This window comes from Phocoena phocoena, chromosome 11, assembly GCF_963924675.1.
Source record: "Phocoena phocoena chromosome 11, mPhoPho1.1, whole genome shotgun sequence".
Classification (NCBI taxonomy): Eukaryota; Metazoa; Chordata; class Mammalia; order Artiodactyla; family Phocoenidae; genus Phocoena; species Phocoena phocoena.
The window spans coordinates 10,437,563-10,504,580 of record NC_089229.1 but is presented as its reverse complement, the minus strand read 5'-3'; the positions used below and the strand labels follow the sequence as shown (position 1 = coordinate 10,504,580).

Genomic DNA, 67,018 nt, shown 5'->3' with positions numbered 1-67,018 from the left:
GACTGAAGCTCAGAAGATGACCACGGTCACATGGCAAGTGAGGCATGGACCTGGCCCAGGTCTGCCTGATTCCAGAGCCTGGATCTGTCCCTCACATCCTGAGCAGTTTATTTAACTTCTTGGAGTTTCCTTCATCTGTGAAAACATTTAACAACTTCCACCACAGAAATGTTGGTTTGAGGATTAAAAGAGACACACTTGTAAAGACCAAGGTACCGCCCTTGCACACAGAAGTGCCCTATAAGTGATGACTGCTTGCTGTTTCCCCCAACCTGTGGTGTTCTCTGTTCCCGGAGAAGGCAAGGAAGGCTCCCCTGTGGAGCAGGGATGGATCTGTCCTCAAATATTCCCTGAGGCTGCTCTGTGCCAGACTCTGGGCTAGGTCCCAACTCAGTCCTACGCCCTAGGAGCTCCTGGGAACGGATGGGCAGGAGAACTGACAATTAGAATCAAGTGTCATGGGGGTTCCCTGATGGTCCAGTGGTTAGGACTCCACGCTTTCACTGCCGAGCGCGCAGGTTCAATCCCTGGTTGGAGAACTGAGATCCCGTAAGCCGCGTGGCAAGGCCAAAAAAAAGAAAAAGAATCAAGTGTCATGGCACTGGGAACCCATGTTAGCACACTTAGGGGCAAGCCAATTAACCCAGACTGGTTGTGTGTGTGTGTGTGTGTGTGTGTGTGTGTGTGTGTGTGTAGGGTGAAGGCCAAGAAGGCTTCCTGGAGGAGATGATATTGAGGGGGAGTCTTTCAGGAGCTAGCCAGCTAAAAAAGGGAAGAAGGAAGAACATTCCAAGCAAAGGAGACCACCTATGCAAAGGCCAGGAGCAAATGCCCAGGGCACTGAGGCACAGAAAATATCAGCCTCAGAGCCTGAGTGACAGGGTGTGGCTTTTCCCAGGTCTTTGAAGCTCCAGTTGCTCCTGGGGGTCAGACACGTCTTCAGAACCTTCTCAGAGGTTGGCAGACCACCTCAGAATTGTGACACATTCCTCCCCAAGTGGGGACCTAGGCAGCTGGGTCCCATCACTACCCTGGGCAACTGGCTACTGCTGCTCTGTCTCCTTCCCGCTCCAGGGTCCTCGGGTGACAGACTGCCTCTAGCCCAGTGCCTCTCCACTCTGGCCTCACAGTGGAATCCCTGGGTAATTAAAAAAGCAAAGAAATTTTGAAATGCCGGGTCTCACCCAAAACAATTAAACTAGAATTTCTGGGATCCTGCAACACAGTGGTATTTTTAAAAAACGTTTCTCAAAAGTCATGGAACTGGACTTCCCTGGTGGCGCAGTGGTTAAGAATCCGCCTATCAACACGGGGGACACGGGTTTGAGCCCTGGTCCGGGAAGATCCCACATGCTGCGGAGCAACTGAGCCTGTGCGCCACAACTACTGAGCCTACACTCTAGATCCCGCAATCCACAACTACTGAGCCCGTGTGCCACAGCTACTGAAGCCTGCGCGCCTAGAACCCGTGCTCCCCAACAAAGAGAAGCCACCTCGATGAGAAGCCCGTGCACCGCAAGGAAGAGTAGCCCCCACTTGCCGCAACTAGAGAAAGCCCACGCACAGCAACGAAGACCCAAAGCAGTCAAAAATAAATAAATGAATATATATTTTTTAAAGTCATGGAACTGTACATTTAAGATCTACACATCTTACTGTATGTAAATTATATCTCAAAAAAAAAAATTTCGTTCCCCTGGGGACTCCACCGCACAGCCAGAGTGGAGAACCACTGGTCTAGACCAAGGGCTCCAGCGTCCGAGAGGACACCGTGTGCCTCTCTCCTCAACACACCCACACTCTTCTCAAGACTTCGCTCGTAACTGGTGTGATCACGGTTCAGAGAGCAATGAGATTTGACCCAAAGATAACATCTCCTTTAGCATCTGTTTTCCTCCTAGCAACCAGCCGTCTTAAGCTTCTGATTGGCTGGGGAACGCGGAGCGGGCCCTATTTTCTACTTGTAACTCCTTATTGGTCAAGAGGAGCGTCAGTCTCTCAGCCTCCCATCCCTGCAAGAAGCTAGTTGGGGCTGAAGCTCAGCGACTACAGGCCCAGAGGAACTAAGGGGAGTGACGAAGGACCAGGCTAGGCCGTCGTTGGTCCCTTTCCCTCGTTGGCGGCCGCGATTCCGCCCTTTTCTCCAGGTTCCCTTAGCTCGCAGCCCAGCTCCTCCCCGAGACTCTAGCCCCCATTGGCCGCGGGCCAGGCCATGACCCCGCCCCCTGGCCCTTGCGGCGCGCCGATTGGCAGGTGCCGGAAACCAGCCAGCTGCGGACGAGCGCGCCGTGCTCGCGGAAAGAGAGCGGCGCGGCGCGAGCGTGCGGGCAGCCAGCCGGCTGCATGGCGAGCTGCGAACGGCTGCACGGCGCGGCCCTGCGCGACGTGCTGGGCCGGGCGCAGGGGGTCCTTTTCGATTGCGACGGGGTGCTGTGGAACGGCGAGTGCGCCGTGCCGGGCGCCCCGGAGCTGCTGGAGCGGCTGGCGCGGGCTGGCAAGGCGGCGCTGTTCGTGAGCAACAACAGCCGGCGCGCGCGGCCCGAGCTGGCCCTCCGCTTCGCGCGCCTCGGCTTCGGGGGCCTGCGCGCCGAGCAGCTCTTCAGCTCCGCGCTGTGCGCTGCGCGCTTGCTGCGCCAGCGCCTGCTCGGGCCGCCGGACGCGCAGGGCGCGGTGTTCGTGTTGGGCGGCGAGGGGCTGCGGGCCGAGCTGCGCGCCGCGGGGCTGCGCCTGGCGGGGGACCCCGACGAGGACCCGGGCTCGGCCCCGCGCGTGCGCGCCGTGCTGGTGGGCTACGACGAGCACTTCTCCTTCGCTAAGCTGAGCGAGGCCTGCGCGCACTTGCGCGACCCCGACTGCCTGCTGGTGGCCACCGACCGCGACCCGTGGCACCCGCTCAGCGACGGCAGCCGGACTCCCGGTGAGTGCGGGGCTGGCGGGGAAACTGAGCTAGGGCGCTTATGCCTCCACTCCTGCGAGTGGGGTGGGGAAGGGGCGTATCCAGGTGACAGGTGGGGAACAGGAGGGATGTGAGGGCGGTCCCCACCCAGCAAGAGCCCAGGATGCTTTCATGTCCGCATGTGGTAATTCTTGCAACCGTCACCCTGTGAGGGGCAGCAGTGGGGTCCCGGTTTGACAGATGAGGAAACTGAGGCCCATTGTGGCTCAAGGAGTTGCAGGCGGAATCCAGGGCCCCGACTCCCAATCCTAGCCTTTCTGAACCAGCCTCAAGGGCTCCTGTCATTTTCCCCACCCGCCATCGGGGTGAGGTCGGAGAGTTGGGGACAAAGCCTGGAAGGATTCCCCCCGCCACCGTTGGAGGTTTGGAACAGGAGTTTCTAGCGGCAGGTTGAAGGCAGGTGTGCGGGGAGCACAGAAGGTGGATGGAGTTTGACCTGAGTTCCAGTTCCAGCTCCAGGGCTCTGTAATCTTGTTAAGTTACGTAACCTTTGAGCATCTCTGCCCTGGGTGTAAAATGGGAATAGTAACCATGACAGTTTCGCTGAGGAGAGAGTGATCAGGATGAGTGCCTGCTACACAGTAGGTGCTCAGATGATGTAAATTGTATCCAAGACCTCTCCTATTACAGAGCTTTATGAAGCACCTTGGTGTCTGTTATTTAGTTTCAGAATTACTCTGGAGATGGAAATTATTGTCCCATTTCCCAGTTAAACTGAGGCTAAGAGAAGGGAAGTGAGCCACCCAAGAAAGAGCAAGAGGATCTGAGCTTGGCTCTTGGGGCCACCTTACCCCCAACCTCTAAACCCCACCCCCTCCATCCAAGGCACTCTTCACTGCTGTCATTTGGGAATTCAGATCTGCAGAGAAAGCAGGAGCAAGTGAGCCTCCTACATCTTGGAGGGTTCAAGTTAGACAAGAGCAGGTGGTAGCAGAGGCTAACTGACGGTAGCGTGTGTGTGGACAACCAGTCAGTAAGCTGAGGGCAGGGACAGATCTCCATGACTCACTCCCTGCTGGCCGCTGACTCGATTGATACCGAATCCTAGGAGGGCAGGGTGGGATCGATTGAGGAGTAGACACAGTATTAAGATGGGTGGCAGGGAGGTCCTAGAGCTGAGGAGATCTGGGAAAGCTTCCTGGAGGAGGCATCTTGCAGGACAGGGCACTAGGGAATGGAACAGGGCTTGAGCCATGGCAGAACCAGTTCCAGGCTGAGAATCTTATAGTTCTAGGCCCGTCTTAGCTTTGCTGCATGACCGCTTCAGTCTCAGTTTCCCCATAAATCCAAGGTGAGGGCGCCGGTCAGGGCTCCCAGCTGCACTAGCTCCTGCCTGCCCTGGGCCATGCTATGAAAAGTGAGTTTCTTTGGAGGCCTCAAAGCTCAGGTTAAGGTTTTGGGTTCAGAAACTCCCCCAGGGGCTCAGGAAGGATGGTGTGGAGGAGCTGGGGAGAGACCAGGCCCTGCCCACGCGTGCCCCTTGGGTCTCACCACCCATCTGGCTTTGCCCGCCGGCTCTGCTGGTCTATTCCCACAGCCAAGAGGGGGAGACAGAGCTTAACAAATACAGCGCTGGTGTCCTGTTTGGGCACAACTGAATCATGCAGCTTTCAAAGTGGAATAAAAACACTAATAAAGGCCCCAATATGCATAAAATCTGAAATAATGCTAATCTCACCCCAGTTCCCCCTCCCCAGTCCCTATGGGTCTCCTAAATTGTGTGTTTACCTATCTACCATGTGGCAGCCACTTGAGATGGCAAATAGAAATGCCTGTCGTCTTAGGAATACATCACCAGCAAAACATACGCCAGCCTTGGATGACAGGTTGTTGAGAAGAGTGGGATGTAGTGGTCTGAGGACACAGTTATGTTCATAGACTCCCCTGCGTAGTTGCTCGCTCACCCAGGGTACGGATCTTAGTTTCATTCACTGCTCTATTCCCAGTGCCTCACACAGTGCCTGGCATATAGTTGGGCCTCAGTAATATTGGCTGAGTGAGTGAGGTGGGACATGGGGGGCCAAGAGGGATCGGCTCCGACCTGGTAGGAAAGGAAGATGCTGGGACTTCCCTGGTGGCTCAGTGGTTAAGAATCTGCCTGCCAATGCAGGGGACACGGGTTCGAGCCCTGGTGCGGGAAGATCCCACATGCTGCGGAGCAACTAAGCCCGTGCGCCACAACTGCTGAGCCTGCGCTGTGGAGCCCGGGTGCCACAACTGCTGAGGCCCACGCGCCTGGAGCCCATGCTCTGCAACGGGAGAGGCCACCGCAACAAGAGGCCTGCACACAGCGACGAAGAGTAGCCCCTGCTCGCTGCAACTAGAGAAAGGCCCCGTGCAGCAACGAAGACCCAACACAGCCAAAAATAAATAAGTAAATTTATTTTAAAAAGGAAAGGAATATGCTGACAGAGCTACCATTCTTTTTTTTTTTTAATATTTATTATTCATTTATTTATTTATTTTGGCTGTGCCAGGTCTTAGTTGTGGCATGCAAGATCTTTAGTTGCGGCATGCATGCAGGATCTAGTTCCCCGACTAGGGATCGAACCCAGGCCCCCTGTATTGGGAGCACGGAGTCTTACCCACTGGACCACCAGGGAAGTCCCCAGAGCTACCATTCTTGAGCTGAGAAAATCACTTTGGGGTGACGCAGTTGAGCCCTTCCCATCCTGGAAGGAATTTCTAACTAACAGGGCAAATGGCTTTTCTTCCCTACCCAGTTCTCAGGAAAACAAGCAGGCGAGTTCTAGGTCAGAAGTCAGGGAGACCTTCCCAACAGGGTTGCTCTGGGCCAGCTCTGCCTTGATCCTAAGGAAGTTCCTCCTCATCTGGGGGCCGCAGGGCTGAGGATTCTTCCTGTGTGTGCACCTTCTGTGTCTTGGGCTTCATCAAGTTGAGTGTCATCCCCTATGAGAAGGGAGACAGGAGGCCCAGAGCATTTGGGGTCAGACCAGTGGAGTACTGATGTCTAGTAACTGGAAGAGTCTTGATTTACGCCTTTTGCCAGTTTCTGTGGTATAAGTACTCCCCCCACTGTGGCTGATTTCAGCCTACCAACGTGAAGTCACTTATCATGGGGTTGGGAAGATATGTACACGCCGTTCTGTAATATTTCCATCATTAGAATGCAAGTAACCTCAAGAGCATAGATAATGGTAAAATAATCAGGAAGCGATGAGTTTTGAGAATTTATTACCTTTGTTTTAAACATATTTCACTTGATTGTCAAGTTTATATAAGTTGACTTTTAACAGTGGCTTTGTTTAACCACCAACTCATTTCAGAATTCCTGAAAATGAAACATTCAGCACTCCCAAGCCCGTACAGGCTGGCCCTGCATGTGTCTGGGTCAGACCTACCTGAGTGCATATCCTTTATCTGCCACTTATTAAGCTGTGCAACCCTGGACAAGTTACTTAACGACACTGAACATCGGCTTTCTCATCTGTAAAATGGGCGTTCGTGAGCTCCCACACAGCCCCTGGCACTTTAGAATGTGCTCATCATTAGTGTGAAGGTAGAACATTCTGGCACAAAGATGTACCCCTGAGACGGGCACAGTGGACTCATTGTGTGGGACAGGATGGTACTGGGCTGGGAATTAGCCTTTTCTAGACAGTCCTCCTATTGTTAAACACTTGGGTGTGTTCCACAATTTTGCTTATTATAGTTACTGAGGCCACGGACATCTTCAACCATGTAGCTGTTTGTCTCCAGTTTGAATTCTCGCCTTGTGATCACTTTCCCAGTGGAGGCTGACTGGGTCAGAGGTGCGAACATTTCTGTGCCCTGCTGTGTTCCAAAAGGGCTGTGCCAGTTTCTGATGCCAGGAGCACACATTCTTGTAGCAATGACCACAACTGCTGTTTGTTAAGGGCTTTTCTGTTTCCAAAGCATTTGCCCCTGTGGTGCTCACAGCACCTCTTTGAAGGTAGGCATTACTTGGATCCCCCTTTCCAGTGAGTCTAGGGAAACTCAGAGAGGTTGGCTTGCCCAAAGGCGTGTGGCTGCTTGGGTAAAATTGTGAACGGCACGCAGGGCTGACTGAGCCAGGCCCGGTTACACGCAGTGGCTCATTCAGGCCTTACAATACCCACGTGAGATACTGCCATTGATATCCCCATACAAGAGATGGGAAAACTGAGGCACAGGGAGGTTAAGTAGCCTGCCCAAGAAAGGTGGAGATGGGGTGTGAATGCAGGCATCTGGTTGCAGAGTCTGTGCCCTTAACCCCTACACTAAGACTTGGAAGCAGGTGGCCTTTTAACTCATTTCAGTGCCTAATTTGACCCCCATGCCAAGCTGCCTCGATGGGAATTCCAGTTTCCGGGCCTGGGTGCTTTCCCCGCTGCCACCTGCATTAACCGAGTCTCCATGTCCCTGCAGGCACCGGGAGCCTGGCTGCTGCCGTAGAGACAGCCTCAGGCCGCCAGGCCCTGGTGGTGGGCAAGCCCAGCCCCTACATGTTTGAGTGCATCACAGAGCACTTCAGCGTGGACCCCAGCCGCATACTTATGGTGGGCGACCGCCTGGAGACCGACATCCTCTTCGGCCACCGCTGTGGCATGACCACCGTGCTCACGCTCACAGGCGTCTCCCGTCTGGAGGAGGCCCAGACCTACCTGGCAGCCGGCCAGCACGACCTCGTGCCCCATTACTATGTGGAGAGCATCGCGGACATGATGGAGGGGTTGGAGGACTGAGCCCACCTGACCAGCAACTGCGGCTGCAACCCTTGCTCACCCGGTTCCTGTAGATGGAGGTGATGGGCCAAGAGCTGCATTAAGGGCTACCAGCTCCCTGGCCCCAGTTTCTACCCTGGTGGGGCTGGAACCCAGGGAAGATGTCAGGGCCCTCGGACCCCCTTCCAGCAGTGGCTGGGCACTCTTCTGTCCCAGAAGCTGCCCCCTCCCTGCCACTGGTTTACCCTGGCCTGACCCAGCCAGGTGGCCTTATATCCTGCCCTGTGACCTCCGCTTGTTTAAATCTGGGCTCTGCTGCCTTGTGAGGACTTCCCCCAACCCTGAGCACTTAATCCCCTACCTCCTCCCTGGGGCCTCTAGGGCTCTGCCTGCTCCTGGGTCCTGGCCCTGGGTTCCTATTGACCGATCAGAGGTCTAGGTAGCCATGAATCATTATTGTCCTGAGCCCTGAATGGACCGATCAGAAGGCTAAGTGATAGTGACTCGTTGCTGTTGGGTCTTGAGTGGACCAGTTGGGAGCCTAAGCGACTATGACCCTTTCTTGTCCTAGGTCCTGGGTAGACCAATCAGGACCCTAGGTAATAATGACCCATTAGTCTCTTGGATCCTGAATAGAACAATCCGGAAGTCTGAGAGACTGGCCTCTTGACAATCTGGGTCTGACTGGACCAGCCAGGGGTCCAGATTTCTGTTCATAAATACGGGTCCAAGTGCTGAAGACACCCCTCCTCCACAAAGGGGGCCACTTGGTGGCTCTGGGGGCTTCTGTAGCTGAGAGCCCCACCCTCCCTGATCATGGTACCAGACCAGTGTTGACGGTGGTCACAGCTTGGGAGGGGGGCTTTTGTGGCCCGCCCCCCGTGCTCTCAGTGTTTGCTGTGCCACCTCTCCCCCGCGCCCACCCCCAGCTGTTTATTTATTATTGCGTGCCAGTGATGGTGGGGATGGGGGCTGGGCCTTCCCTGCCACCTCCACCCCTGTTGTAACCAGTCCTCCCGATCTTAATAAAGTGCGAGTGGGAGTGTCTGTCGGTTGAAGTCTGTGTCCAGGGTGGGGCGGGGGGAGGAGCCCCTGCCTGAGCCTGCTCTCCCCGGAGCTGGCCCACCCGCTTCGTGAAATGGTTTGCCCCAGTTGCAGAGTATTCTCTGTGTGCAGTGGTACCTTAGCACAATGGCACTTTATGCCTCACTGAGTCTTTATATACCAGTCTGTCTCAGTCCTTCAGAAAATCCAGCAAGCTTGCATTACTCATCCCACTTTACTCCTCGGTGGTGTTAAGTTAAACACGACGGCACACCCCTGGAAAGTGTGATCACCTGAGGCAGGATCTGAACTTGTGTGGGCTGACTCCGGGAGGCTGCGGCCCCTCTCTGTGGAGACAGGTGTGAGACCGGTCCTCACCCTCCAGGAGGCTCGGGTGAGGTGCTGCGCACCCCGCTCCATTTCAGGCATCCTTCACACCTGGGCTGCTGCTGTGAACGTGTGCCCTGCTGGCCTCGAGCATCCTCAGTGCCTTCTGCAGAGCAGGTGGCCATCTGTGAGCTGGCTGAGGGTAGGACTTGGAGGTCTGGGAAATTCTCTTCACTATGATTCTTCTGGGGAAGAGGGAGTACTTGACTGAGCCTGGCTGCATCAGGAAGTGGGAGCAAATGTGCTCTTGTGGAGACTTCTGGTTGTGACGGACTTGGCTCAACCTGGCTAAGGCGTAAGAGAGTTTATTGGCTGCCCCATGAGGTGGTCCAGCACCCTCCAGGTGCATCCCTCTCATCCTCTCACTCTTCTGGGCTTTGGGTGTGAAAGCGGCTGCAGCTATTATGTGATCGCAAAGCATGGCCCAGTATATTTCTCTGCTTGTGACTCTGCTTCAGAAAGATGGGAAGAGCTTGTTGGGGTTGTTTCCTCCAGACCTCTAAAAGTTACAAACCAACAGAAAAAGTCTAAGAACAGCACAGTGAATACCATATGGCCTTCACCTGGACTCCCAGCTAATATTTCAGGAAGCTGATGACACCAATCCACAAAATGAAACAACTCCTTCACATTATACCCCCTGGTTTCAATAGTTACCTAGTTTTGCCTCCCTCCTCCCCCACCCCTGCATGTTGACTACTTTCTTGGTGACCAGAGGCCTTAGGGGTACTTTCTGTTGTCCCTGCCATAATTTTTTCCTCTGGGGGTGGCTCTGAAACAGTGGCCGAAGCTCAGATTCACTGAAATCTGAGCTTGGTCTAGCATCAGAGTCCCACCCAGCACTCTTTTTATTTCATCTTAGCTATTACAGATAAGCATAACCACAGGACTGTAAGTTTTACTTTTTTCGCAATTCCTTATGCATCAGTAAGCCAGCTCCCCAGGACTTGGCGCCATGTCTAAATTCCATTGGTAACGTTAACCTTTTTTTAAAAAAATTATTTATTTAGTTAGTTAAGAAAGCACATAGGGCTTCCCTGGTGGCGCAGTAGTTGAGAGTCCGCCGGCCGATGCAGGGGACACGGGTTCGTGCCCCGGTCCGGGAAGATCCCACATGCCACGGAGCGGCTGGGCCCGTGAGCCGTGGCCGCTGAGCCTGCGCGTCTGGAGCCTGTGCTCCGCAATGGGAGAGGCCACAGCAGTGAGAGGCCCACGTACCGCAAAAAATAAAAGAAAGCACATAATCTTGGGACTTCCCTGGTGGTCCAGTGGTTAAGACTCCACACTCCCAACGGAGGGGTCACGGGTTCGATCCCTGGTCGGGGAACTAAGATCCCACGTGTCACACAGAATGGCCAAAAAAAAAAGAAAAAAATTTTTTTTTTTTTTTTTTTTTTTTTGACTGCAATGCATCGCTTGCGGGATCTTAGTTCCCCAACCAGGGATTGAATCCAGGCTCTCGGCAGTGGAGGCATGGAGTCCTAACCACTGGACCGCCAGGGGATTTCCCCCACGTTTACCTTTAGACAATGCAGCACAGCTGCTGCTCATACCATGGGTGACCACGTGACCACATAGGAATCAAAGGTTCCTCATCCCGCGCCGTTTCACACTTTCTCTTCCCAAACCACACGTTTCCATGAGCCAGGGCCTTTGTAGCAAATCCCACTTCTCTGACACCAGCTGAAAGGGAAAACTGTTTCCTTTGCCCACAGGATACAGTACTGACACCAAATGTGTGGGTTTTCTACATCAAGCAACTCACCAGTTTTCTGCAGACACCGACTGGGTATCCTACAAGCTATCAATAATTCAATTCCGACACTACCTGGAGTTAGTGCAGACCCCACAGTTTAAGTGCTCAGTCCCCCAAGACTTTCCCCCACTTCAATGCCAGTCACAAGTGTCAGGTCATCATCACCTGGCACTCTGACCAACTGGCTATAAATCAGAGGCTCCCACAGCTCCCCTCTCAGGTCTGATCATTTGTTACAATGGCTCACAAAACTCGGGAAACACTACGAATACGGTTTTATTATATAATAAAGATATGATAAAGCTTACGGATGAACAGCTAGATGAAGACATATACATAGCGTGAGGTCCTGGAGGGTACAAAGTGAGGGGCTTCTGTTCCTGTGGGGTTAGGGTGTGCCACCCTCCCAGCATGTGGATGTGTTCACCAAACCAGAAGCTCTCCAAACTGTGTGGTTTGGGGATTCTCATGGAGGGGTTCATCACATAGGCATGATTGATTGTTAGTCTCTAGTCCCTCACCCCTCCCTGGAGGATGCGGGGTGGGGCTGAAAGTTACAAGCTTCTGATCACTGCTTGGTCTTTCTGGTGACCAGCCCCCCTCCTGAAGCCATCCAGGTACCCACCAAGAGTCACCTCACTAGAACAAAAGAAGATCTTATCACCCAGGAAATTCCAAGGGAGTTAGGAGCTCTGTGTCAGGACCTGGGGTCAGAGACCAAAATGTTAGAACAAAAGATGCTCTTTCAGGCACCCATATCACTTAGGAAATTCCAAAGGATTTAGGAACTCTGTGTCAGGAACTAGGGTCATGGACCAAATATACATTTCTTATTATGTCACACTCCCCAAATCACATTTTTTAACTCATTCGAGAGTCTGTTGCAGATGTGAAGACAGTTCATCCCAAATCCTTCAGCCTGTCTGTCCTAAGAGCAAGGATGAATTGTGGACTGTGGTTGTGCAGAAGAGCAAGGACTGTCTACACGGCCACAATCCATGATCATGCAGGAACCCAGATCTTTGATTTCACTGAGCCACTGGATTAACCTACCATGGAAACCTCCTAGCTCCAGACTGCTTGGTATGTGAATTTTCCTTAATTTTCATGCAGTTTTCGTTGAGATTTCTGTTATTTGCAGCCCCAAACTCTCCTGATACACAGGTCCCAAGCACATTATAGAAAACATTAAAATGTACCCACAGGCCCCATTAAATATATTTATGGGGTGTTTTTGCTATACATTTTTCCAAATATTTTTATGCTTTTGTTTTAGACATTATTTGGCTATGGGGATCTAATTTAGGAGTGACCAACCTCTAGAGAGAACTGGGCACACTTTCGAAGAAAATTCAACCCACAAAATTGTTTTCAAGGTAATACAATTTTTATGACTACCAAGTGTTAGGTTTGAGCACAGTAAACGTTCATTAATTTCAGCTCTTCAGTCTTAGAATTTTGGGGCCAACACATTTTTTTCTTCAAGTCTCAAATATTTTCCAAGCTTTTAAAAAAAACTCTTAGCTTCCTCTGAGTCTGTAATTGTCACACACACACCCCCCTAAACGTTTAAAAAAATAAAAAAGACTCACGCCTGAGCCCTGGAGGGCTAATGAATGACAGGGTCTGGACCCCACCCAGCCCTCGTATGAGAGGAGGAGTGTTCCCCAAAGGCGAGCTGGGGCATGTGTTCAGAGGGTGACAAACACCAGGTGGGAAGGCAAAAGTGACAGAGTGTACTGTGTTTGGGGAGGTGGCTGTCTGGGGCAGGTGGAACAGCATAAGCAAAGGCAGGGAGGTGGGACTGGATGAGTGGGTAAGTGGGGAGGCGGGCTCCAGCACAAACTGGTTGGAAAAGTATCTGAAGTTGGGGGCAGCCCCCAACTAGTCCTTCCTTCATGGAGCAGGACGAAAAGATCATCTTGAGGTCCAGGTATCCCCAGACCACAGTGTTCTCTCCTTGGCTCCGCAGATGAAAGGGCTGCAGCGCTAGCTCCATGTGTGACCCTGGCCACGTGGCCACGCTCTCTGGGTGGTCTCTGCATCATTAAATGAAGGAGCTCTGGAGGCTCTGACCACCCACACTTTCCCCAGCTGAGCCAGCCAGGTTGCCTGGGGGTGTGGATGGTGTCTCAGTGGGCCTGTCAGCCCTCTCCACCACTGCCAGCTGGAGGAGGCGCGGCCTTCACGGGGGGGGGGGGGGGGGGGGGGGCAGGGCAGGAGTGGGCAGGCTGGGAAGGGCCGTGCTGGCCTGGATCCCCTGTCTGGACAAGTTCAGCTCATTCCTCATGGCAGCAGCCAAGGTCCAGCCCATAGCACCAGCCTGCAGGATGGAGGAATTCCAGAGAGCTCGCTGCCTCTGCGGCAGGCCAGTGACGGGGAGGAGAGTCCCTGGGGTGGGTGCCCTCCTTGGCCTTCGGGGATGCAGGAGAGAGAGCTGACGTGCAGCCCCTCTCACATCACTCCTGCAATCCTGCTACCCTCCAAGATGGGTGACATTCCCACCTTTCGGGCCTGGATACAGGTTCAGGGAGGACAAGGACCAAGGCTAGAGTCACAGCCAGGTAGCCCCCAAATCGGGACTTGTCCGTCTTCTCTGATTCTAACGTCGGCTTCATTTCAGGGCCCCAGAGCAGCTTCCCTGTGCAGAAGTTTCACCCACGTGGCCTGCTTCAGGAGGGAGGTGAAGATGAGATGAGATAATGTATGAAAGTGAGGCGCCGGGCACAGGGCCTGACAGATAAGTAGGCGTCACCAATAGGAGGCCCCAAGATGGGGGCGGGGGGCACACAATGCACCTTGTCCCTGGTCCCTGCCTCAGGAAGACTGCGGCCCCTGTTATAGGGGTCACTGGACTCTGGAGAGACTCCCCACCGCAGCCTAGGCAGGAGGAGACTGCCAAGGGATGGGGGGGGTGGTGGTGAGGGGGAGGCCTCCCAGAAGTGCCGACCCAGGAAGGTGAACTCAGCCTGGGAGAAGAGACAAGAGGTAAGGCTAAAACCTTCTGTGACTCTATGAAAAAAAGAATCATCTATTAAGTACAACAGACCTGAACTCCACCTTGTACTAACCTTATGCAGGAGAGCAGGGCTGCACATCCCCAATTCACAGACGGGGAGACTGAGGCAAGCAGGGAGAAGCAGCTTGCCAGGATGCCCTGGGGAGGGCGTGGCAGAGCTAGAACCAGAACCCAAGTCTCCAGACTCCCAAAGGGGCCTTTCCGGGAGCCTATACACCCTGTCACCCTGCCACTCCATCTCTCTACCAGCCCTCGACAGGCCAGATGCCAGAGAGGAGTAAAGCAGCCCTTCATCCAACAGCAAACACTTCCTGGTGCTGGACCCGTCTTCCAGGTTGGGGGAAGAATGGAGGAGCAGCTCCTGAGGCCCTGAGAGCCCAACTACTGGGTTGGAACAGCCAGCCAGTCCCACCTGATGGCAGTCACAGCAACAACTGCCTGGACTCCTCCTGAAATGCCCCCATTCCTTGACCAGGCAGAGAGAGTGTCTGTGGGCCTCGGAGGGGAAGCACAGAGGAAAGGCAGTGGAGCTAGGCACCCCCCCCCCCACCCCTCCCTAATGCTGAGGTTTGGGGGAGGCCCTGGAGGAAAAAGTGAAGCTCTGTTGTTGGTTTTCGTGGCAGCTGGCTTGCTCTGGGAGGAGGGATGAGGGGCTCGCAAGGGGTGCGACCCAACCTCTCTGGGCCTGCCTCTCAGCCCTGGGAAGCCCCTCTCCTCCTGTGCCAGCGTGGGTTTCAGTCATCTGGAGGAAGGTGGGGTCTGGGGAGGCAGTGCAGGGCAGGGCAGGTTTGCTCCAGATGTGAGTCACCCCCGGTCCACATTTTCTTCCCTCTTCAGTGCTGGTGATTTCAGAAGGGGGACAGTGACGTGAAGGCGGTCCTGTTGATAACTCTCTTAGCAAGCCCCCCACCTCACCCAGTGCTCCCCGCGCTCCTTCCTCTACCTGGTTTCTGAGTGTGAGGTGAGCACCCCTCCAACCCACCTTCAACTCTGTTGCTGCAGTGATTTTCCCTGCAGCCTAAATCTGGCCTCAATACTCACTCTTCCTATAACCTTTGGTGGCTCCCCAGCACCCTCAGATAAAACAATGCCCAAACCCCTCAGTGAGGCCCTGCATGATCCAGGTACCGCTGGCTTCCCACCCTCATGCCCCATCTTTCCCCAGCACACCCTAAACTCCAGCCATGCCCAGATGCTCACTGTTCCCCAGACTTGTGCCTTCTCATTTCTGAGCCTTTGCCCACGCTGGAATGCCAGTCCCTGCTTCTTCACCCATCCTTCAAGACCCACCTTCTTCCCATTCTGGACCATCCCACCAAGGTGCTCGCTCATGACTTCCCTCAGAGCCTGCATCACGCTACTTCTTAATTAGATTCATGGCCAGATTCTGCCCCAACAGTGGGCTACTTGAGAACAGGGACTGAGGGCTTCACCTTTGAATCCTCTGAGGCTAGCTCAGGGCCAGGCACATAGTAGGTACTCAGCAAAATAACCAGATGGGGAAAGGGAAAGCTGTGCCGGGTGTCAGAGGGAGAAATGTGAGGAGAGTGGATGGGGGTGCACAGACCGGGGACCCCATCCCCTCATGGTCTGGCTCACCCTGGGCCCTCTCCCAGGCCTGAGCCTCTCGGACAGGACAGAGGCTGTCAGGCAGGGGCTCTTGGAGGATCCCCGGCAGACCCTTCGGGAGGGCGGAACGAAGCCTGAGGCCTGAGCCCTGAGCCTGGGCGGTGGCCTCCAGCCTGGCACCGGCCCAGCCTTTCTTTAGCGCTAGTGAGGAGCACGAGACCAGCAGCCGCAACCTCTGCTTCAGAGGGAGGCCCAGGCAGGGGCAGGGCTTTGTAGTTAATGGGTCCTGGGTCCTCTGCAGAGGCGCCCAGAGCGGGCCACGCCCTGGCCCCTGCCAGGGAGCAGCCTCACGAACCCCAGATCTAATTCTTGAAGGACACTGCACCTCCTCAGCCGCCTTCTATGGGGGACCCCCTGAGCTCAGCTAGCTGGCCCTGGCCCTCTTCCAGCCAACTCTTGGGCCTAGCTCATCCTCAAACTATTTTCCACTGGCTTCCCCCAATCCTTGCCACAGCATAATTTTGGGAAGGGGTAAGAGAATGGGAGGTGGAGCCTGGACCGTGGGGGAGTGGCTAAGAAGGAATGGGGGGGGTCTCCACTCTGATTGGTCATCTCTGTTCCAGAACTGGCTTCAAAATTCCATTGACTCCGCCTCCCGTGGCCCCCATCTCCTTTCTGAGTTACAATTGGCTCAGCATCCAGGGGGCGGGACTCACCCGGGTCTGGTCCAGTTAAAAGGGTGGGAGCGGGCTGTGGCCCATCTCTCGGGTAGTCTTCAGACAGCTGGTCCCAAAGTCCCAGGAACATCCTCCTCTCCTCAGTCATGGCTTGTGTGAGTATGGGGACCCCACCACAAGGCCCAGAGATGGCGTGGGAGCAGACAGCCAGGCATAGTGAGGGCAGATCACGATCTGGGTTCTAGTTCTTGGGGTGTGGCCTTGAACAAGTGTCTTTTCTGGGCCTCAGTGGCCGTGTCTGTAAAATGGGGGTGGGCTCCATGCTTCCCCAACGCCTTCTCTGGCTTAAGAATTTTCTGGATTCCTCCAGGGTCTGACAGCAGTTATTTCTGCCAAGGGCTTACATTCTGCAGCTCTCTGAGAAGTGGGAGTGGGAAGGGTGTAGCCGACTGGAGGTGGAGTGGGGCATTTTGAGGGTGCCCAGGCCACTATCCCTTCCCCCTTCCCCCCAAAGAGCCTCCTGTCCCCTCCCCCCTGCAGCTGTCCCCGTCACTGGGCCAGGGCAGAGTCACCCTCTGCTCCCGAGCTGTAAAAGTCGCCAGGATCTGAAACAGGCTGCCGGGAGGGAGCCTGCCTGGGTTAGCCCGGGGCGGGTGATTCTGTCCCGGCTGGTCAGGTGGGGGCTGGGGGAATTCCCGCTCAACCGTTCCTCCAAGCTGGGGGGTGGGGGCTGTGATAAAAGAGCAAGAAAGCAGCAAGAATCTTCTGCAAGCCCCTAGGGAAAGGATTCAAGTTTCTGGCAGGAGGAACCACTCACACCAGTGAAGCTTTGCGCTGGCTCTTGTTAACCCCGAGCGAGCCAGGTTGCAGGCTCCCGCCCTGGGCTGCTCTCCCTTCTTAGAGGGGTCTAGCTGTGCTCCTTAGGGGGTCTCCTCTCCAGCCCCTGGCCCTCTCTGCACAGAGGAGCTTGAAGGGGATGGTGGGGGATGGCCCAGCCCCAGGCCTCTTCCTCTCCAGCAGAGGGGCAGGCGCCTCACTCACCTTCCTTTGCCCCCAACTCGCAGTGTGACGCATTTGGAGCCTGGTTCTCTCCATCTATTCAATGAGGCGATGGAGCACAGCACTCCACCACCCAGGCTACTCTGCATCTAAAATCCCCGGGCTAAACCGCAGAAGCTTCTAGATCCTGTCTTCTAGAACCTCAGTCATGTTACACACAAGAAACTTGCCCAGGACCACACAAAGAAGGAGAGTCTAGAACTTGCAGCCGGGTTCCTCAGCCTTCGGGTCGGCCTGGTCAGAGCAGGCCTGGTCTTCCCGGCGCGGGGCACGACCTGCCACCCTCCCACCCTGCGTCCTCTAACCCGGCTGGGCGGGGTCTTGTCTGCGCAGGGTCTGGTCGCCAGCAACCTGAATCTCAAACCTGGGGAGTGCCTCAGAGTGCGGGGCGAGGTGCCCCCGGACGCCAAGAGGTGAGGGAACGACGGCGGGGGCGGCGGGCGGCGGGGGCGGGGGCTGGAGCTCGAGGGTCCCGCCCCGCGTCTGGCAGGGGCGTGGCTGGCCGGGCCCGGCTCCTCCCTCCGGCGGGGCGGGGTTAATATCGGCGGCTGCTGAGGCTACGTCTTCTGGGTGAGTCACTTCCTCCGCGGAGTCTGGACGCTCCCACCGTTGTCGCCCCCTTAAACTAAACCAGCTGCGGCCTCGTCAGCTGCCTCGGCTGGCCTTCCCCTCCCTACTGCTGTGGGCGGGACCAGAGGCTGAGCGGGGCGGGGAGAGGGAGTGAAAAGGTGTCACCCTCGCTGCCCGCCCTCTGAGGTCCGTGTATCCTGCGCTCTTGACTCTCGACTTTTCACTCCTTCCGTCCTTCCTTAGCTCATCATTCATTCGGCCAGCTGGCCTAGTTTCACCGCAGCCTTGTGAGCTTGGACCAGTCAACCAACCGCCTTGAGCCTCGTTTGTTAATCAGTTAATGGAGGGGGGAGGTTGTGTGGAGGTGAAATGCTGGGTCATCTCACACGTTGATGACCAGCTGACAGTATAAAGAGCCGCACGCTTCATATGCACTGCTCATGTCATTCTTTCTAAACCCTCAGAGGGAGGCCTTGCTGTTACCTCGACTTAGCAAATGCATTATTGTTATTCGTTCATTCGCCCCACGGTTACAGAGCACCTACTGTGTGTCACCATCATGCTGGGCACCAGGGATACAGAGATAGACAAGACAGGCAGGACACTTGCCCTCCCAGAGGTCACCATCTGGAGGGAGTCTCTGACCTTGACCAAACGGGCAGGGACACAAATTCATGTCTACAAGAGTCCTGGCTGTCAGCATAGCAAGGCCCTTAAGAGATACTTCCTGTGGAGCCCCTACTGTGCAGATATGGAAACTGAGACCCAGATGGAGCAGGGACTTGCTCAAGGTCACACAGCAAGGAGGTGGCAGGGCACAGCTAGAATCCAGGTTTCCTGCCTCGGCTCCATGCGTTCCCCCGGTGAGGCCCATTAACGTGGACTGAGTGGCACAGACTGGTCGGCCTGAGGGGGCTGCAGCGGGAGGGGGCGGCCTCAAGCCCACCCGCTATCCCCTAGCTTCGTGCTGAACATGGGCAAAGATGGCAACAACCTGTGCCTGCACTTCAACCCCCGCTTCGACGCGCACGGGGACACCAACACCATCGTGTGTAACAGCAAGGATGGCGGGGCCTGGGGGGCTGAGCAGCGGGAGTCCGTCTTCCCCTTCCAGCCTGGAAGTGTTGTGGAGGTGGGCTGGGGTCTGGGGGTGGGGTCAGGGCCCTGGGTGGGCTGGGGCAGAGCTGGGTTGAGTGGCTAGAGACCTGGGTCCCACCCTGCCCCCCCTCCTCTCCCTCCCCATCTCCCCTCCCTCCAGTCACCTGCTGTGTGATCCTCGGTAAGCATCATCCCCTCTCCCAACCTCAGGGCCTCACCATGAAGCGGGGCTGTTGTCAGGGCTACGTGAGGAAAGGGCTCAGGGGGGCCTAGGACCTGCAGGCCGTGGCTGCAGAGCCGAGGCTCCCGCTGTGGGGTCCACACACTCACTGCTCCTCTCCACCCCCAGGTGTGCGTCTCCTTCGACCAGGCAGACCTAACCATCCAGCTGCCTGGTGGATACGATTTCAAGTTCCCCAACCGCCTCAACCTGGAGGCCATCAACTACCTGGCGGCCGATGGCGACTTCAAGATCAAGTGCGTGGCCTTTGAGTGAAGCCAGCCGGCCCATGGCCCCCAATAAAGGCAGCTGCCTCTGCTCCCCCTGAACCAGCCTCCTGTGTGTGTGGGTGTGGAAGAGGAGGGTTCCGCCGACTCCCCCAGGCTCTGCCCCTTCTTCACTTCCATTCACTGCCTCGGTGCATGCATACCTTTTTTTTTTTTGGCTGCGCTGTGCGGCTTGTGGGATCTTAGTTCCCTGACCAGGGATCGAACCCGGGCCCATGGCAGTGAAAGCGCCGAATCCTAACCACTGGACCGGCAGGGCATTCCCTCGATGCATACCTCTTAAGTGCTAGTGACATCTTGTTCCCCTGGGTCCCCTGGGCTGAACAGAGAGCTCAGTACACAGCGAGGGGCTCAGTACTAAACAAGACCCAGTCACTGCCCTCAAACAGCTCCCAACTCACTGGGCCCGAGCACACGGTAGATGCACAAAAGATGTTGAAATAAACGAAAACGGGGGAAGAGAGGCAAGGACAGACTGATTCATGCCATGGTATCTGGGGCAACACAGGGGGAAGTGGAAGGAATACCTGGGGCCCCTGTCATTTGTTTTCATGAACTAGAAAGAGATATGGTTCAGACAATGCAGGGAAAGCAGCTGTGTGCCCCTGTGGGCCTTAACTGACCTCTCTGAGCCTCGGTTTATTCATTTATATGAGGGGGATGATAGCACGGAGACCACCGTGGGACTGTTGGGAGGATGAAATGAGGTGTGTGATGGAGGATGAGTGTTGGGCCTGGCACAACGTACACACGCAGTGGAGTGTTTCCCGTCGCTGCCGCACTACCTCTTGAGATCTTATCCCCCGAATCTGAAGGGGAGTAAACAGGCTCTGAGTGATGACTCCCTGGTCTCTACCAGGCCCGGCTGAGCCTTCTGGGGCTCCCCAGGCATCCCAGCTTTGTGGCGCCAGTCCACACACCTCAATGCTACAGTGTACGGGCAACCAGGGTGCTAGTCTGGAAACTCGGGTTCTGTGGCCCTCCTCAGGACCCTCAACCCAACATAGGGAAGATGGGCTTGGGCGATAGACCTGTCACCACCTGCTGGCCCGTTTCTGTATAGGAGGAATTGGGGTCGGTGGCAGGATACGCCAGCCCCTGCAGAGAACCTACAAGTAGAGGCCCGTGGGCCGACTTGAAGCCCCGCCTTCAGGTTCTCAGAGGCCTCCTGCTGCACACAGCCTGTTCCCTGCACCGCAGAGTGCGGGAGACTCACCCTCCCTGAGATGAGGCCTCCATGAGCCTCTCCTCTGCTGGTTTCCAGAGGACGTGTTTTCCAAGACCGGCCAGGCTCCGTTACCTTGGAGGGCAGTCACATTCACTTGTTGCAAGTGATGGGACATGAGCTGATAGCTGGGCAACTCTGCAGACCGACCACTCCCCTGCACCTTTTCCTTTCTGCTCCCTGCTGTAGGGCCCCCTACTTACCTGTGAAACAGCCCCTGGGAACTGAGCCAATGTTCCAAGAAGGCTTGGAATCAGGACCTCAGTTGGCACCCCCAACCCCCAAGGCAGTCTCCTGAGGTATGTGTTGGGTGGGAGCCTGGCAAATCTCACTCTCCAGGACAGTCCAGCACTAGCTGTGGAACCCTGGGTAGGTCTCTTCCACCCCCCAGTCTGAGTTTCCTCATCCATAAAATGGGGGTCATTATTTTCACCTGGCCCTTTTGGGTGGGTGATTCCCATCTCAGTGGGTCTGCTGGAGGGCACATCTCTATAAGAGGGCCAAGAAGGGTGGAGCGCAAAGGCTGGGAGCTGCCATGAGCCACACCCAATCTCCAGGCTCTCCTGGGGCACCCAACTGGCCACCCAGAGAGAAACGCTTTGGAAGTCTGGCTGTGGATGGCGCGCCCTCTGCTGGACATCAGAGAAAGTGTCTTCTTGACTGCCTTTCTCTGATGCCACTTACTCTCTCTACACTGGCGGAGCTCAACCATGCTCCAGGACTGCGACTACAACCAGACAGAGGAAAGCCCTGGGGCAGACAAGGAGAGAGACCACTGGCGGTGGAGGAAAGAAACTGGGCTCGGAGTCAGACAGACTTGTGTCCAAACCCCAGCTCTATCACTGTGTGCCCTTGGGCCAGTGAATCAACCTCTCTGAACATGTTTCCTCATCTATCAAATTGCATTAGTACTAGTATCCACCCTGTGCGGCCGTTGCAAGGATCGGCTGAGATAACGTAGAGAACTTCACTGTGCCTGGCGCATAGTAGGAGCTCCGTAACTGTTGGTTCCCTTCACCTCTTTTAAGACTCGGTGTGTCTCAAGAGCCTGTGAAACTGGGTCCAGAGAAACTAAGCAGAGTTCTGCCCTTAGACCACTCAAGCTTCACCCTCAGCACTTGCTCTTCTTGTCTGTGTGACCTTGGGTAAGTGACTGCACATCTCTGGGCCTCGTTAACATGGAACTCATACCTCAAAATAGATAATCGTTAAAGAGCTAAATTAATGGCAGCTGCCGTTATTCTTTTGGCTCATCATCTTCATCATCATTTCTATTACGGAGAACGTACCACCTCTTGCTGTGCCTGGCACACAGCAGGTGCTCAATAAACATAAAAATAACGTCAAGGAGAAGCTGACTTAAAAAGGGAAGTGTTTTAGACCGTGAGTTGCAGTAAATGGCTCTCAAGCTTTTGGAATCTGGGTGGGGTTGCCAGTCCTGCATCTCTTTTCCTGGAGTAAAGGGGACCTGGAACTCCCAGGGAAGAGTTTGGAGCAACAGCACCTGCCCGAAGTGGCGAGCTTCACTCTGCACTGGGAGCTTTCGCAGATGTGACCTCCCTGAACCACTCGTGGGCCCGAAGGGGCGAGCTTCACTCTGCACTGGGAGCTTTCGCAGATGTGACCTCCCTGAACCACTCGTGGGCTGGCAGCTTGGGCCCGGTGGGCTGCGAGGGTGGACTGTACAGAGCTCCCCACACGAGGTCCTGCATAAGCAGGTGTCTCCTTACTCGGTCCCCAGTCTCTGCGCCTGACCGGAAGCTCCGGGAGGGCAGAACCACTCCACACACAGGGCAGCAATTGAGGATGACGCTGCACACCACTTAATAATGGGGTGACTTTGCTTAAGTCACTTATCTCTGAACCTCCACATAAGGCGGCTCGCTGGGCATCCTTTTGGGGGGCATCACTGCATCCAAGGCAATGCTTTCTCCCAGGAGGAGGGTGCCATGGGGCATGGCCATTATAGGGTGGCAGAGGGACAGAGGGGCAGTTGTTCATCACCCTGAAGTCCCCTGCTGTGCCCTGTATTTGAGGATAACTTTCTCTCAGTGCCCAATGTGGAATCCCTCAGGCGGAGGACCCTTGTGGAATGGGTTCAACATTCGTGGAGAGATGCACCTACTGTGTGCCTAGCTTCTTTCAAAACTCATGGTCAGTGTCTGCGTCTTGCCCTCCAGAGGGGGTGTGCTGCTACCAGGAGAGTGATCCCTCAGGCCAGCGCCCCAGGATGCTGGGCCATGAGGCCAGTGACCCAGGTCAAGTCTCAGTTTTACCAAAGAACAGCAGTGTAACCCTGGACAAGTTGCTTCCCCTCTCTGAGATAACAGTTGCCTTCTCTGTGTGCCTGGCACACAGTAGGCACTCAACATGTGTGTGCTTACTTGCTCTCTGGGCTCCAGTCACTTGTCAAAGAAGAGCATTGGGTCCTAAGAGTCTGTTATCCACACTCTCAGATTGTTCTGTGGTCACCTCCTCTGGGAAGCCCTCCACACTGGAAGAGCCAACCCTGAGCTCCTCCAGCCTCCCGTGAATCTCACAGCAGATGTGTCATCCCCTGGACTGTAATGATCATTGACCCTGTGAACCCATGAGTCCTTAAGGGCAAGGGCAGCATCTTGTCTGCAGTACACAGCACAGATGAGTTGAGAATGGGGGATTCAGGCATACAATCCCAGCTACTAAAATTCCCCTTCAGGTGTTTTACTTACTGCCTTCACATTCATGCCCTCAATTTTAGTAGAGGATGTGTTACTACATCCCAACTCCATACTTGGGGAACTGAGGCACAGAGAAGGGTGATGGCTTGTGTAGCAAACACATGTGTGGCATGTATTATGTTATACATACACGCTGCATAACACACTTATCCCTCACAATCAGGGTTCTCAAAATTTGGTCTGTGGATCAGCAACAACAGCATCACCTGAGAACTGCCTGAAGTGCAAATTCTGGGGCTCACTCCAGAACTGCTGAATCAGAAACTCTGGGGTGGGCCCGAGCGATCTGGGGTTCAGCAAACCCTCCAGGGGATTCTGATGCACGCCAACGTTTGGAAACCACTGCCTTACAATACCTACCAAGTCACTATGATTAGTCCTCTTTTACAAACAGGGTCACTGAGACACAGCGAAGGCAACTGGTCCAGGACCATACAGCTGTAACTGGGGTACCAGGATTCTAATCCAGGTAGTTTGGCTCCAGAAACGTGCTCTTGGAGACCACCACGGAGTTGACATCCAAATCAAAAGAAGGATCAGCAATCTTGGGCCATTCACTAATAACTCTGTTTTGAGCACCTACTGTGTGCAAGGCACCGTGCTAGGCGCTGGGACCTCTGGGTCTCGCTCTCACCGTTGTTAGTCTAAGAGAGGGAGTGGGGCTGGGAGTCGCGGGGGTGGGTTGGGGAGGGCAGGAATCTGGCCTGTTACAGGCAGAAGAGAGGGACAGGGAGACGGGCTGGGCGGCCCCTTTAAAAGGCGGGGCCTGGCGAGCGGAACTGCGGGGCGTCTCTGCGGGCACTTCCGGGAGGCTGGAAACGCTACACCGGAAGTGCCAGGTGAGAGGGAGCGGCGCCGCCGAGGCTTCACCGCTATGGGCCGCAACAAGAAGAAGAGGCGAGATGGCGACGGCCGGCGGCCGCGGCTCATTTTGAGCTTCGACGAGGAGAAGCGGCGGTGAGTGTCAAGGCTGGACCGTATCCTCTTCGGGCCGCCGGGCAAGGCTAGGGCTAGGTCCGCCGGCACACGCTCACGCGGAGGGCCCTTCCGGTCCCGCCCTCTGGGCGTGGTGCGAAGCTCCCGCGGAAGGAAGCGGGCGCACTGGGCCCCCAGCCCAGAGGAATAGAATCGTCCGCCCCGCCCTTACTTCTCTTTTCGGCTCCCCAGCCAGTCTAGCGCTGCTTTACGCGCCGCCCGAGAGCGGGGAGCTCGGGTCTCCGAGCGGTGGCTTCGACCTCCCTAGCCCAGCCCGGCGGCCCCGCACGCAGCAGACTCAGCTGTTTTTGATGAACGATGAGTGAATGAAACGAGTGGCTTAAATTCATTTATTCGCCAGGCGATTACTAAGCTCCTTCGGGGTGTGCGCGCCAGGCCTCGGGATCCCTGAGTCGGACCCCGAAGCCTTAGCGTCCGGCCCATCACATGTCCCCCACTCAGAGTGCCACCTGGGTATATGGTAGTGGGTCAGCGAAAAGCCTAGCGTTGGGCCCCGGAACAGATGGGAATGGTGCAGCAGGCTCTAGAGAGATGAGAGGGGCTGAGATCAGATAGGGGGAGGGAGGGAAATGCTGAAGAAGCATCAAGAAACTCAGGGTGGGACTTCCCTGGTGGCGCAGTGGTTAAGAATCCGCCTGCCAATACAGAGGACATGGGTTCGAGCCCCGGTCCGGGAAGATCCCACATGCCGTGGAGCAACTAAGCCCGTGAGCCACAACCACTGAGCCTGCGCTCTGGAGTCCACAGGCCACAACTACTGAGCCTGTGTGCCACAACTACTGAAGCCCATGCGCCTAGAGCCCATGCTGCGCAACAAGAGAAGCCACTGCAATGAGAAGCCCATGCACCGCAACAAAGTAGCCCCCACTCGCCGCAACTAGAGAAAGCCGCGCGCAGCAATGAAGCAGCCAAAAATAATACATAAATATTATTTATTTATTAAATAAATAATAAAAAGAAACTCAAGGTGGCATCAGCACAACTTACAGATGAGTCCAGGGCTGCGTCCTGGGCAAATGGGGGGTTGGTCCAATGGAGAGTTCGTGGAGGTCTGGGTGAGGGTGGCCTTGAAAGCCCCACTAGAAGTGGCTTAATTCACTGAGTAATGGAGTTTGCCAGAGAAGAAGGGACCCTCACCTGTTCTAGGTTCAGAGGCCCTCAGCCTGTGCCCACCACCTGGCCCTGTTGCTGGCAGCTGAGAGCCCTGGAGGGTAGTGAGTGGAGAGAGGCAGCATCTCCCTCTCTTTCCCTATCTTACACTCTCTGTGACCTTGGGCAAGTAACCTTGCCTCTCTGTGCCTCAGTGTCTCCCATCTGTAAAATGGGGTTGTGTACCTACTACGCAGGTTGCTGTGAGGATTACATGAGTTAACGTACATTTTTGGAATGGTGCTTGGCACATGGTGAGTGCAGTATTAGGTTTTCTTTTTTTTTCTCTCTCTTTCTGGAGCAAGCTCTTCTTTCCTTGTATCCTGACTTTCTTTCTTGCCCCTCTGCTGTAGGGAGTACCTGACAGGCTTCCACAAGCGGAAGGTGGAGCGGAAGAAGGCAGCCATTGAGGAGATCAAGAAGCGGCTCAAGGAGGAGCAGAAGAAGCTCCGGGAGGAGGTGCAGAGGGAGAGGGCAGGAGAGTGTCTCTGACTTCCAGGGGACTTGCAGCCTCGATGGCCCGAAAAGGGGCACCTGCAGGGATGAGGGGAGGTGTGGGCAGGCCTGGGGAGCGGTTTATACGGATAGAGACACCGTGGGCCCAGGTCTGGGGAAGGTTTAGGGTGAGATCTCCTGGCCTTTCTGTTCAAGCCGTGGTCTTACTCACCCTGGAGGTGAGCAGCACCTCTGCCTGAGGTTGGGCTGGGAGGCCATACTCACCATCCTCCCTTCCCTTTGGTTTCAGCGCCACCAGGAATACTTGAAGATGCTGGCCGAGAGAGAGGAGGCGCTGGGTAATCCCATCCTTGGCCTGTCCTGGAGAATAGCCAACAGGCTGAGTTTATTTATGCCTTGGTGGGTGGGAGGGGAGGGGTGTGAGGGCTGCACAGAAGCTGACGTCCCTTGCTTTAGGGATCTTGGTGGTGACCTGGCAGCCAGGGGTAGTCCTCAGCTGTCTCTAAACGTCAGTGGATCAGAGACCAGGAGGAGATCCAAACCTCTTGGTAAACTGATCATGAGCAGAAAGGCCAGCTTCTGAGGCCTGGAGGGACTGGGGGTGGAGGGGTAGGGGAAGCAGCAGCTCCTCTTGTGGCTCCAACTTTGTCCTGGTGGGGACCAGGCGGTCTGAGGTCTCCCTGGAGCGTGAAGGGAAGAATTGGGGGTCATTTACAGCATTTGCAGGCCAGGCTCTGGAGCTGGGGGCTTCCTGGATGCCCTCCGATAGAGCAGGGGGGCCACTGCACTCCAGGGCTGGGGGCAGGGGGCGGTGGCTGGAGCCTGCTTACTTGTGCCCTGGGGCTGAGGCCTGGCTCTGTGCCCACTCGCACAGAGGAGGCAGACGAACTGGATCGGCTGGTGACAGCAAAGACAGAGCCGGTGCAGTACGACCACCTCAACCACACGGTCACTGTGACCACCATCAGCAACCTGGACTTCTCAGCGGCCCGGCTGCTCGGACTGCCCCCGCCTGAGGTGGGTCTCCCTCGCGACCCCAGGGAAGAGGGGACACAGGGGCAACCTAGCTGGCCAGGGGCTCACTAAGTGCGGGTCCATGTCATGGGATTCCAGTGTGAGGGGCTCTTTCCTCTGGGGCACCCTCCAGGGCCTGGACAAAAGCCCTGAGCCTGGGGCTTCAGGGGCCAGCTCCACCACTAGTGGCTGTGGGAACCTGGGCAGGTCTCTCTCCCTTGTCTGCTTCTCTTCACCACTGCCTTGGGGTCACTGATGATAGCAGCTGCCTCGTGGGGTCACTGTGGAGGATAAAAGTGGTGGATCCACTAGAAGCGCGCGAGAGAGCGGTTGATAGTGATCACTCCCTGCACGGTATGTCTCTGTGCCCTGATCTGTGGGGTGGGAGTCATAGCAAATTCCAACCAGCATTTTTTTTTTTAAAGAAAAGGAACACAATATCATTGAAAATATCAGAAAGCATCACAGCAAGTGCTGTCTTATGAAACGTTTGTTTCAGTTAAACTTGTGTTTGGGTCGCGTAGGGGTTTATATGCGTGTGCACGTACAGTCACCAGGTAAACCACAGCCCCGAGCATGGGTTACGGTGTCCTTAAGTTCGAGGGCCACCCCTTTATCACATCCTTTCTGAGCTCACACTCAGCTTGTATTTGGTGCTCATTCTTCTGTAAGGTCTGATGCGAAGACCAGTCTCGTCTCCGTCTTAGAGTTCGTTCATTTGTGAGTGTTTGAGTGTGTCCACTGTAGGCTGTGGTGGTGGAGAACTTTGGAATCCAGCTCTGCCCGTGTCATCCCCGCTTTAGGGTACACGTGGCTTTTCTGCCCATGGCCTTCTCTGAGCCCCAACCCAGGTGAGGGAGGCGGCAGGTCATGCCCCCGCGCGACAGAGCCGCAACTACTCAGGGTGCCCAGGCCCCTCGATCCACCGCTCCCTGTGACAGTCCTTCTCCTGTGCTTCTTTAGCAAGGGGCCGGGCACAGGTCTGAGGAGGGGGCGTCATCCGTGGAGAAGCCGACCAGAGCCTTACGCAGGAAGTCCAGAGACCCTCTGCTGTCCCAGCGGTGAGCCCTGGCCTGTCCTCCCCTGTGAGCCTGCTGCTGTGGCTGGCGTTGTGAGGGCGCCTGTGGTGGGTGGTGTGGGGCACGTGTGGGACCCTGGGCAGCCCTCTGCTCTGCTTGTCAAGTGGTCTCCCTCACTGCCCCCCACCTCCACCCCCTGAGAATGTCTGACCCTGGGTACCCCTAGTGCCTGGGGTAAGGGCCTTTCTTGCTGTGAGCTGAGGAGCTGGTAGGCCCTCTGGGGACAGAGCGTGCTGCCTTTGGAATGGCGTCCATGGCCTGTCCTGATTTCCCCTCCATAAGCTGGGCCATCAGTCACCACCCTGCCCAAACTTCCACTCGCACCTTGTTCCCCAGGGTAGACTGAGGCCCGAGCCTCACCAGCCTTCCGCCCTCCCACAGGATCTCCTCTCTCACGGCCTCGCTGCACGCGCACAGGCGCAAGAAGGTCAAGAGGAAACATCCCAGCCGGGCCCAGGATTCCACCAAGAAGCCCCCAAGCGCCACTCGTACCAGTAAGACCCAGCGCCGCCGGCTAACAGGCCGAGCGCGGCACAGCGGGGAGTGAGTCCTGAGACCCAGGCCGTGCCCCAGCCTCGGCTGCAAGGACCTGTCCTGTCCCAGCTTGGCTGTCCCGTAAGCCAGCCTGCACCCAGGCGCTGACTCCCCAGCCCAAACTTGGGAGGCCAGCACCTGTCCGGCCTGGGGCTTAGACTCCAGCCGACGCAGGCGGCTGAGAGCTGGCCTCCGCCAGGAGGAGCCTCCAGGGCCATGTTTGGGGCATTTTCCCAAATGTGTACCCCACCGAACCTTGATTACATTTGTGAAAGTAAGTGCACGTGTGGACGGTTTGTCCCTGGCCCCCATGCCGCATGCCGAGGGTAGGCGTTTGGGGTGGAGGGAGCTGCTGGGGTGTGGGTCATCCTCACTGTCCAGCAGTCCTCCCTGTGGGCACTAAACGTTAGTGGTAGGCCCGGGCCCCCAACCTGGGTGAAGGCCGGCGCCACCACTGCTAGAGGCCAGGGCCTCCCTGTGGCTCTGGGACCCGGGCGGGTGGCTGAGCAGAGCTGGGCTCTGCCTTTTCCTGGCTGGGACCTTTTGCCTCTTCCTTCTCCTTGGCCCTGTTGGCCTCCTTAGCTGACGTTGAAGGGGTGGAGACGGGGAAGTCCCGGAGTATTCCTCACCCCCCCAAACTTGGGCAGCTGCCCCAGGCTTCCAGCAGCTCCCAGACAGAGCCCCACAAAGAAGGAGCAATTAGTCTCTTGTAAAGAAAATACACCTCCACTCGCCTGAAAGCCTGGCCCTTTCAGAGCAGGCCCCTCATGAGGCTGACTGGTGCTCGGTGAGGCCTGCTGCTTTTTCACACTTCTTCCAGGGAGACCTTCAGGTGCGGCTTCAGAGCCGATGGAAACCAGCCTGTTAGTGACCCACGTCACTCACACTCCCCGCTCTTCTCCTGACCGAGCTGGGCTGGTGGCAGAATCCAGGTCCAGCTGCCTCAGGTGGATGTGGTGCCAGTGAGGACAGCTGGAGCATCTGTTCTGGAGACTGTCAGACCCCACTTGCGCTGACTGGTTCCTGTGACTCTGGGCCAGGGCACAGGAATTTCAGGTTGCACCCTGATTAGTGGAGCTGTGTCGGGCCCTGACACCAGGACTGCAAAAGCGAGACACATGAGCTCTAGGTCCCTGTGCAGCTGATGGACTAGTGAGTGTGTGAGGGGAGCGCAGGTCCTGCTCAGCCGTGGGGCGTGGGGGCTCCCGGAGGAGGGGAGCAGGGATCGGGGGTCCGCAGAGCCGGCCTTCCCCTCCACTCACCCCGTGGCAGGGCTGCCAGGAGCAGCCCTGGCCCTGCACTGGGCAGGCGTTCTCCCCTGTCACCATCAGCCCGGCGTCTGGTGCTGGCTGCTGCGGGTCTGAAGGCCACACCTGGCCGTGGGAAGGTGAAGCTCAGGGCTTGTGGCTGGGAGGCCCGGTCACCTGGCTTCTTGGCTCCTTCCACCTGCTCTCCCTGCTGCCTTCCTGTTGTCCTCCCCGTGCTTGGGGTGGGGCGACTTGCCCCGTTCGGCTGCCTCTATCCAGGGCAGAGGGCAGAGCTTGTACAAGCTGTCCAGGTGGTTCTGGTACTTGCCCCGGGGCAGTGAGCCTCTCCCTCACAGCCCCTTGTGATCAGGAGCAGAGATGAGCCCGGGGCATTCGCACACACAGCCGGGCTGGGGTTTGAGTCCTGGCTCAGCCGCTGGCCCACTGTGTGAGCTCCTCACTGCTGACTTCACTGGGACTGTTTCCCCACGTGTGAGATGTCATAAGACACCTATCTCGCAGGCCTGCCTGGAGGCTGAAGGGAGACCACGTGCATGAACCTCTTCCCACGGCTGACTTTCCCAGGTTTGTCTTCCGTGTGTGCGTGGCTGCCGCTGAGACACCATGCCGGGCTCTCTTCTCCACCCCCAATGACATAGGATGTTTTACAACTCACACCTACATCTGTAATGTTTACTAGTATTAAGTTCTCATCCACTTTCTCCCACGTGTGCCCTCGGAAACCAGCAGACCAAGGAAATTGAATCGTGGTAATTTTTGCCAATCCTAAGATTGAAAGTGATAGAGTCAGAACTCTCTGGAGAACTTGTCTTTTCTCTCTGTGTTCTACCTGGATTCTTCCTGTCGCTCCCCATCCTGTGGGCCCTGTGGTTTGGGACCTCTAGGAGGTTAATCAGGGAAGATTAGATTTAGCTACATATAATATGAAACAAGATTTTAAAATAACTGGCTTATGTAAGAGAGGAATTCTCAGGTTAACAAAGATGGAAGGTAGCTAGCCTGGAGTGGAGATGGCAGGCTTTTAGCTTTTTGTTTTTTCCATTTTCAACACATGGGTTCCACCTCGTGGTCCAAGATGACTGCCTGAGCTTCAGCCATCATATCTGCCCCTCAGCTGCAGGAAGGAGGAAGGGATGAAGGTCAGGGCCCTCCTTTTAGGAACACTTGATGCTTGTGCTATTAGACAGGCGGCAAAGGCTTAGGGCAGGAGGAAGAGGGAGCTCCCAGTTGCAGGGAAGGCTGGGGTCCGTGGTCTGTTCTGGAAAACCTTGTACCCACTAAGAATTGGGGATTGCGTTACTAACGGGAGAATTGGTATTGGGGTGCAAGCAGCAGATTCTCACACCGGAGCCAGATATGTAAAGGGCTGTCCAGAGGGGATCCAACTGTGGAACTAAAGCCATAGCAGACACTCATCCAGATGTTCCTGTTACCGCACTGAACTTCCCAGATGGGTCAGGCCTGTGCTAGTAAAACAAGGAGCAATGGCCATGGTTACTGGGAGCCAGGCGTCTGCTCAGTAGAGGAAAGAACTCTCCTAGTAGGATCCGTTTTGGGGTGGCCTGATTCTCCCCCGGGGGCTGAGGTGAGCAGGCCGGGTGGAGCTGCCCGCCAGCGCCTGAAACTGAGGAGGGGAGGGATTTGATGTTAAGCCTCAGCTTCCTTCCTCTCCAAAAACCCCTTGACCTTGATGTTCCCTAGACTTGAGCTGTTGCCCTCCCTTTAGCTATGTGGAGGACTCTGGGGAGGGGTTCCCAATTCATCCTGAGCTTGGAGGGCTCACTGCCTGCTCTTTTGTGAGCAGGTCCATCTTAGAAAAGCCCTCCTGGGACTTCGTTGTTGGTCCAGTGGTGGTTAGGACTCCGTGCTCCCAATGCAGGAGGCCCGGTTCGATCCCTGGTCGGGGAAATAGATCCTGAACGCTGCAACAAAACTAAGAGATCCCACTTGCTGCAACTAAGACCCGGCACAGCCAAATAAATAGTTATTAAAGAAAAAGAAAAAAGAAAAGCCGTCCTGTTCTGAGCAAACATCTGCCTCCTCCAGATGCCAGAGAAGCCCTTTAGGTGTTTGCACTCTGCCCTCCGCCTTTCTCACCTCGGCTCTGAGCTGCCTCCTCTGGGAAGCCTCCCCTGATACCTGGCAATCAGTCATTTCTCCATCTGGGCTCCTGGGATACTTTGCGTTTCTTTCTTTTAAACACTGAACGTATTATAACCTGGTTACCTCTTTCCCCCCAGCCAGGCCCTGAGCTTTCTGAATGGGAAGTTGTGTCGGTCATTTCTGTGTTTCTGCTCTTGAAACAAGACCTGAATCGCTGTAGGTTTTTGGCCAGTCCTGGCTGGATTACACTGGACCCATTCCCCCTCCTCACAGGTGTTCCCACGTAACCCTTGAAATAATCTTTTGCAGATTTTCTTGGCCCTAGTGCCATTCTTTCCTGTCTGCAAGTTTCCGAATCTAGTTTTTTCTCCTGATCGCCACAACCATCTCCCGTGGGCCCTTGCTGAAACCTTCCCTGTCCAGTGAGCTTTGCCCTCTCCCTTCCCCCTTAGCCATAATGATTGGCAAATAACCAAAAGAAGGAGGATGGAAAACAAATTTACCAAGCACCTCCAATGTGCCAGTGATGACATTAACTCAACAACAGCACTGTGAAGTGGGTACTAGCTCCATTCGACAGTTGAGAAAACTGAGTCTCAGGTTAAGTTACATCAAAAGTTACCCCGTTACAGATAATAAGACATGATCCTCAGGTCTCATGAGGGAGACAGACACATAGAGATCACCCTGGAGGTCGGTTCAATAAAGTATAGGCCCAGGGGCCACAGAACAGAGAGGAGGCAACATTGAAAGGAATCTTGGAAGATGGCTTGGCCAGGTGGATGGGAGAGGGGATGAGCAGGCCGAGAGCCCTTGGTGAGCAAAGGTGGGGGAGGGGTGGTCAGAGGAGAGGCGAAAGCTGCAGAGGCCGGCAGGGACCAGACCCTTAAGGGCCTCAGATACTGAGCTAAGGATCTGGACCCTTATCTTGGGGCAGCGGGAGCCTCCGATGTGGGAGTGGGGGTTGAGCCTGGGGAGAGTCAGAGTCAGGGATTCATTTGAGAGAAATCTCCCTGGTGGCAGCGTCAGGGTGCACCAGGGGGACTGGAAGCTCCAAGACCCTCCAGCAATAATCCAGGGGAGGGTTGGGTAGACGCTCCTCTCATGCAGGCACCGTGTGCTCTCTCAAGTGTTTACTGAGCACTGGTAGGGAAGTGCTTAGTAAAGCACCAGTATTGGGTGGTTAGCATTGGGGATACACTGGTGAGCAAGACAGGGTGGTCCGTGCCCTCCAGGGACTTACAGTCCCTGAGCTGTTTCTATAGGGACAGAGAGGAGGAGAGATGATAACATTTTTTGAGCACTCACTGTATACCAGTCACTCTTTACCTGGTTCAACTCACTGAGTTCTCACCATAACCCCACAGGGTAGGGAATTCCATTAAGCCCATTTTGCAGGTGAGGCACATTGAGATGGCCCCCAACCCTACCCTGATGTCCTCCAGGACACTGTTTTAGCTGAGTTCTAACTGCTCACTGTCTCTCAGTTGGAGCTGGGATTTAAGCTGAGGGTCATCTCTGGCTGGGTGCATGTACATCTCCAGGGAAGGATCAAGAAGGTAGATATACCCAAGCCATGGGTCCTTCCGCAAAGAAATAAGTCACACCCTAGACACCTACATTAACACTGCCGGACTAGCTGAACAAACCCAAAGAAACGGGAGGCGGAAATCCAGGATCTTACCTCCAGGGGGCGCCACTCACGTGGTCGACAATGTGAAAGACACCCCAGGAACAACGGGAGTCTTGCACAGGAGCCCGGCAGAGTGAGCCCTCACTTAAGGCTGGGGAGGCCAGGGAGGGCTTCCTGGAGGGGGTGGGCATTTAAGCCATAACTAAAGGATGAAAATCTGTGATTTACCATTTCAGAGACACTGCATAAAAGAGAAGTCCTGAGGATTAGTTTGATTTGACTCACATAATGTTTAAAAACAATTTGACTTAGCCATATTTAAAATTTTTTTGAGGTTTTATATAAAAGTTCAGATTTCCAGCTTCAGCTTCTGCAGGCTTTGGATCACCAATTTACAGGGTAGGTAGCTTTGGGCTGGAGCCAGCCCTGACGACCGCTTTAGAGACTTATACCTTCCAGCCCCTGCTCCACTGGGTCGCAGCCCCCTGCATCACCACCTTGCCTGCCCAGACCATGTGACACTCCAACAGGCCTGTGAGCCCGGAGGCCTGGGATGACCCTTCCCGCTTGATCAGTGAGGAAACTGAGGCTCAGGGGGGTAGAGTGGGATTAGAACTGTCACTTACTGTTCTGCTTCCCCAAATCTCTGAAGAGGTATGTCTGCGCCGAGGGGAAGGGCGTGAGCCAAGGGGTGGAGGTGAGCAGGCACAGACTCTTCAGGGAGCAGAAAGGGGAATGGGAGGCTGGGGCTAAATGGTGACAAGTGGGACGCTGCCCTGGCTGCCACCATTATGCCCTGAGCCATCCCACAGAACTCAAGAGTGTGTTTTCAGACCAGGCACTGTCATCGAGGGTCTGGGTAGTTTTGGGCAACTTGCTTGAGTCTTGAGTTTCCCATCTGTACAATGGGGTTGTAGCTGCCCTTCCCATCACAGGGATGAAGGTACCACTGTCGCCCACAGGAGGGGGCTCCCTCCAACAGACCCCTTCACTCGTCCCAACACACCCTTGGCTCACAGGCCCCCTTCAGGACCCTGGCTACTGCCCAACCCCGATCCCCCCACCGCAACTGTGTTCCCTGCCCTGGAGGAATGCAACCAGGTAGCTCCAGAGCTGCGGAGAGCACTCAGGACAGCCCACCAATCCCACCCACTGACTCTCCCCCTCACCTCCTTATTCTTTCCCCTCCAGCCTCACTGCTTCTTTCCCCTCAGCCTGAAATGCTTTTCCCAGGACCTGCAGGCTCACTGCCACGTCTTCTCCAGGTCTTTGCTTAAAGGTCGCCATCTCAGAGAGGCCATCGCCGACCACCTTATTTATTTATTTTTTAATGTTTAACATTTTCCAAATTATTTTTGGCTTTTTTTAATGTTAAGTAAGAAATAGAGCCATTGGAATTGTTTTATTGACTAAATATATATGTGTATATATATGAGATCCAGCTGTAAATACTTCCTGACCACCTTATTTAAAAAGTAATGCTCTTGGGCTTCCCTGGTGGCGCAGTGGTTGAGTCCGCCTGCCGATGTAGGGCACATGGGTTCGTGCCCCGGTCCGGGAAGATCCCGCATGCCGCGGAGCGGCTGGGTCCGTGAGCCATGGCTGCTGAGCCTGAGCGTCCGGAGCCTGTGCTCCGCAATGGGAGAGGCCACAGTGGTGAGAGGCCCACGTACCGCAAAAAAAAAAAATAATGCTCTCCCCACACCAGCCACTTCCAACCCCCCAACCCCTTCATTTTTCTCCTTAGCACCTATCACCAGCCGACATACTCCATGTATTGCTTCTTTATCTTGTTTGGGATCTGATCTGTTTGTCTCCACTAGAATGTAAGTGCCACAAAAATAGGAGGTTCGCTCTTTTGTTCACTGATGTGTCCTCAGCACACACAACAGACAAAGTAGGGGCTCTGTAAGTATTGAATGAATTGAAGTGTCAGGAGTGCCACGCTGAGTTGGCCCCAGATTTTACTGGTTGGTGGGGGCTAGAGAGCTGGGGCCATACCCAGAGTTTCAAACTCAAACCAAGCACCCACCCACCCCCTGACTCAGAGAGGTCAAGTAACTGTCTCAGGATCCCATGGCCTCACTACAAGTGCTAGAGCCTCGCTGCTCCCTGTATTGCTTACGGTAATTGGGACTGGGCAGAAAAATCATTATCGTTGTTATGAAGGTGTGCTTTCACCCACTCCGTCCTGTGCCAGGATGACCTGTTCAGGGGTCTGTCTCTCCCCCTGGTCAGTGGGCTCCCCCTTTCAGAAGGAGCCACGTTTTATTCATGTTACCATATCCCTGGTGCCTAGCACAGGCCTGGCATGTACCAGGTACCTGTGAATGTCTGAACTAGTGAATGAGGATGCTCTGTATTGGCCAGTGGAGTCCAGACACACCAGGGTTTTAGTCTTGGCTCTGCCACTTACTAGCTGGGTGACACTGGCGAATTAGTTCATCTGATCCTAGTTGCTGTGAAATGAGGATCTTGGTACTTAATCCTTCAGGTTACTACGTCCTCATAGATGTAAAGATTTTGGAATAGAAGCTGGCATAGTGCAGAATGTTAGCTTAGAAAAGAAGGAGCTTTGCATTTTGTGAGTGAGCTCCACATCAGTGGAAGTGTGCAAATGGATGTGCAAATGGTCGAAAACCCCTGGGCATTTCATTTCATCCTCACAGGTACTACTGCCACCTCCATTTTACAGATAAGAAAATTGAGACGCAGAGCCAAAGCCAGCCTAGGAGACTGTGGCGGGAACGAACCGAAGGGAGAGAGATTAAAAAGAGCCAGAACCGCCAGTGCCAGCCCTTTCAAGAACCCCCTGGGAACCCTGCCACTGCTGCTCTGGCTGAGCGTGCAGCGGGTCTGGCACTCTGAGGCGTCTGGGCGTCGCCCGCCTCCGCCCCGCCCCTTGTCCTCGGGTTGGCCAATCCCAAGGTCTTCATGTAAATGAAGCACCTAGAAAGAGCCTATGCGAGAGCGGCAGGGGCGTGGTCTTCGTCCACCTTCCAGGCAACGTTCTGATTCATTGTTAAAATAGAAAGGCTGTGACCCCTGGCACCTCACCCCAGCACCCCCTTGTGTGTGGAAACCCGAGCCGAGGTTAGTACCGCGAGCGGAAAGGTTGAGAGGGAGGAAAGGCTAGTGGGAAAAGGTAGAGGGCTGAGGGACACGAGGAGGGACTGTCTGACTAGCTGGATGGAGGGAGGTCCAGGGGTCCATTCCCCGGGTGGGGCATGCATGTCCGCTGAAGGTTTTTCATTGTTATATCCACACCTAAAGTGCATTTTAGAGAAGGATTCTGCCAATTGGTTGGGGGTGGGAGGGGGAAGCGGGAGCAGTGAGGGGCATGTGTATAAGAGCACCCCACACCCGCCCACAGGGGATTAAGCTGCTTTCTCAGTCGGAGGCGTTGCTCCTTTATGTGGCGGGATTGGGAAGGAACCGCCCAGGCTGGGCAGGACGGATGCCTACTCTCTGCACTACTGGGAACAGGGAACGACGCAGGGAGATAACAGCTCGGGGAGAATTGGAGACCCCGGGGCCACTGAAGTGCCAGTGGTGCCCCCAACCTCCACCGTGCCCTGCCACTTCCTCAGGTTTGGTGGTGAAGGAGCCAGGAATCTTCTCCCTGGTTGCCCCAGGGGAGGATGTGAAATTCCCCAGCTCTCCGCCAAGATTGGCAACTAAGGCCAGATCCCCTGCGACGCTTTGGAGGAAACTCGACAGGTATGAGCAGACGACCTGGGGTCACAGTAAGGTGCATGTGTGTTTGGGGATATGGATTCCTCTCACCCCACCCCGCTTGCTGGGGTGAGGAGAGCATCTTCAAGTCACTCTTCTGACGGGGCTCCCCCGCCCCGCCAGGGCATGGGGTTGGAGCCCTCAGTGGCGCCCAGAGGAAGAGCCCTGTGCTCAGCACAACACCAGGGGTTCTCTTTGGCTGAGCTCTTCCAGACTTGCAGAGTGACCTTGTGTTGTTCACTTTCATCCATGATTTTGTTCTCAGTTCTGAAAATACCTGGCTGGCCACTTGCCTCACTCTCAGGGTTTCCCAAGGGACCTGTGTGAGTTGGCAGTGTGATCCAGTGTCCCTCACGCCCACCTCTGAGAGGATGGGGAGGCACAAAGACTGGGTTTGAATCCAGTTCAGCCACTGGGCCTTTGAACAAGTTATGGAATCTCTGTGAGACTTAGTTGCCTCATCTGAAATTATCATTAATTTTATCTACAGTGCAGGATAACTGTAAGGCAAGGGTGCTCAAACTTTGGGGTGCATTGGAATCGCCTAGGAGACATGTATAAAATGCATTGTGTAAATGCTTTGTATAAGTGCCTCGCCTCCAGAGATTCTGGCTGGGTGGATCAGGGAAGGAACTGGGGATATGCATTTTATGAGCAGCTCAGCTGAGTCTAATGCAGGGTCCTCAAAATACACTTTGAGCAACACTGCAGTAATGACTAGAAATCACATGTCAAATGTTTGGCAGAGTGCCTGGTGCTTAGGAGGTGCTTAATGAGTGTTTGTTGAGTGAATAAGTGAACAGGTGAAAGAATTGATGGATAGCCTCATTTCCTTGGTCCTTGGCGGTCTGGGGGCAAGCTGGGGCTGGAGTCCGGGTGGGCTGCCAGCCAGTCAGCTGGTCTTTGCCTCCCCCCGACCCCTAATTCTTCCCAGGCCCCACCATCGGATTGCAGGAGCTGCCCTGGCCTGATTCAACTGATATGGAGGGGTTAGCTGGGAATGCCCCCTGTGACCACTTTGAAGCTAATGTGCTTGCCCAGAGATGCTGTCAAAACTGCTTCCACCCTGAGGAGGCCCACAGAGCAAGGCATCAGGTAGGCAGGCTTTCCTGAGTGGTGGTTTGGGACAGGGGAGTCTGTGATGGGGGTGCCTGGCTGGGCCACTAACTTGCAGCTGAACTCAGACACCGACCTTCCTTGTGGTCAGAGCCTCAGTTTTCCCAGTCTGTACAATGAGGTGGTGGGACCATGTTAATGCTTCCCAAATGCCAGTTATTCTCCTCCTGCTCTTATGATTTTTTTGCCAAGCCTCATATAAGCTATTACTTACCGTACTGTCCATTAAATCAATACGCATTTTTTCACTTATATTAAAACAAAACTTTACATCACCACCACAAATAGAAAACTAGAATCATATCCTTTATATAGAAGGTTCAAAGGAAAGAATAAAAGAGGGAAAAAAAACCAACCCAGAAATGTCACTAAATTCTAACTAGAGAGTGTTGTCAGCTAAAGGTTCTGAGCCTGAGCCCTGCTGTCTCTCTGTTAAAAAGGGAGATTGGTAGGTGTTAGCCATTAAAGATACACACATCCACTGGAGACTTTCTCCTTGAAGGTACTGAAGGAGTAAAAGGGGAGGCATTTTCTCACTTTGTGATGGATGAGGTTTCAGGCTAAGCCCTGGTCCAAGTAAACCCAGAGCTATGAGAAGCACGGGACTGTGAATCTCCAAGGGCGCTGCAGCCTTGACCCCCTCATGGCTCTGTGTCATTCTCAGTGAGACTTGAGGCTCCCCTTGAGCCTGGCCGCCATCTCCATGCAGGCATTAGCCTCTAAGAGGTGGCCATTATAAGGTAGTTGCTGTTCAGCTTTGGAGCCAAGCAGACCAGAGTTCCAGTCCTAGGTTTGCCATTTACCGCTGTGTGACCTTGGGTCATTGACTGCTCTGGTTTCACTCTCCTAATGGGTAAAGTGGGGCAACAAGTCTTCTCACCCAGGGCATCTGGCCCTGCTTAGCCCAAGTCACATGTGCCTAATTCGATACACATTCGTTTCCTTTCTTCCTCCTTCCCGACCAGAAAAGTCAACCTGGGAGATTCTTTTCTACCTGTCCTGATACCTCCAAAAACAGCTCCCCTACCCTCACCCCCAAGTTCAGGGAACAGTTGCCTGAAATCCCTTTGAGTCCATCTCCCATGCAAATGACCTTCTCCCGATGGGTGGGGAGATGGCAAGCCTGGAACAGGAGGAGAAGCTTGGATTCAGACAGGTCTGAGTTCTAGTCTCAGTCCCACCACTTCCCAGTTGAGACCCTGGGCCAGCTCATGTGTTCACATATATTGAATCGGTGCTTAAAATGTGCCAGGCATTATGCTAGATATTGGGGAAACAGTGACAAATAGAACAGACACAGTTCCTGGTTCATGGGCTTGTAGTCTAGCAAGAGAAATGGAGACTAAGAAAGTAATCATGCAAATAATTTTTTAATCATGGTTGTGATAAATGTTGTAAAGGAACTGCAAGTGGCATGAGGGTAAATGATAGGGCATTCGGGGAATGTTTCTCGAAGGAAATGATACTTTAACTGCTTGGTAAGGGCTATGAGGGCATCACCAGTGAAGCTGGGGTAAGAGGAGTGGAAGGGAACAATAAGTGCAAAGCCCCTGAGGCAGAAAGGAGGAGACACACTGGAGGGTGGAGAGAAGCCAAGGATGGAGAATGGGGTGGGGGCTGGGTCTCACCGGCCTGTGGGGACTTGTGGACATGCTGAGAACCTTGGACTTTTTCCTGAGAGGCATGGGGAGCCACTAAAGATTTTAAACAGGGGAGTGATGTGATCAGATTTGCATTTTCAAAAGTCACTCTGACTGCAGGACAGAGAATGGACAGCAGGGAGTGAGCGTGAACAAGGTGACCAATGAGGAAAAAGTGCAATTACTCATATCAGAGGTGACAGAGACTTTTTTTTTTAATTAACTAATTTTATTTTGGCTGCACTGGGTCTTCATTGCGGCACGCGGGCTTCTCTAGTTGTGGCGCGAGGGCTTAGCTGCGGTATGTGGGATTTTAGTTCCCCAGCCAGGGATTGAACCCAGGCCCCCTGCATTGGGAGCATGGAGTCTTAACCACTGGAGTACCAGGGAAGTCCCTGATGCTGGAGATTTTGAGATGGAGACAAATGGACACATTTCAGAACTAACTGAATAGGTGAATCTAAAGGATTTGGTAAATGAGTAACGTGGAGAGGCTGGAACATGGCTGACTGCTGTGTTATTTTCTGAGGCAGAGTTCTTGGAATGGGAGGCCCGTTTGGAGTTGTTTGGGGTGGTGAGTGGGAGGTGCCTGGGGGACACACTGGAGATGAGAGGAGTTTACTTAATATGAGGCGCTCAGGAGCCAGACCTCTGCGGGAGATAGAGGCTTTCAGGTCATCAGGATCTGGCGCTGATGACGGTCCTGCTCATGGATGAACAGTTTCAAACGCGTAGAGTCCCAAAATCTGTGTGTTAAAAAAGCATCCCCCAGCCAGATCCTTAATTACACTCCAGCACACACTCATCCCTGAGGGGCCTGATAAAGGTATCACCTGGGGCTAGAGCCAGTTCTGACATCGTCACCTATGTTAGAAAATGCAGGGACTTCCCTGGTGGCGCAGTGGTTAAGAATCTGCCTGCCAATGCAGGGGACATGGGTTCGAGCCCTGGTCCGGGAAGATCCCACATGCCGTGGAGCAACTAAGCCCGTGAGCCACAACTACTGAGCCCATGTGCCACAACTACTGAAGCCTGCGCGCCTAGAGCCCGTGCTCCACAAGAGAAGCCACCGCAATGAGAAGCCTGCGCACCGCGTTGAAGAATAGCCCCTGCTCACCGAAACTAGAGAAAGCCCGCACGCAGCAACGAAGACCCAATGCAGCCAAAAATAAATAAATAAATAAATTTATTTGAGAAAGAAAGAAAGAAAATGCAGAAAGGGCCCCAGGTCACAGAGCAAACCTTTCCCAGAAGCTTGCTCCAGCTCCCCATGATCCTGGGCTCTGGATGCATCTCTGCTCTGCTCTCAGATGAGTCTCCCAGGCTGGGAGGTGTGAGGAGACCTTATCCCTGGAAATCACACAGCCTAGACCAGGTCATGGCCAGGTTCTGGTTGGAGCGGGGAGGGTCTTGCTGTATGCCAGGCCCCACACATTCCTTTTCAATGCATCTATTCTTAAGTGTCTTTAACATTTTATTGACTTAACGCTAATAAAATTCTATTGAATGTTTTTACATTATTTATTATATTTAAGATGTACAGACCTGGTGGTGTTCTAAGCCCTTTTACTCATATTAACTCATTTAATTCTCATAACACCCCTAGGGAGTGGGTCCATTAATCACCTCCGTTTTGTAGATGAGGAAACCAGGCTCAGAGAGGGAAGTCACTGGGCTGAGGTCACCCAGCTGGGAAGTGGAGGCGCCAGGATTGGGCCTGATGACTGTCTGAGGCCAGAGCCCGTGCTGACCCGCCAGACAGGAAATCAGAGCTGGGGATTAGTTGCTGGGCCTACTCGTGTGGATGGTGGGTAGTGACGGGGGCTGGAGGTGAAGGCAGGGAGGAGGTACCACGACAGGCTGGGGCTCCTGCCGGGCCCAGCTGGGCTGGGACCCCTCGATGATGCCCAGAGTGCCGCTCCCTCCTTATTCACGCGGCAAGGTCCCCAGGGTAGCCAAGGCGCCAGGCCGGGCTGCAGATCTGACACCTCCCGCTATGGAGCGCTGATCAGAATCTGGCTCCCGGGCAGGGGGCGAAACTGAATCCAGAAGGGCCTTCCTTCTCTGGCTTGGATGGTGCGGCAGACACCCCAGCCCCACTCCTTGGCACTGCCCAGGTCCCAGAGTGGCGGCCTTCTTGGAACCCGGAGACTCTGTGCCCACCCCAGGGCTGCGGCCAGGCTGTGGCCTCCGCCCCGGTTCTGGGCTCCAAGGTCCCCAGGGAGCCCGGGCCCAGGCCCCCGCCCGGCCCCGCTCTCAGGTGAGCCTCGAGGATCGGGTTCCTGCGGTTTCATGTCCTGCATTGTTCTTGGCTGGGCCCCGGCTTATGAAACAGTAATGAGGGGCCCCTGCTCCCGCAGCCGGCCCCTCTAAGGTTTCCACTGCCTCGGCTGCCGCCACCTCGGCCCAGAGTCGGGGCCTGGGAGGGCAGCAGCGTGGGGGCCTGAGTTGGAGCCCCCCGGGTACGAGGGTGCTGACAGCCGCCAGCCGCCACTGCCGGAGCCCGCCGCCCAGGTAATCCGAGAGGAGGCGGGGTGCAGGGTGCCGTGGCCGCTGTCCCCCTCACCGGGGGGAGGGCCCTGCCACCCTGGGAGGTGGGGAGGAATGGGGGGGCCTTCCCGGAGGCGAGCAGCCGTTCCCCCGGGTGAGCCCAGCACCAGCCTTTGCAGGTGTGGCCCTGCTCAGGGCAGGAGGGAGAGAGAAACCCTCAGCCAGCTCGGGGGCCCTGACCCCAACCCCTGGAGCCTTGACCTTCCAGCCCTGGAGCCCCCTGGCCCTCCTTTAGGAGCGCACATCTCTCCTTTTCTCCAAGGTCTCCCTTCCCAGCTCCTCCTCCCTCAGACTACCTCTTCCTGCCTCAAACATTTTCCTTCATCCTCCGGACTAGCTTAATCCTCCCTCTCCCTCCTCATCCTTGAGTTCTGGCAACAGAAGACCCTTTTGGATCCTTTAGTGCACTTCACATCCTCAGGCACAGACTCATACCTGTGTGCCGACACACACGTGCTTGCTTGTGTACACAAGTCAGGTGGGTATGCTAATGCGTGTTTATAAACACGTATAAATAAACGTACATGCACTTACGCAAACACACACATCAGTGTACCCACCAGACATGCATACACATGCGTGCACATGCGCATACTTGCACACACGCAGGAATTTATACGAACACATACCTGTAGACATGTGCGCATGCACATAACCTGTACCTCTGCCAGCCCCCAGCTTGGGTCCCAAGGAGCACTTCCAGGCTGATGGACAGCTCTCCCTGAGAAGTGGAGATCCCAGGAGGAGCTGTCTGGAGACTCTTCCACACCGCCTGGTGGGGGGAGGGGCTGCACAGGGGGAGGGGAGCCCCCACGTGGGCGACGAGCTGCCTCCTCTCCGACTGTCTCAGGAGCCCGGGAGCCCTCCAAGTGCTGAGGCGCCCTACTGCGACCTGCCGCGCCGCCCAGCCGCCCCTGAGGACCCGCTCGGTGCCTCGACCTCCAACTGCCAGTCTGTGGTGGGTTCGGGCCTTGGGCCAGGGCCTGAAAGGTAGGTAGAGCCCTGGGGCCTGAGGAGGGGTTCCCAGGGTTGGATGCCCACACCCATCCCACCCCACACCCCTTCTTGATGGCAGCCTCCGTCTGTGATGGCTGCTGTCGTGGGTCACATGGTCAGTCCACTCGGCCTGGGTACAGGCAGCAGTGGGCATGTTCCATGGGCCCTAGCTCAGGGGATGGAGCAGCGTGCACCCACCCTGCAGTGGGCATGGCCCACAGCCCACTCACATTTCCTGGTTCCCTTTGCACTGCTTTAAAAGATTAAACAGTCTCAGCACCCAGGGGCGCTTTTTATCACCCACCTACCTGACCATGCACTGCCCCTAGGCTCTGGAATTCCCTCCACCCCAGGGCCTGAGTTGGACCGAAGTCCCTCTTTGGGGCCATGGTGCCTTGGGAGGACATGGCTGAGGATCTAGAGACCTGGGTTCCAGCTTCAGCTCCTTTCCTGATGGGCTGTGGGACCTTGGGCAAGTTATTCCCTCTTTTTATACCTCAGTTTCCCTGTTTAAAAAAGAAGAGGGATTGAATCAAACCAGCATTGTTTTGCGAACATGTGTTCCTCATAGGTAGGCATTATTTTACAAAAAAACAAAAAAACAGCTCTGCCATCAAATATGTTTCAGAAAGTCTGGTATAAACAAATTGGAATATTGTTTTTGCAGGACTTGTCAGAGCTTTTAGTTTGCTAGCAGGCACTGTGCTTTTGGGTGGGGAAGGTAGGAGAAGAGTGTAATATGTCTCAAACTTATTTGACCACAGACCTCTTTTAAGGGTCATCACTCATTTCTGTCCCATAGGCCAATTTGTGGGTCACTCTTTTTTTTTTTAATTTTAGAATTTTATTTATTTTTTATACAGCAGGTTCTTATTAGTTATCCATTTTATACATATTAGTGTATATACGTCAATCCCAATCTCCCAGTTCATCACACCTCCCCACCACTTTCCCCCCTTGGTGTCCATTGTGGGTCACTTTTTGGGGATACTGCCAGCTCTAACCTACTGGCTTCTTTAAAGCAGGGCTTTCTCTACAGCTCCCTCCCTCGGCATCCAGACCGGTGGCCCTGTCACTGCCCCTGGAGCCCTGCTCCCTCTCAAAGCCCCCTATTAGCCCAGCGTGATTCTGTCTTAGTCTTACAGAGCTTGGGGTCCTCTCTCCTGCTCCAGTAACATGGTGGGGGTTGAGGCCACAGCCCTGGTTCACAGTGCATCTCTGCCTTTTCCTAGCTCTGTGACCTTGGCCAGTCCCTTGACCTCTCTGAGCCTCAGTTTCTTCATCTGTAAAATGGGAATCTTTACACTCACTTCGAAGGGAGGCTGTTGGAGCTAAACGAGGCAGCCCACGTGAAGGGCAGAACACAGGCAGCCCTCGGTGTTAGCTCCCTCCTCCACTCAAAAGTGAGGTGTGTGTGCACCTGGGTGGTGGTGGGGTGTTACTCCTTAATTCCCATCACTTTGAGGGAAAAAGTCATGGGTCTGTCTCCTCTCCCAGGGGCCCATCAACAGGGCTCCCTGCAGAGGGCCTCACAGCCACCCCCAGGAGCCAGGAACCCGAGGCAGCACCCTACCTGGAGGGCCTGGCCTCCTCCCTCTGCGGCAACTTCAACGAGAGCCCTGACTCTGGTACCAGCTCCAGCCCTGACTGCGAAGCCCCTGATGATACCAGCGACTCGTCTTCCGTGGTGAGAGGCGGGCGGGAGGCCAGGGCAAGAGCAGGTGTCTGCCCCTGGGCCAGCCCTGGGGTCCCACGCAAACCCCCAGACGGGGCTGAGCCTCTCAGAACAGGGAATGGAGCCGAGGTCCTCTGGAGCCTTAGCCAGCATGTTGGGCTGCCCCAGACCCTGCACCTGGGAGGGACCGGGGGCTCTGCAGGGCCAGCCCAGGGGGCTGAGGGTCTGGCTCTGAGAAGATGGAGGCAGGTGTTTCAGTTGACAGGGAGCTCGTGCATCATCAACGGGCTCCAGCTGCCAAAAACTCTCAGTTCACGGAGGGCCAGGATGTTGGGTGTGGTATCCAGATCAGGAATGGGACTGGACCTAGGCCCTGCCCTGGTCACCCACTGCTAAGCCCCATGGCCAGCCCTGGCATAGATATCCGAGGGTCAGAGGAAAGGGAGCAGGCTGTAGGGCCTGGCAAGGGCTGGGGGCTATTTAGCCAGGAGAAGAGGAGACTCAGGGGAACTTCTTGGGACATGCGACCCTCAAAGTGTTGTCCCGGGACAGAAGAGGCAGGCTATCCAGGAGACCCCAGGGGAAAGTGATAAGATTCAGAATAAAACGATCCAGCCCTGCAGGCATTGTCTCAGGAAGGCTCACCACCCCACTCTGAGGTGGAGAGTTTTATGTCCCTGTTTTGGGGCAATAAATCTGAGGTTCAAAGAAGGGAAGTGACTTACTTGAGGCCACACATCTGGGAAGTGGTGGGGCTAGACTTTAGGGGGTTTTTTGTTATTATAAATTTATTTATTTATTTATTTTTGGCTGCATTGGGTCTGTTGCTGCGCGCGGGCTTTCTCTAGTTTTGTTGAACGGGGGCTACTCTTCAATGTGGTGTGTGGGCTTCTTATTGCTGTGGCTTCTCTTGTTGCAGAGCACGGGCTCTAGGCGCGTGGTAGCTTCAGTAGTTGTGGCATGCGGGCTCAGTAGCTGTGGTGCACGGGCTTAGTTGCTCCGCGGCATGTGGGATCTTCCCGGACCCGGGCTCGAACCCGTGTTCCTTGCATTGGCAGGAGGATTCTTAACCACCGCGCCACCAGGAAAGCCCCTGGGGCTAGACTTTGAACTTACCTACTTCTCTCTGGATCCTGGGGGTATCTCTGGGGCAGGGACCGCCATTTGAAGGCCCTCCTACCACACAGAGTCTGACTACCCTGGATTCAAGTCCCCTCCCATATAAACCATTTCCCAGCTGTGTGACTTTGGGCAAGTTCTTAGCACCAAGGGATATACCTACTGCACAGGGTTGATTGAACCTTCACTGAGTTCACACCTTCCAAGAGCCCAGCACAGTCCTGAGCATACAGCAGGTGCTCTTGCAATGTCAATTCCCTTTCCTTCCATCTATCCATCTCATGCTGGGAGTGTAGGCCCTGGGCTCTCTCTCCTTGCTCTCCAAACAGGCTTTCTCCTCCCCTTCCCTGGCAGGACTGGGACACTGTTGAGAGGCAAGAGGAGGCCCCCAGTGGGGACAAGTTCACCGTGATGATCCCACGGAAGCCACAGGAGGGGCCAAGGGCTGACAGTGCCCGAAGGGCTCCTCCTCTCCTCACCCGGTCCCCTGTAGGAGGAGACACTGCAGGCCAGAGAAAGGAGGGTGAGTACCTTCTGCCAGGCCAGGTTGGTCCCTGTGACCACAGGTGTGGTGATGGCCAGGGGCCTGGGAACCAGATAACCATTTCTCTGGCCACGTGGGCCCCTGGGTACATCTTACTTTGACAGCTTGAGTCTTAATAACAGTAACGGTCCCCATATAATTATGGAGCAGGCAATGTGCCATGCAATCTGCTTTAAATACATCATCTTGCAACTGGTGGGTCAGGATCTTCAGGTTGCAAGTGATGGAAACTGGCTGAGTAAAAGTCTAGAGGAATGCCTTCGGGCATGGCTGGACCCAGGTGTGCAAATGGCATCAGAAATCTGGTGTCTGCTCTTCTCTCTTCATTCTCAGATCCTCCCCTGATGGTGGCAGGATGAGTAGCAGCGGTATCAGGCTGTATCCTACCTAATTTTCAACTCCCACAGTAAGCGGGCACAATCTTCCCGATAGATATAGCTAAAGTCCCAGGAAGGGTTCTCCCTGGGACCCAGCATGGGTCATGTGCCCAACCTGGAGATCAGGGATGGGATCAACCCCCTGTTCAAACTTCATGGTCTGAGAGTGGAAGAGAGGAGATGGCCCAAAGGAAATCAAGGAGGTGTTGTTTCCAGAGAAAGGCAGAAGGCTGCTGGTCAGGCCAAGCCCACAGATGCCCATGACACTGGTCAGCGTCTCGCTGGTATGTGAACCCAGGATGCTGGACCCCCAAAGTTTGGGCCCTCCATCACTACTGCACTGTGTTGCCTCCTGGTCTGTGTCTTCAGCATCATCAGGATTTAGAGATATGGGGCGGGGCATCCATGTCCTAACCCCAGAAGGCAGTCTTGGCTTCCTACGGCTCCTGTAGCATTCAGTCATCAAACACATGAGCACTCACCATGTGTAAGACCTGATGCTAGATACCTTGGGCATTCAGGAAGAGCCAGACATGGTCCCTGCCCCGAAAAGCTCATCATCTAGTAAAGCAAACAGATGGGAGATGACAAACAGCAGCTCAGGACAAAGGAAGGGCAGAAACAGCTGTGCGGGGTTGTGAGAAGGGCTGGGGGTGGGGGTCGGGGTAGGTCCGGGGTCCAGGGAGAAAGAGCTTCATTCCAGCCAAGGAAGGACTCAGAGGAACACCTTTTGGACGTGGCACTGTATCTGAGAAAACAGCTGGGTAAAGGCATGGAGGTGTGAAAAGGGAGTATCCTGGTATGCACAGCTTTAGCAGAGACGGTGGTATATAGCTGGGCCAGACCATGCGGGGCCTCAAGAGTCTAGCCAAGGAGTCTGGACTTTCTTTTGTAAGTAGCAGGGAGCCACAGGAGGTTTTTGCGAATGGGAGCGATGTAATTGGTCCTGTGCCTTAAGAATTTCACTAGGGCAAGGTGTGAAGGATGAACTGAAGCAGGGCGAGGCAGTTTAAGAGACTGTTGCAGCCACTGTAGTGATAACTGGTTTAGGCATGAATCGCCGACTGATGCTGAATTCCTGGGTGAAGGGTTGTCAGGGAACAGTATATTCACACGGTCTCAGAGTATCGCCCCTCGGATTACATATCGATTACAGAGGGAAAAGGCACCCTTAGGATGGGAAGATCTGGCAGACACCACCTTAACCAAGTGGCCGCTCAGCATCCCAGCATGGGGCAAACTGGCCAGGTGCCCCCATGTGTTGCACGGGGGAGGACATGGCATCTTTTCCAAGTCCAAGAGAGTGGGAACTGATTTTTGGACAGTTAGACAGGAGGCTGTGAGAGCAAGTGTTGCATGGACAGGGAGGGCCTCTCTGGGGAGGCGACATTGTAGCTGAGATCTAAGTTCAGAAACAGAAGGAAGAGCCATTGCAGAGCCTTAAGGAGTGGGCAGAGGTGGCAGGTTCGCGGAGAGAAGAAAGACGGGGTGATAGGAGCATGTGGAGTGTAGGAGAAGGGGGTGCAGAGGAGGCCGGTGTTGGGGGCCACCAGTAACCTGACCCTCCCTCCCAACCTGTTCCTCCTCCAATCTGTTCTATGTCACCACCCATCCGGAGGCTCAGGTCCCAAATCTCGTGTTATCCCGATTCCTCTTTCCTCACCTTTTACATCCAATCAGCAGCAACTCTGGTCAGCACCTCCAAAACACACCCCAAATATGTCTCCTTTTTGCCATCTTTACCACTGCTCCCCGACCAAACCAGGGGTTATTGCCACAGCGCCTTCAGATCTCCTGTTTCTGCCAGGCCCCTTTAGTCCATTCTGCCCCCAGCAGCTGAGCCATCCTTTAAAAACATTCATCAGATCTTGTCAGCACCCCAGTCTCCACTGCCCTGCCCCATCAGGCCCTGGGGAGAGTGTGTATGGGAAGAAGCACCTCCCCAGTGCGAATGGCCTGAGAGCTGATGGGGTTTTGTACTAAATCCCTGCTTTCTTGCTCTTAAACACAGGGGCCGTGGGGTGGGGGGACCCTCACTATGTGACCTGCTTGATCAAAGGCAGTCACCACTGTCTGCCTGGCGGCAGGTTCCCAAATGCAGCAGGAGGCCACGGCCTGGGGGGAATTAGCCAAGTCCAAGATGCTGGGAATGCCTTGACATCCCTCTCGGGGCACCTCTCAGTTTGCAGACACACTCCATGGGGCAGGCTGTGCCGAGCCCGGCTAGCTGAGGGACAAAACACAGATGCCCTAGAACATCTGCATAGCCTGCCCTGTGTGCTCACTAAGGGGGCTGCAGGAATGAAGTCAGATCCTGGGTGGGCCAGGCGCCAAGGGATGCTTGTGATGGGTGGGAAAGGGGAGAAACCGGGGCTGGGGGTGCTGACCCAGCTGTGAGCCACTGGGAGTGGTGGTAAACGCCATCTCAGCCAGTGCACATGCTCAGAGGGTGGGAAGACTCCAGGACGAGGTGCAACTCAGAGCTGGAAGGTGGTGGCACGATATTATTGCTCACTTATGGTGTGCTAGACACTTTCCTAAGCCCAGTAGACACAGTAGTAAACAAGAAGGCGAGGCCCCTACCCACAGGGCACTGGGAGGCCGGTGGGGGCAGGCAGAGCCTTGCCAGACATGGGAAATGCCTGGATTTTATTCCAAGTGCAGATGGGAGCCCCTGAAGTTTTTGCCTTTTTTTTTTTTTTGCGGTACACGGGCCTCTCACTGCTGTGGCCTCTCCCGACGCGGAGCACAGGCTCCGGACGCGCAGGCTCAGCGGCCATGGCTCACGGGCCCAGCCGCTCCGCGGACGTGGGATCTTCCCGGACCGGGACACGAACCCGCATCCCCTGCATCGGCAGGCGGACTCCCAACCACTGCGCCACCAGGGAAGCCCTGCATTTTTAAAAATCTTTTAGAAGAGTTGCAAGGATAGTACAGAGAGTTTCCATTATACCGCTTACCCGGGTTTTCCCAGTGTTGACATCTTACATAACCATAGCCCTATTATCAAAATTAAGAAATTAACACTGGTAACAATACTACTGACTAAACTACAGTCAGTAGTTTGGATTCACCGTTTTTCCACAAATGTCCCTTTTATGTTGCAGGATCCAATCCAGGATCCCACATTGTGTTTAGTTACCGTGTCTTTCAGTTTTCTCCCATCTGTGACAGCTTTTCGTCTCTCCTTGTAAGCAGGGGTGATCTAGCTAGATTTGCTTTTGGAAAGGATCTCCCTGGATGGGTGTGATGACCTTGGGCCCAGAGTGCACATTGTTGGGGGGCTATTGCAACCATCCAGGTGAGAAAGGAGGGTAGCTGAGAGCGGGGAGGTGGGAAGAGGTGAATGAGAGGAGCGTGCAGATTTGGAACATCGTGGGGCATCAGACCATCACGCAACCACAAGGCAAATTTTTTTTTTGGCCGAATCGCTGGCTTGCGGGATCCTAGATCCCAGTCTCGGCGGTGAAAGCGCCGAGTCCCAACCCCTGGACCGCCAGGGAATTCCCAACAGCGCTCTGTGCGTGGTTCCAGTTCCTCGATGGGTGCTGGAAACTCAAGACTTCAGTGACACCAGCTCAGAGAGTTTGGAGGAGGCAGAGGTTTCAAAGTGTGAGAAGAGGGTTTCTTTTTTTTTTTTTTTTTGGCCGCGTTGCGTGGCCTGTGGGATCTCAGTTCCCCCACCAGGGACTGAGCCCTGGGCCAAGGCAGTAAAAGTGCAGAATCCCAACCACTAGGCCATCAGGCAACTCCCCAGAGAAGAGGGACTCTTAAGTGCGGACTTTAATGAATGCAGTCGTGGCTCCTTCAAGACACGGCCACAAGACCCGTTACTTCTCTCCTGAAGTACCAGCCCAGGGACATGCACACAGCTGGTGGCCACCACGTGCTTGGTGACCAAGGGACTGAGGGGGGTGTAGGGTGACACCATGATCATGGCGGCCCCTTCACGGGGATGGGAGTTGTGAGGGGGTCACTGATTAGCGAAGTTACATGAATCCCTTAGATCAGGGCTTCTTAAACTAACGTGCATGCGGATCACCTGGGACCCTTATTAACACGTGATTCTGATGCAGTGCACCCCGGGTGCACCTGAGATTCTGCATTTCTCAGCAAACCCCCGGGTGAGGCCAATGCTGCTGGTTCACAAAAGGAACTTTTTAGAGCGATCACACAAGTCTCACTGGAAGAGAGGGGGGGAATTTCTCGGAACCCAGTTGCAGGAAGTAGAACAGAAATGAAAATTTGTTGGTAGCTGCTATTCGATCTAGCTCTCCCTCTCTGGGGTCACACAGGCTATTTTATGCTTCTTTCTTTCTTTTTCTTTTCTTTAAAGGTTTTTTGATGTGAACTATTTTTTTTTTTTTTTTTTTTTTTTTGCGGTACGTTGGCCTCTCATTGTTGTGGCCTCTCCCGTTGCGGAGCGCAGGCTCAGCGGCCATGGCTCACAGGCCCAGCCGCTCCACGGCATGTGGGATCTTCCCGGACCAGGGCACGAACCCGTGTCCCCTGCATCGGCAGGCGGACTCCCAACCACCGCGCCACCAGGGAAGCCCAATGTGGACTATTTTTAAAGTCTTTATTAAATTTGTTATAAGATTGCTTCTGTTTTATGTTCTGGTTTTTTGACCGCAAGTCATGTGGGGTCTTAGCTCCTCGACCAGGGATTGAACCCGCACCCCCTGCATTGGAAGGCGAAGTCTTAACCACTGGACGGCCAGGGAAGTCCCTCACAGACTATTTTCAAAACTGCTCTTTACGAGTTTGCCTCTTTTCTAACTTGTTCGTGAACCCCCAGACTATGTGACCTTCGGCTCTAGAGCCCACCCCACTTTGACCGAGTCATCCTGGTTTTCAATTTCAAATTCCTGACCTCAGCTTGAGAGTGGCATCTAAGCCCTCCTCCAATCTGTTGCTCAGAGGCGTGGAGTTGTGTGATAGGGAAAGTGGGTCCTCTAAGGAGACAGTGTGGGGTCTGCCCCAATCATCTGTCCCAGGGGACAAAGGAAGGTAGGCTGTGGGAGCTGCCTAGACCTCTGCCTTTACCTTGAACCTACCTCTTCTCTCTCTAGGCTCTGGTGGTGGGAACCGAAGCGCCGGACAACACTGGGCGAAGCTCCGGGGAGAAAGTGGGTACTTCTTGGAGCGGCACCGGTCGGCGCTGACCCCGGTCTCTCCCGCGACACCACAGAGTGGTCCTCGAAGTGCCACCCCCCAGGCTTCCTCTCTCCATCGCTCTGCTTCCACACAACTCGATACCTCCCGAGCCTCCTCTCCCCCCCGAATTGCCCAACGGGACAACCCTAGAACCTCATCCACCCAGCAGGACACCCCCAGGACCTCTTCCACACAGCGGAACACCCCCAGAGCATCCTCTCCCTCAAGAGTTGCCCAACGGGATAACCCCAGAACCTCGTCCACCCAACAGGACACCCCTAGGGCCTCTTCCACGCAACAGAACACCCCCAGAGCATCCTCTCCCTCAAGAGTCGCCCAACGGGACAACCCCAGAACCTCGTCCACCCAACAGGACACCCCCAAGACCTCTTCCACACAGCGGAACACCCCCAGAGCATCCTCTCCCTCAAGAGTTGCCCAACGGGATAACCCCAGAACCTCGTCCACCCAACAGGACACCCCCAAGACCTCTTCCACACAGCGGAACACCCCCAGAGCATCCTCTCCCTCAAGAGTTGCCCAACGGGATAACCCCAGAACCTCGTCCACCCAACAGGACACCCCTAGGGCCTCTTCCACGCAACAGAACACCCCCAGAGCATCCTCTCCCTCAAGAGTCGCCCAACGGGACAACCCCAGAACCTCGTCCACCCAACGAAATAATCCTCAAGTTTCCTTTACCCCCAGAGCCACCCAACAAGACAACTCCAGAGCCTCTTCTACCCAACAGGACAGCCCTCAAGCTCCTGCCCCTACTTGTACTCCCCAGCGGGACAACCCCAGACCTTCTTGTATTCAACAGAACACTCCCAGAACCTCTTCTACCCAAAGGGACAACCCCAAAACCTCTTGTGCCCAACGGGACAATCCCAAATCCTCTTCCTCACGGCGGGAAAACCCAGGAAGCTCCTCCTCTCAGGGCTGCACCCAAAGGGACAATCCCGGACCTTCCTCTCCCCATCGTTCCTCTCAGCGGAACAATCCCAGGAATTCCTCTCCCCATCGTACTAACAAAGACATTCCATGGGCCTCCTTTCCCCTCCGGCCAACCCAGGGTGATGGCCCCCGAACCTCTTCCCCATCTCGCTCCAAGCAAAGTGAAGTTCCCTGGGCATCCATTGCCCTCCGGCCAACCCAAAGCGACAGGCCTCAGACCTCATCTCCCATCAGACCAGCTCAGCGTGACTCACCCCAGCGCTCCTCCAGCCCCACCCAGCACAACTCACCATCCCGGGCCACTTCCTCCTCCCACCCGCCAGGCCACCACAGTGCCTCCCGGACCTCCTCGCCTCTGCACCCTGCTACCCGCGGTGCACCCCAGACCTCTCCGGAGCCCTCCCAGCCCCCCTGCCCTGTGTGCATTGGGCACCGGGATGCCCCTCGAGCCTCCTCGCCTCCTCGCTATTTGCAGCATGACCCCTTTCCCTTCTTCCCAGACCCCCACGCATCTGAGAGTGAATCGCCCCACCATGACCCCCCCTATATGCCCCCAGCCGTATGCATTGGACACCGGGATGCCCCTCGGGCTTCCTCACCCCCCCGCCACACCCAATTTGACCCCTTTCCCTTCCTCCCAGACACGTCAGATGCTGAGAACCAGTCCGCCCAGCACGAGCCTCCTCAGTTCCCCCCCACTGTGTGTATCGGGCACCGTGACGCACCCCGGGCCTCCTCCCCGCCGCGCCAAGCCCCAGAGCCCTCCCTCTTGTTCCAGGATCTCCCCAGGGCCAGCACCGAGAGCCTTGTCCCCTCCACAGACTCTCTGCACGAGCGCCTCCACATCCCCAGCCCTGTGTGCATTGGGCACCGTGATGCACCCTCCTTCTCGTCCCCGCCCCGCCAGGCCCCCGAGCCCTCCCTCTTCTTCCAGGACCCCACTGGGACTAGCATGGAGAGCCTGGCCCCCTCCACCGACTCTCTGCGTGGCTCCCCAGTGCTGCCCCCTCAAGTGTGCATAGGGCACCGGGATGCCCCTCGAGCCTCCTCTCCACCCCGCCACCCGCCCAGTGACTTAGCGCTCCTGGCACCCTCACCTCCGCCAGGCAGCTCGGGGGGCTCCCGGGGCTCGGCACCCCCGGGTGAGACCAGGCACAACTTGGAGAGGGAGGAATACACCGTGCTGGCCGACCTGCCCCCACCCAGGAGGCTGGCGCAGAGGGAGCCAGGGCCCCAGTGCAGCAACGGGGGCCGCACCCGCAGCCCTGGCCGCGCAGAGGTGGAGCGCCTCTTCGGGCAAGAGCGCAGGTGAGCCCAGGGCTGGGGCAGCCAGGTGGGCTGGGGCGGAGGCTCGGCGGCGGCAGGACAGGTAAAAGGTTCACAGGCTTAGGTTCCAAACCAGGAAAGGGTTTAGACCCCCGCCCTGCCGCTTACTGGCTATGTGACCTTAGGCAAATCACTTCACCTGTTTCCACACCTTAGGAGTTGTTTTTGACAATTAAGTGATATTGTGCATAGCCTAGCGGGTAAGAGCGAAGACCAGGGTCAGGCAGGCTGGGTTCAAATCCTGGGTCAACGCCATTCACCAACTGGTGTGATGTGGTAAAGTGATTTAATCTACCTGAGCCTCAGTTTCCTCATCTGTAAAATTAGAATATTAGTACATTAATTTAAATGAGGTTAAATTCTCAAACCCTTTGTTTGATCCAGAGTCACAGGTTTATTTGTTTATTTATTTATTTATTTTTTTACACCTTATGTGAGGGAGAAGAAAGTGTCCCAGACTTTTTTTCTGCCTTAAAGAAGAAAGCTCACAGGTCCCTTGCATTTCCGAAAACAGAGATGTCAATTTAAAACGTATGGCCAGAGCCACATATTTTAAATAAGAGAACCCACAGGATGACAGACTTTTTTTAGAGGTTAAATGTTCCTTTCCTGGGACGCAGCGACAGCACCTGAAGTCCAGGGATCCCACAAGTCTCCTTGGCTCCATTCATGCGGGTGTTTACAACCCAGCAGAACGTCTGCTTTTCCCCAGTCTTGGGGAGAAGTGTTTCCACCAGATCTGGCTGAGATTTCTTTCTCCAGCAGTTCCAGCCTCAGAGTCTTTAAGGATCAGGGCTGAAATTCCATTCGCTAAGTTCAAGAGAACAAAAAAACATAGGTCTGAAAGTCTCAAAACTTTCAGTGTAGAATTCAATAAATTATAGCATATTTACCGAGGCTGAGGTGTACAGCCACCACCACCACATAATTTTAGAACATTTCCATCACCCTGAGTAGTGGGTAATATTTTGCATCCACAATTCCTCTCTTTGTTGTCCCTTAGAAAACATTTTCTCTTAGATTTGAATCTGCACGAGAAACCTTATCTCTTATTCTTCAAATTTCCTTTTCCAGTAAGTTTTATCCATTTAAAACCCAGGCGACAACCTTTGTGGTCTCCAGCGTTAGTGTAATTCTTTCTTTGGCCTCTTAAAAAAAATACTTTCGTTTTTTTAGAGCAGTTTTTGGTTCACAACAAAATTGAGAGGCAAGTACAGAGATTTCCCATATACGCCCTGTTCCTACACGTGCACAGCTACTCCACTATCAACATCCCCCGTCAGAGTGGTCCACTTGTTGCAATCCATAAACTTACACTGACATATTATCACCCAAAGTCCATAGTTCACATTAGGGTTCACTCTTGGTGATGTACATTCTGAGTTCAGACAAATGTATAATGACGTGTGTCTACCATCAGAGTATCACACAGAATAGTCTCACTACCCTGAAAACCCCCTTTGTCTTTGGCCTTTTATGATGACTATTTTTGGTCTGATGTCAATTTGCATACCTTTGACTTTACCTGATGACTCAGCAGGGTCTTTGAACCAAAGTTAAATTTTCTTTCCTTCTTTTTTTTTCTTACCGTGATTAACTTTTAGAGAGATAAAGCGTTTATAGTAGAAGTCTGGAATATTTATACTTTTATTAATCATTTAATTGTTTTTACACAGATACTTCTATTCATTTTATTTTGCTCTCTTTGAAGTAGATTTACCTTTTTTTTTTTTTTTTTTTTTTTTTTTGCGGTACGCGGGCCTCTCACTGTTGTGGCCTCTCCCGTTGTGGAGCACAGGCTCCGGACGCGCAGGCCCAGCGGCCATGGCTCACGGGCCCAGCCGCTCCGCGGCATGTGGGATCTTCCCGGACCGGGGCACGAACCCGCGTCCCCTGCATCGGCAGGCGGACTCTCAACCACTGCGCCACCAGGGAAGCCCTAGATTTACCTTTTTTTTTTAAAGCTTTATTGAGGTATGACTGATATATAAAAATTGCATATTTAGCATATATATTTTGGTGAAGTAGATTATTTGCTTTTAACCAAGGCTTTACGACTCTACTGAGTAATTAAAAATTTCCCTCTTGTATGGCATTTTTTCCAAGTAGAAAACCATTCGTCCTCTGAAGATAAAATTTTAAAACCTACTTAAATATCTCTAAGGGACAGACTGAAATTTATGAGTGGGTGGCTATAGAGCTGTACTCTTACTTTCTCCCATTCATTCATTCAACATGTATTTATTGAGCATCTACTCTGTTCGAGCATTGCTCTAACTGAGGCTGGACGTTTTTTCTCAAAGGGCTATTATCACATTAAAGCGTTAGGAATTTTGGCTCGATATCTTCATTCCTGCCCTCTTGATGCCTTTGGAATTTCTTAGAATCATATAAGCATTTCCTAGTATCTTGAATTCAAAACAGAGCCTTCATGGAATTTACCTGACTTGACGGTCGCTGTCCTTTAACACCCTCTGGAGGTGGAAGAGCCCATCCAAGCTTCTTTGTCATCCTCGGTGCAGAGCCACACCAACCCTCAGGAACAGGTGGCCCGAGGAAATACTGTTGCTTCAGCATCAGGAGGCTGGGTCTCTGTCCAAGTCTCAGAATTTTCTTGAGTTCTTCTCTCCCCTCTCTCCATTCCACACGGGGGGAACCTTCTCAGACGGAATGCTCACTGAACAAGCTGGAGTTTATATGGAAAATGCATTCATTCGGAAGAGAACGCACGTTTGCCTCGCCACCCTGCACAGGGTAGTTTCTGCCATTATCCTCCCCACCTAGTCAACGTTGGGGTTTTTGCTTCGCAGAGGCTCCTACACCCCGGTTCTGAGGGAAATTCACTCTAAGGCATCAGATCTCACAGAGCAAGGAAACTCTCTCGCTTGAAATTGGATTAAAAATTGAACCTGATCAGGCAGCCGTCAAACTTAGAAACAGTTACTCCAGAGCAGGGAACTGGTTTCCTGTGAGTCCAATGCTAAGAATGGCTAAAAAATCAAATTAGTTTATGGATCTGATTCCAATAACATTGGCAAAAGCCATAAGACAAGAACAAAGCCCAAGGCCTTAATTGTTTCACTTTCTAAAGCCTCTGTAGAGTTTCAGCCTAGTCCCCAAGCTGGAGGCAGACTGCAGGGTATGGGTCCTGGCTCAGACCTGAGGAGAGATTCTTCTTCCTGTTTCACTGGCTGGGTCAAGGTCAGTACCTGGTCATCTTTGCCAGCCTTCTGGTTTGGTTCAGCCACCAGAGACACAGCTCCATCTGCCAATTTAGATGAAGTCTGACTCTCAAACCCTCTTGCAATAAATATCCTAAATACCCAGTGGAGTGGTTAGGTCTTTTCTTTTGACCCCCTTACACAGGGGAGGGGAGAGATGTATCCAGATTCTGTTTAATGTTCCTACATTTCAACAGAGATGTCACGTTAAATATTAACAGCCATGGCTAACGATTATTAAGCAAGACAACTAGCTGGAACTAGGGACTTTCCACAGCTTAGAGGTTGTCTTCGTCGGACGTGGCAACAATGCCTGAAATCTGGGTGTCTTAGAAATGACATTTGCATGGACGGTTTTATGTTGGCTTTTCTGGAGTTGTGGGGAAAAGAGGATGTTTCTTCCTTCTGATCTTGCTAAGAGCTCTTTAACCAACAGCTAGATGGCTGCAGCTAGTACTGAGGGGAAAAACAGGTTGGCCTGGGAAGTCCAAAATTTACCATATGGATAGAAAATGGGCAGAAAGAATGGAATATGGGGGCATATGACATTCTGCCTCTCCTTTCTCCACCTCATGGATTGCAGGAGTTGAAATGAGATAGTACAAGTGCCTGGGACACAGGAAGTGTTCCATAAATGTTTGCCATTATGATCACGCATGCACACTGCCTGCGACACGGTAGGTGCTCAATAAATCTTAATTCCCACAAGGACCAGTCTAGCCTTTGTCTGAGGGTGAACTGTGGGCTGCCAGTGGGGTGGCGGCCAGAAAGGAAGTACTGAGTGAGACAGGAGGCGGTCAAGGCCAAGGCTGAGCTCCCCGACCTTTGCCCACCCCTTTTCTCATTTCATCTTCCCAACAGCCCCATGAGGCAGGTAGAATAGGGCAGTGTCGACTATCCCCATTTTGCAGAAGGGGAAACTGAGGCCCTGAAAGGATCCTCCCTCACTTAAGGCCCTTCAACGAGCTTGTGGTGGGTCCCTGGATCTGCTACATCTCTTCCACTGGGGGTGGGAGTAGAGGAGCTGGGGTGCCGGGAGTGGGGCAGTCCCAAGGGCCCTCAGAGGGGCGGTGCGTTTGCTCATAGGAAGTCCGAGGCACCGGGGGCCTTCCAGACCCGGGATGAGGGGCGGTCGCAGCGGCCCAGCCAAGTTCAGAGCCAACCTCTCCGAAGACAGTCCAGCCCTGCCCTCAGCAGGGAGGTGAGCACTGCCAGCCTGCCCGGGGCCCCTGCACCCCCAAGGGGTGAGCCACAGCTTCTCCCCTCCCCCAGGTGCTGGGTGGGGGTCCTGGGAAGGGAGGTTCTTTACGAAAGGGTCAGAGTCCCAATCATGGGCGTCCAGCTCCTCCCTCTCCCAAAGAGCCAGCAAAATTGAGCCAGACCCCATCAGTCCATCTTGAAGATGGCCCTTCCATGCTGTCCCCGTCCTTCATTAGGCACCTGCCATCTTGAGAAGTTTTCAGGGAAAACCTCCCCCTACGTCAGTCCAGCTCTAAGGGCTGTCTCTTCCAGGGTGGGGATTAGTATTTTTAAAGAAACTCTTAGATGGCAGGGCCCAACCCAGTGTGAATGGAGTATTGGTGGTGGAAATTCCGGCACCTGATAGCCCCGGTTGGAATCAATATCTTGGGGGGGAGGGGGAAGTCCGGAAAGTGAGCAGCTGTTTGCAGATCTTTTTCTGGAACTGAGGAAGGTGGGTGAGAGGGAAGGGCTGACACCCCCAGGGAGGGAAGCCAGAGACCCTAGGTACTTTTTGACCTGCTTTAATCCAGCCTGCCGTGAGGACAGAGCTTGCAACTCCCTGAAGCCTGGCTAAGACCCCAGTTTCCTGTCCTCCTAGACAGACACCACCCAGTCAAGGTCCTGGAGCCTCACCCACTCCCTCACCTCATCCTCAGGTAACCAAGCCCCTCGCGAAGCAGGCAGAACCGGCCCGGCGGAGCCGAGCAGAGCCCCCTCATCCCAGGAGCCCCGAGAGGCGGCCTGAGGGGGAACGGCGGCTCCAGGGGTCCTCGCCGCCCCCGAGGACGTCAGCCAGGACTCCTGAGAGGGAGCAGCGGACAGAGAGCCCTCTGGAGAGAGGCCGGGCGGGCCCAAGACGGCCCCTGGGAGGGCAGCAGAGTCTGGAGGGACCGCCAGGATCCGGGGACCCACACGGACACCTGGAGAGAGGCTGGGGCAGGCAGGAGGGCCCAGGCCCGGGGGGCTGGCTAGGACTTGGGGGGCCCAGGCAGGGGGCTGCCAGAGCCCCAGAGGAAACCTGGAGGGGCCCTCCCAGGGAGTCTGAGGAGAGCTGGAAGCTGCTGGCTGGCGCCCCCTGCCACAGGGGGCAGGCAGAGGCCTGGGAGGAACCCCCCAGTGCTGGGCCATGGGAGCCCTCTGGCAGGCCAGCTCAGCGGGGCTGGGGCAGCCTGCAGGAGCTGTCCAGTCCTCACCAGCCTATGAGGCCCCCAGAGAGCTCCAGGGCAGGCCCAGGAGAGTTCTCGAAACCCCGGAGGCCTGAGACCCCCCCTGCCACGGGCTGGGGGGCTGAGGGAGCCTGTCCACACCTGCGTGGCCCCGAGAGGCAGCCCGAGCTTGACTGGAGGGACCTGGTGGGCCTCCTCATGGCCCCCAGAGAGGGGGCCTGGACCCACTCCGGGGAGCCGACGCTCGCCTCCACTCTTCCGAGACTGGACTGGGAAGGCCTCCTGGAGCTCCTGCAGGCCCAGCTGCCCCGCCGGGACTCGGCCGGACACTGGGGTGGGCCGGGCACAATTTCCCCAGGCACGAAGGGTACTCTGGAGCTGGAGCCAGAGCGACACACCCAGTCTGAAGGAGGGGCAGGAGCTACTCTGGTCAATGGATACAGCCCTGGGCAGTGGCCCCAGAGCTCCGCCCAGCTGCCCAGCCCTGCCGGCATCTCCACCCAGTGGCCAAAGACCAAAGTGACAAGTGGACCAGAGACCTCAACTATGGCTGGTCTGGAGGAGACAGGCCAGCTGAGGGGCAGGAGCCCTGCAGAGGGCCCCAGCTCGCTACAATGGGAGGTAAGTCAGCCTCACTTCCCAGGGGCAGCCTGAAAGTCAGTCCCACCGCACACAAGTGTCCCGAAAGGCCTCCCCTCAGCTTCTGCACACAATCTTCCTGACCAAAATCTTCCCCTAGCACACTGCACAGTGATAACGAGAGCACTTGTTTTGAGCATGTACTGCGTGCTAAGCCTTGGTCTGGATGCTTTATGGTATTTTCCTCATTTAATCTCCACAGCAGTCTGATGAGAAAGGCACTATTTATTTACAGACAAGGAAACTGAGACACAGAGAGGTTAAGCCACTCACCCAAGATCACACAGCTAGTCAGGCCCGGGGTAGGGGTGGACCCTGGGTCTGCTCTGTGCAGATCACCCTGAGGCCTCAAGCAAGATGCACTGGCCAGGCCCTTCTCCCCTCCTGGCCCTACAATACTTGGTTTGTGTTGCCTCTGGTGGCTTCTACCTGGCCCTGTCTGGGACTGCAGCCAGCGTGGTCGTGTCCCCTCGCCACTGCTGTATTCCAAGTTCCTTAAAGTCCAGGAGTGAAGCTTGACAGCTTCACTTACCTTTCTCTGGCCCATACAGCTCCTCTCAGGCACAGAGAAGGGGTTGCATAAATGCTCACTGGGCTGAGCTGGCTGCTGAGACAGCTGCTTAAATGGGGGCCTATATGTAAAGTAGGCCCAAGTGCCTGGTGCATAGTAGGTGCTCACCAAATCCCTTCCTGTCTCTTTGGCCCAGGGTCAGGGTCACAGAGTCAGTGGTGCTCTGGTGCTGCCCAGAGCATTTACCTTAAGATGGTCAGTGGGAAGGGTCCTGGAGGCCGGAACCCTGCAACCTGGCCTCAGCTCACCAGGAATGCAGCAGGTGGTTTTGGACACCCAGACTCTCTTGGTCCTGGTCTTCCTCTGTAAAACGGGACCAACTACTTCCCTGACAGGCACTACTGGGGCGATGCGGCAGCTCCTGCTCTTTCATCCAGACCCTCCTCGTCTCCACAATGTGCGGCCCAGTACTGCCTCCCCCACGGATGACAGGGGAGGGCTTACGGTGTGCCGGGCCCTGGCCTTGGGGCTTCGCATGCTTTGCCACATGTGCCTTAGCTAGATACGAGGCCCAGACTCATTCAGCATTTGCTGAGGGTCACACAAGTATAAGTCAAGAGAAGTGAGATCAAAGTATTGACTCCAAAGCCCGAGTTTTTACTTTTTAAAATTTTATTGAAGTCTAGTTGATTTACAATGTTGTGTTAATTTCTGCTGTACAGCGAAGTGACTCAGTTATACATATATATACTTTTTCATATTCTTTTCCATTATGGCTTATCATAGGATATTGAATATATTTTCCTGTGCTATACAGTAGGACCTTGTTGCTTATGCATCCTGTATATACTAGTTTGCAAGACAAAAGACATTTGTCTTTCTTTCTGACTTCATTTTGTATGATAATCTCTAGGTCCATCCATGTTGCTGCAAATGGCATTATTTCATTCTTTTTTGTGGCTGAGTAATATTCCAGTGTGTGTGTGTGTGTGTGTGTGTGTGTGTGTGTGTGTGTGTACACCACGTGTATATACACCACATCTTCTTTATCCATTCATCTGTTGATGGACATTTAGGTTGTTTCCATGTCTTGGAAAAGCCCAAGCTTTTAACCACTATTTTGTGGAGCCTCTGAACCCATGGAAGGACTAGGGAGCCCCCTTCCCTGCATTTCCCTGAGGCTGCTCTCGATTTCTCCCCTGATCAGCTCAATGCACAGACACCAGAGATTCAGGGATGAGCCAGCTTGGTCCTGCCCTTGGGACCAAGAGGGGACTTGGGGCCCCACATGAGAGGTTGCTATCAGGCTTGTTGGGCAGGCAGGGGGACCACCACAGGCAGCTCAAGGAGAAGATGCTGTGTCCCAGTGGACGCTGGGATGCTGCAGGCTGGTCTGGTCAAAAGAGAAGAGGGAGGAAGGAGAGATTCTCTAGCTAGAGTTACTCCATGGTGAGGCTCAGGGGCCCCTGGGTGGTTAGGAGATGGTGACTGGGGAGGGGCAGGAACACCAGGTGCTTCAGGCCATTTCACAGATGACACAGCAGAGGCATTCACCAGGTCCTGCTGGGGCTCCAGCTGGTCACCTCTAGGAAATCTTTGGCATGGCATTCAAGGCCTCCTGGCCTTCCACCCCAGATTTGCCCTCTAGCTGTGCTGAGCTGGCTGCAGAGCTCTGTGAGCACATCTCCCTGCCCTTGTGCCTGCTGTTTCTGGCTAGGAAGCTCTTCCCTTCCCTCTTCACTCACTAAACACCTGTTCATTGTTTGAGTCTTAGATCAGCGCCCTGTTCTGAGACGCCTTCCCTGAATACTCACACCACCCCTGGATTGGTGGTTTCCCTTCCGGGCTTGGTAGTTCTGCTACTCTTCATCTGGTCACACTCAGTTGTCATTTTCCCTTAAAAAACATGAGCTCCATGCGGGCAGGAGCCGCACCTACTTTATCTCTGTACCTCTGGCCCCTGGCCCAGGGTCTGACACAAAGGAGATGAGCTTAGTGGCTGGTTGACCAGTGAATACATGGATGCTTGAGGGCTTGCAAGAAACAGACGGAGGATGGGTAGGTCCGTGGGTAGTTGATGGATGAATGATGGATGACAGATGTATGAACGGGTGATGGATAGATGATATATGTTGGACAAATGAGAAACAGATGTTGGATGGATGACAGATGGGTGGATGGATGAATGGATAGACGGGTGATGAATGGAACAGATGATGGGTGCTGGATAGACAGATGTTGCATGGATGGGTAAATGTTGTGGAATATGGATGATGGATGGTAAATGAATGTTGGAAGGATGGGTAGATGGATGAATGGATGTTGGATGGATTGAGGAAGGATACGTGGATATAGTTTTTTTTTAAATTAATTTATTTTTGGCTGCATTGGGTCTTCGTTGCTGTGTGTGGGCTTTCTCTAGTTGTGGTGAGTGAGGGCTACTCTTGGTGGCGGTGAGCGGGCTTCTCATTAGGGTGGCTTCTCTTGTTGCGGAGCACGGGCTGTAGGCACACAGGCTCAGTAGTTGTGGCTCATGGGCTTAGTTGCTTCACGACACGTGGGATCTTCCTGGACCAGGGATCGAACCCATGTCCCCTGCACTGGCAGGTGGATTCTTAACCACCGCACCACCAGGGAAGTCCCGTGGATACAGGATGGATGAATAGATGATGAATAAATTGAGGATGGATGTATTGGGATAATGGATGTTGGCTAGATGAGTGGGTGGATGACATAGGATGGATTCTGGATGGTTGGATGGATACATGGGTCTATTGATGTTAGATTCTAGATGGATGTTAGGTGGATGGATGATGAATGGATGCATAACAAGTTGGAACCTGGGGAATAATCTGACCTAAGCTGTGTTCTTTCTTACCTCCAGTTCCAATCAAAGGAGCCTGAGGAGTCAGAAGGAAGCAGAGGCCAAGACTCACTGACTGACCAGAAGCAGGCAGACTCGGTAGTTGGGTCATGGGTGTGGGCACAGAGGGAGGGGAAGGGAAGGGAAATCAGGTTGGAGGTGGGCTGAGGTCCTCAGATCAGCTCTGGGGTCATCCAGACCAAGGCTGGCTCTGCCATGGGGATATCGAGAAGAGGGGCTCTAGATGAGCTGGCAGCAGGGCCACTGCATCTGGGTGGGTGGACAGTCCTAGGGTCAGAAGCCTAGGGCTAGGGCTTCCCTGGTGGCGTAGTGGTTGAGAGTCCGCCTGCCGATGCAGGGGACACGGGTTCGTGCCCCGGTCCGGGAAGATCCCACGTGCCGCGGAGCGGCTGGGCCCGTGAGCCATGGCCGCTGTGCCTGCGCTTCGGGAGCCTGTGCTCCGCAACGGGAGAGGCCACAACAGGGAGCGGCCCGCGTACCGCAAAAAAAAAAAAAAAAAAGAAGCCTAGGGCTCTGCTTTCAACTTGCTAGGATGCCCTGAAAGGTCGCTGCCCTTCCCTGGGCAAATGGCAGTTTGGCCCTGATGGTCTCTGAAGGCAAGGTCCTCCTGATTCTGGAGGGTTGGCCAGGCTGGGAGAAAGGGTAGAGCTTCCAGGAGCTGGAGCCAGAGGAGCACTGAAGAGGGCCAAGGAGGTACAGAAGTCAGCTGGGCCTGGAGGAGCTCCAGGGTCCTGGGGCGGGAGAGATGTGTGCAAGGGGTGGGACCCGCCGAGGCCGCTCTGAGGCCTGGCTGCAGCTGGAGCACATGCTCTGCCCCTCCCCTCCCCACAGACCTGCCAAACAGACTGTTCTCATCACCCGCAGCCTCCAGAGAGGTGAGGTCAGAGCTGAGGGCCTGGGGCAGCGGGAGGCGAGGAGAACACCAGGCGGTTTGAGGCTGTGCTTTTCTAATCCTGCTGTTGTTCTGCTGTTCCCCATGCCGCTTCCTGAGAAGCCGGGTGTGACGGGGGTGGGGGGCGGGGGGGGTGTCTGTCTGGCAGTCTGGAGCCCCCAAGTCTGGCCCTGCCGCTAGTCAGAGCTGGAGGGATTCTGCCCAACCCCTGACTGTGCAGATGAGGAAAGGAGGGGTAGGCAGTCATCTCAGATCACATAGCTGGTCAGTGGTTGGGCTCAAATTAGGACCCAGGGCTCAGGATCCCCTACCCAGCGCTCTCTCTGCTACCCCCAACACCGCTTCCTGGCTCTGCCCTGATTGCCTGCGTGGCCTCGCATAGTAGAAGCAGCATTCTAACTGCTTGGTGGGCCAGTCTTCCCATCTGTGAAATGGGAGGGGACGGGGACTGGTCACTAAAAGCACTTCTGGCTCTCACAGGGACTCCGGCAACTTTGCTCTTCCTCTTTCTGGGTTATTTCTCCATACTTCCTGGGGCCAGAGTTTTGTGAACAAAGAGGAAACAGCAATACAGGTGTCCCCCTCTAGTCTCCATGAAATTGGCCTGCCCCAGCAACCCAGAAAACCTCTCAATCCCCCCGCAGGAAGTCTGGACTGGACAGAATTGATAACTGCCTCATTCATTCATTCACATACCCTTCGTGAGCACCTTGTGTATGCCTGGGTGTGGGCCAGGGGCGAAATGAAGCACCAGCAAGGAGCCCACGGTCTAGTGGTCAGGGCTGTGATGGCCATGTGGTGCAGGGTGGAGGCAGTCCTTCCCCCCAAAGCCCCCTGGATCTGTGCTTTGATGCTTCATGTCCCACGTCCAGAGAATCTCTGGATTCTGAAGAGTTGGGACACCTGGGCTCTGCCCTGCCTCTGCCAGTAACTTGCTCTGTGACTTTGGGCAAATGCTTCTGCTTCACTGGGGCCTCAGTTTCCCCAACAAAGATGGCTCCGAAGAGGGTGCGCTGGGGACTCTGCCGGGTGTGTGGCTGTAGAAGTCTGTGACTCATTCCTTTCACAAAGGGGAGGAGAGTAGGCAGATGGGGGACTCAGGATCAGGGGGCCCTTGAGCGACCCCTTGGCTCTAGAGGGTTGTTGCCTTGGGGAAGAGGAGCCCAGAGTTTCTCCATCTTTAGATATTTCAAGAGGAGCTGGAAATATGTAGCTATGTGTTAAACTACTTGATTATTTAACACTGGAACCTAATGCAAAATAATCTGAAAACCTTATGTGGGCTGAATACACATCTGTGGTCCGCGCTCCCCTCCCGCCGGCCACCTGGGGTCTGACCTGAGGGTGGAGAAGTGCACATCCCCAAGGGCGCTGAGCCCCAGGAGCCCTGTCAACCAACACCACGCGGTGTGAACATGTGGCAGTCCACCTCGGCAGTTCTGGGAGAGGAGAAAGATGGCAACCCTGGGCGTTTGAGGTGGGCATGGCAGCATGGGCAGGGGAGGCTGTCGTCAGGGACGTGGGGGCCAACACTGGACCCTGTTTGACAGGCAGACAAGAGGCCAGCGGAGGGCAAGGCTGAGAGCCCACTCAAGGGCCGACTGGTGACCTCATGGCGGATGCCCGGGGACCGTCCCACGCTGTTCAATCCGTTCCTGCTGTCTCTGGGGGTCCTCAGGTGGCAAAGGGTAGGCTGGCTCCAGTGGGGTGGGGCTGGGGTGAGGGTGGGGAGAGTGGGGGAGGGGAGGGAGGAGGCTGGTGTCAGTC

General features: G+C 54.7%; 4 protein-coding genes across 4 annotated transcripts; all 4 read left to right on the top strand.

The window, feature by feature from the left end:
- Window positions 1-2,281: 2,281 nt before the first annotated feature.
- PDXP (pyridoxal phosphatase) lies at window positions 2,282-8,683 on the top strand. Its single transcript, XM_065887162.1, has 2 exons — window positions 2,282-2,917; window positions 7,346-8,683. The coding sequence occupies exons 1-2, from the start codon at window positions 2,344-2,346 to the stop codon at window positions 7,660-7,662; spliced, it is 891 nt and encodes a 296-aa protein (XP_065743234.1). The 5' UTR covers window positions 2,282-2,343; the 3' UTR covers window positions 7,663-8,683.
- A 7,495-nt stretch (window positions 8,684-16,178) lies between these two features.
- Window positions 16,179-19,369, top strand: LGALS1 (galectin 1). The gene is made up of 4 exons (XM_065886910.1): window positions 16,179-16,248; window positions 17,486-17,565; window positions 18,683-18,854; window positions 19,170-19,369. The coding sequence occupies exons 1-4, from the start codon at window positions 16,240-16,242 to the stop codon at window positions 19,314-19,316; spliced, it is 408 nt and encodes a 135-aa protein (XP_065742982.1). The 5' UTR covers window positions 16,179-16,239; the 3' UTR covers window positions 19,317-19,369.
- A 4,777-nt stretch (window positions 19,370-24,146) lies between these two features.
- NOL12 (nucleolar protein 12) lies at window positions 24,147-28,513 on the top strand. The gene is made up of 6 exons (XM_065887856.1): window positions 24,147-24,229; window positions 25,771-25,876; window positions 26,163-26,211; window positions 26,748-26,890; window positions 27,851-27,948; window positions 28,348-28,513. Exons 1-6 carry the CDS (start codon window positions 24,147-24,149, stop codon window positions 28,511-28,513), a joined length of 645 nt encoding a protein of 214 aa, XP_065743928.1.
- Window positions 28,514-38,220: 9,707 nt separating this feature from the next.
- On the top strand, window positions 38,221-54,682 carry LOC136131318 (TRIO and F-actin-binding protein-like). Its single transcript, XM_065888133.1, has 5 exons — window positions 38,221-38,334; window positions 43,396-43,535; window positions 45,039-45,228; window positions 46,690-46,858; window positions 52,329-54,682. The coding sequence occupies exons 1-5, from the start codon at window positions 38,221-38,223 to the stop codon at window positions 54,680-54,682; spliced, it is 2,967 nt and encodes a 988-aa protein (XP_065744205.1).
- Window positions 54,683-67,018: the final 12,336 nt, after the last annotated feature.

Excerpts from the sequence above, each read along its gene's own strand:
- NOL12 (XM_065887856.1), top strand. The coding sequence starts at position 24,147 with ATGGGCCGCAACAAGAAGAAGAGGCGAGATGGCGACGGCCGGCGGCCG. Across the intron at positions 24,230-25,770 it reads TTCGACGAGGAGAAGCGGCG|GGAGTACCTGACAGGCTTCC; the intron begins GTGAGTGTCAAG and ends CCTCTGCTGTAG. Across the intron at positions 25,877-26,162 it reads AGAAGAAGCTCCGGGAGGAG|CGCCACCAGGAATACTTGAA; the intron begins GTGCAGAGGGAG and ends CTTTGGTTTCAG.
- PDXP (XM_065887162.1), top strand. The coding sequence starts at position 2,344 with ATGGCGAGCTGCGAACGGCTGCACGGCGCGGCCCTGCGCGACGTGCTG. Across the intron at positions 2,918-7,345 it reads CGACGGCAGCCGGACTCCCG|GCACCGGGAGCCTGGCTGCT; the intron begins GTGAGTGCGGGG and ends ATGTCCCTGCAG.
- LOC136131318 (XM_065888133.1), top strand. The coding sequence starts at position 38,221 with ATGGAGGGGTTAGCTGGGAATGCCCCCTGTGACCACTTTGAAGCTAAT. Across the intron at positions 45,229-46,689 it reads CCAGCGACTCGTCTTCCGTG|GACTGGGACACTGTTGAGAG; the intron begins GTGAGAGGCGGG and ends CTTCCCTGGCAG. Across the intron at positions 46,859-52,328 it reads TGCAGGCCAGAGAAAGGAGG|GCTCTGGTGGTGGGAACCGA; the intron begins GTGAGTACCTTC and ends TTCTCTCTCTAG.
- LGALS1 (XM_065886910.1), top strand. Across the intron at positions 17,566-18,682 it reads GTGCCCCCGGACGCCAAGAG|CTTCGTGCTGAACATGGGCA; the intron begins GTGAGGGAACGA and ends GCTATCCCCTAG. Across the intron at positions 18,855-19,169 it reads AGCCTGGAAGTGTTGTGGAG|GTGTGCGTCTCCTTCGACCA; the intron begins GTGGGCTGGGGT and ends CTCCACCCCCAG.